Here is a 71,496-nt window from a genome sequence, read left to right as displayed (position 1 = left end):
TGGTTTCATAGATTATACCTAACCCAGGTCAACAAACATATCAAATGGATAGACAAGAGGAAACCACCTCTTGTTAGTAACATGGTGAGGGTGGTGAACAATACACCTTCATGTTACCACAGACCCAAGAAATATTCCATCCTGCAAACAGAAATAACACTATGTTTATACTTTTTTCATAGCTGTGTTTGTGGTTTTATTTTTTATTTTTTTGGATCTGGCTATATTGCAGTTTCGAGTACAAGTTTTGTTGTAGCTTTCCTTGTAAGATATTCACGTTTTGCAGATTTGCCGTGTTGAAGACATAACTGTTGGTGGCATAGTCAGGGGGAGTATAATTCACATTCATCGAGCAAGAACCGTGACTGTTACAAATGATGGTGCAATAAGTGCCTCAGAGTTAGGTGATTCAGTGTTTCGTTTTGTGATCAGTAAAGAACTGGAATATCTTTTATCAATGTTGTAACTCTGTTCACTCAGCGGATCCTCTTATAGGTTGTATGGAAGGAATTGGTAGAGGAACATTCCTTAAGTATGGAGCTGGTGGTGGTGCTGGTCATGGAGGCCAGGGTGGTGTAGGGATTTACAATGGAATGATAAGTGAAGGAGGTCAACAATATGGCAATTCCTATCTTCCATGTGAGCTAGGAAGTGGTAGCGGTTCTGTTGAGTCAGCTGACCACAGTACTGGCGGGGGATTAATAGGTCTGTACTATTTTATGTGGTCTTGACGTTGATCCACTATGAGATTTATACCATGCTGAAGATAGGCCTGTATATGGGTTTCCTTTTGTTTTTCTTGAAGCTCGTTAATAGCATTATACGAGTTAAGTGTCAGCATATTTTTATTCCGTGCTTGACATGCATAGCGCTGCACAATGGAAGCATATTCTACCAACTCTGACTTAGCAAACCTTTCTTTTTCAGTTTTCTTCTGGAAATAAGTATGTTTACTTTGTGAAGCTTTTGATACAACTTTTCTTTTCAATTCTGTCAATTTCCTTATGCAGTCATTGGGTCCACGAAATGGCCACTTGCAAGATTGTCAATATATGGATCTGTGAGCTCTAATGGTGAAAGCAATAGAGGCATAACTGGAGAATCCAATGGGACCTTTAAAGGTGGCATTGGTGGTGGTTCTGGAGGAACAATCCTTTTTTTTCTTCAATGGCTTCTGGTAGAGAAAAATTCAGCATTGTCAGCATCTGGTGGCGAAGGAGGCATACATGGCGGAGGTGGCGGTGGCGGTGGCAGGATACACTTTCACTGGTCAAATATTGCTACTGGAGATGAATTTGTTCAGATTGCTTCTATCAATGGTACAATTGAATCAAGGTATGCAATCATGTACTCCCTCTGTTCACAATATAAGACGTTTTAGACATTTCAAAGTGAGCTAGATACACATCATAATGAGTGATTCTGCACACTAAAAATAGACTAGATACATATGAAAATAGATAAATCTTCTAAACTCATGTTCAAAGAAACTTTCATGATTTCTGCATGGTCCATCTGGAAGGAACGCAATGCCTTCTTTTCCAGGGAATTACGCCGGACACTAGCTCTTGGAAGGCTAGATTTTGCACTGCCTTTGGGCTTCTAGTTCATAGAACCAAAGAGGAACTACATAGTTTCATAAACTCCTTGATCACATCTCTATAGCTCTTCCACACACAATGGAATTATGTACTAAGCTGGTGTTTATATGAAATATAGAAAGCAGTAGGGGCCTTCCCTACTGTCCAAAGGTTAAAAAAAAGATAAATCTACAAAAAACTAAAACATCTTATATTAGTGAACGGAGGGAGTAGTAAAAGCCAATGACAATTACAGACGAGGTTGCGTCTTTGTACATATACTTCTCTCTCTAAAGCATGGTTAAAAAAGCGCGCCTATAGATAGAAGTATATGTACAACCAAGCATGAAATGCAATGACTACTATCTGTGTGACCTACACGGGATAAATCTATAGCATTTATTTTTCATGGAACTTCATTTTTGCACTGCCTTGAGCCTTGATTTGTTTAGTTAAGTGCTAACCTCCAATTGCTGTTCTATTCTGTAGTGGAGGAACTGGTAATGACGATGGGCATTTTGGAGAAAATGGAACAGTAACAGGAAAGGAGTGCCCGGTAGGACTATATGGAACCTTTTGTGATGTAAGAGCACTAAACTCACCATGTTCATCCAGCTTTCATAGATAAAACTTCTGAGCTGTTGGCTGGTATTGGTAACTTGAGCCTTGATTTGTTTAGTTAAGTGCTATCTAGTATTCATCTTGATGCATATATTAGTTTATTTTACCTGTTTTTTTTTCTAGTGCATGTGAAGTCTTTGCATCTATTTCCGTTAAATAGTATGGTGAACTCAAGAATATTTTCATCAAAGGGAAAAGAAAAAGAAGAGGTAGGGCCGTATGGTGTAGGGTGGACACTGGACAGAACATTTCAGCCCCAGGACGCAGCACAAAACTAAGTCTATCTCCCAAAGTCGTTCAATCTTCTTTCTAGAAAGCCGTAAAAGCTTTGTAAATCTTTTCATTAAGAAAAAAGGGTAAGGTTTTTAGTGACAAGAACATCTGAAGGCTAATTTAGCTGTGTTGAGCAACATTACTGCAAAGCAAGCCAAAGGAAGAACTTGCACCCGAGACATGCATTGGCTTCCCATGGGGATTTGTGACACCAAAGGACAGTTCACCCAGTGAAGGGTTTGTAGGTACCAGGTAGATTGTGCCGAGTAGAGGGAGCTGCTATATCCTTATACTAATTGATCAGTGAGACACACAGGTAACTTTTGTGGCCCAGGCATTTATTTCCAGTTCCAGTTCTGGTCTTAATAATCCGTTCAGTTCACCAAATTGGACTGTCCACGAAGATAGGAGGTTAAGATGCTTATACTGCCTCTGTTTTTTACTACCCTGCGTTCTGGGTTTAGTCGAAGTAAAACTTTATAAAGTTTGACCAAAATATCTGAAAAAATATCGACATCTATAATACCAAATGCATATAATATGAAAAATATACCAAATTCATATATATATATTTGATTCAACTTTATAAAGTTCGACTTAACCTAGAACACATGATAATTATAAACGGAGTGAGTATGTTATTGTTCATTATCTTTAGCAGTATTAAATGGCCAACTGTTCATTGATCAAAAGTAAACAATCCATAAGCAATAGTTTACATGGCATGTTAGAAAAAACAGTTGGACATGTGTCTGGTTATTCTCCCTGTTTATCTTAAGTTTATGATATGTGGTACGGAGTAGCTGGACCACCCTCACTTGCACTGTTACACATGCTCTGTACTGGACTTTGAAGGATTGAAGTGTCTTAAGATTTTTGTCTGTACTTATAAACTAATATGAGTACATAGTTTTGACATGGTGAATACTGTGCAACCAAATAATCCTCTGCCCTGCCTCTAGTATAGGTCACTGAGGGACCCACGCGGTTAACATTTTTAAATTTTTGACCATTAATTGCAAAGTACTTCCAAAATAAGAAAAACCTCAAGTCAATTTTTTTTCGAGAAAAAGCGAACAAGTCTCCTAAGAGGTGTTAAAACAAAAGGAGTTTCCTAGTGTACATCCCAGCTTGTCGGCAACACGGCTCTCAGGCCAAGTGCTCCAGCCTGTGCCCACAAGGCGGCTTCCTCCTTCAAATGCATTATGCTGTCTAACACTATCAAATGACATTTCATTAGTTCGTTCGAAACTATTGACTGACTATAACTATTTCCAGGAATGCCCAGTTGGCACATATAAAAATGTTGTTGGGTCCAACTCATCTCTCTGTGCCCCTTGTTCTTTGAATGGTCTTCCAAACCGTGCTGACTTCATATATGTAAGAGGTAGGTCTCTGGACTTGCGTTGTCTTTCTGAAATTATGTTCAATCTTCTCCACTTTGCATGGAAGAAACTAAGCACTAACTTTGACTTGCTAGGTGGTGTTACCCAGCCATCCTGCCCGTATAAGTGCATATCTGCTAAGTACAAGATGCCAAATTGTTACACACCACTTGAGGAACTAGTATATACTTTTGGGGGTCCTTGGTCTTTTGCAATTTTCCTATTCTTTACAATTATTCTTTTGGCAATCATCTTAACTGCTCTAAGAGTTAAGATTTGCGAGAGTGACATCACGTACCGGTCAACAAATGCAATCCACAATGATGCATATGCTTCTTCACCATTTTTGCTTTCACTGGCTGAGGTATATAGTCCATTTCATACATTATAATCTTTTTTTTTGAACAGATACATTATAATCTTATGTAGTCATCTAGGGCAACTGTAAAGAATACTAGATCTAGGACATTGAGCAAATTAGTCACATGCACTTGCACACTTACTAAACATGTCTTTCTAAAAAAAGAAGATTGAAATAATTATATGTGCTTTATGTGACCATCATTGTATCATCCTGGTGTCTTTACAATCGATGAAATCACAGAAACTTGACTTCTAACGCAGAATAACTGTTGAGAAGGAAGGGATAATTTCCTGGTTCCATCGTGAGAATATTATTCACTGTATTACTACTGTCTTCCTCAACATACACAAACATCAGTTTTAATAGATCAAAGGCCAAAGGCTTATTATGTGATTTGACGAACAACTGTAAAAGAGTTGAGGACAATTAACTCTATAAATGATAAATTACTTGGACATTAGTAGTACAATTTGTTGAGGAATCTTGCTTTTTTTGTTTGTTTGTGCTGATAAATAGGTACCTGGGGCCAGCAGGGCAGAAGAAACACAAAGCCATGTACACAGAATATACTTCATGGGGCCTAACACATTCCGAGAACCGTGGCATCTTCCTTACTCACCTCCTGACGCTATAATTGGAATTGTGTAAGGCTTTTCACCTTATGATTCTATGATACTCACTTTGTTCCAATGAATAAGGCATATATATTTAGTCACAAGTTAACATCTCCAAGTTTGACCAATGTTAGGTATAAAAATATGAACATTTACGATAACAAATCAGTATCAATAGATTCACCCAAGATATATTTTCATGATGTATTACTTAATATTGTAGATGTTCACATTTTCTTCTATATATTTGGTTAAATTTAGTAAGCATTGACATTGGAACGGAGGTAGTAGTACATAATCACTGATACGTCTGCTTTCATTCATCACAAAAGCTATTAGATTTTAGAGCGTAAAAATATATCATCAGTTCTAAATTTTTCGACATGTCACTGATGTTCTACCAGAAAAGATTGCACGTGTTGTTTGTTAACCCATTTTGTGTAACCCTTCCTCTAACTTACTGTTAATTCTTTAAATTGGAGCTTGGATGTCCCTGTAGCTTGGGTCCTAGTATCAATAGGTACACAGCTGCTACATTTTTTTAATAAAACCAAAAAAGCGGCTTCAGTGTAAAAATGGTTTATGTTAAAATCAAGACTCAAAGAACACTTTAGGGTCTAGCTTCGAATGATGGAATTTGCTGAAAACATTTGAACTGTTGTGTTCTAAATGGGAGCTTTAATTGAGATCCAAAGAACCCATTAGGGCCTTGCTCAATTGATATTTTCTGGGAATAGTTCAACTATTGTGATCTATTAATGGGAGGTACTACTTACCTGAATTGTGTTACAGTATATGCGGATTTCCCACCTTTTCATCAGTTCAGGCTTTTGGTTCTACTGGTTGGTGCATGAAACTTAACATGGTATCGGAACAGAGGATTGGGTTCAAGTCTCGGCTTTTGAAATTTAATAAGAAATTGCTTTTGCCCTCTTTCCGTCCACGAGGCCTCATAGAGTCACATGTGAGAGGGGGTGTTACATTGTATGTGGATTGCCCACCTTCTTTCCATCAGTTCGGGCTTTTGGTTATACTGGTTGGTGCATGAAACTTAGCAAATTGATCTTGCTGAAATATTGTTACTTATTTAATGGCGCATATGTCGCGAGAGAACAATGGTCAATGTTCCCGTGTATACTTCAATTATACATGTAACTCCTCACTGTAGGTGACAATACTGTCCTTTTACGCAGGTATGAAGATGCTTTTAACCGTTTTATCGATGAAATCAACTTGGTTGCAGCCTTTGAGTGGTGGGAAGGTTCCGTCCATAGTATTCTTTCAGTACTTGCATATCCTTGTGCCTGGTCTTGGAAACAATGGCGCAGAAGAAAGAAAAGTCATCGTCTTCAAGAATATGTTAAATCTGAATACGATCATTCATGTCTCCGCTCTTGCAGATCACGTGCTCTATATAAAGGCTTGAAGGTCAGTAACAGAATTTAGTCATGCCATTCAGTATTAAAACCAGCCATAATGATGTAAATGTTTATAAAATCAGAACTGGCTGGATGAAGCAGCATTGTTCAGTTCAGATAGGAAGTAAGTCGAGCTCAGCTGAGTTTCAGTATAATGGTAATACTAGAAATGTATCTTAATTTGTACCCAAACGTTACGAAATAGACCTGTAATTGGTGTTCAGAGATAGATTATTTCAGTTCATTAAAATACTCTTAGCACCTGATCGGAATGATAATGATCCTTGGTTCTTTAACCTGAAATTTGACTAGCAGCTTGTGAGGAATTGAGGGAAATTGGTTAATTATCGTTTGTTGCAGACCAATAGGTCCATTACACACCTAATTGGTTGAATTTAACAGGTTGGTTCTACACCAGACTTGATGGTTGCTTACATTGATTTCTTTCTGGGAGGTGATGAGAAACGACTTGACGTAACATCCACAATCCAAAAGAGGTTTCCCATGTGTTTAATTTTTGGTGGTGACGGGAGCTATATGTCCCCATACTACCTACACAGCGATGCATTGCTGTCGAATCTTCTTGGCCAGGTAATTTATTTACAACTTAATGGTGATGCCCAGGACATCTCAGTTTTGTCCCTTATGGATATGTTCCAGGTTTTCCGATCATGTTACTACTTACTACTACATCAGGAATAGGTAGTAGTCACATGTTTTCCAATTATGTTACTGCTTCATGAGGATATGCTTCAAGTTTTCCAATTATGTCACACGTTGTCCAAGTGAAAAATGTGCGAGTCGTTGATCAGGATATGGTTTTTGGCTGAAGTAATGCATATTATCGTTTAAATCTTTGTATAATTTGCCCCGAGGTTAGTGTACTTTTGACAATTTGCCGTAGTTGATATGCATCAACTCAGGCAAATTATCACATTAGCTATATGCCCCGAGGTTAGTGTACTTTCTAGATACGGATGTGTCTACACACTAAAAACATGTCTAGATACAATCGTATCTAGACAAACTTGAGCAGCATTTTTTTTTTCAACGGAGGGAGTATTTGGTTTTGGCATTATATTCTAGTGTTTTTGAGCCTCAGGTGCTTATTATCATTTTATTTGTTATATATGATTATGAAATGCATTTCTTGTGTTAAACACTCCTAGTGTCTCTCTTATTTTGCCAGTACATATCTACTGCGATCTGGAACAGATTAGTTGCTGGCTTAAATGCTCAACTGAGGACAGTAAAGAAAGGCAGCATCCGGTCAACTTTGGAACCGGTCATTTCTTGGATTAATAGTCATGGGAATCCCCAACTTGAGCGACATGGTGTTCGAGTTGAGCTAGGGTGGTTTCAGACCACTGCTTCTGGTTATTACCAGCTAGGTATTGTTGTAGCGGTGAATGAACACTTCTATAAGAGCCAACACCATCATGAGCATGCCCCAGACTCTGGTGACCGTTCAAGGTAAACCAACTACAATAGCATGTCTTGGAAAAAATATTCCGATGCTGTGTAAAATAACTTTAATTTTAATTCTGCAGGAAAAAAATTGCAGTTCCAGTACAGAAATCCAAGCAGGCAAATCAGGAGCAGCCTTGCACAAGCTATGCTGTTTCAAGAAAGCGGTTGTCAGGCGGAGTGAATGGTGTGGTCATAAACGAAGAAACACTCAAGTCTCTGGACTGTAAAAGAGATTATCTCTTCCCTTTCTCGCTGCTGTTGCAAAATTGCAGGCCTATTGGCTATGCGGTAAGTAACCACTGGACCGTTTCTATAATAAGCACATAGTTGGTCATGCCGTTACATGCCAATCACCTTAACAGTGGCCTTGCTTTGACATTTCAGGAAGCATTGCAGCTGCTTATCTGTATATTACTTGTTGGTGATTTTTCCATCACATTGCTTATGCTCGTACAATACTACTGGATATCCGTCGGGGCTTTCCTTGCTGTATTGCTTATTCCACCCCTTGCTTTGCTTTCTCCTTTCCTCGCTGGTCTGAATGCGCTTTTCAGTCGAGGACCAAAAAGATCTTCCGTGACCCGTATTTTTACACTTTGGAATATTACTTCTGTCATAAACATTGTAAGTCTTTTTTTTCCTTGAGCTCTTATATATCTTATTTCCTGAACAAAAAATATGTACTCCCTCCAGTTCAAAATAATTGCCCAAAAATGGATGTATATACATCCATTTTTGGGCAATTATTTCGAACCGTAGGGAGTATGTTATTTGTATTGCTATTGTTTTGAACTCCGTTGCAAGAGTTAATATCTATGTATCCATATAGAGATGATGTAACAGGCTCATCAGAGATGTATGTCTTATTTCGTTGCAGATTGTAGCAATCATCTGTGGTGCGTTGTACTCTGGGCTAACTTCTTTGGCGTCATCTTCAGCTCATGCATCAAGCACCAGAAGGTCAGATTCCTTATGTAATTGTGGTGATAGAATTTCAATCGAATTCCAGTACTGATCTGTTTGTTTTTTCGCGCGTCTGCAGCTTCAAAGTTAGGGATGACGATGAATGGTGGATACTACCCATCGTCCTGTTTCTTGTCAAGGCACTCCAGGCGGGACTGGTCAATTGGCATGTAGCAAATCTGGAGATCCAGGATTATTCCTTATTCAGCCCTGACCCGGATAGATTCTGGACAATGTAGTACCCGGTTGTGAGAGTGGCAGGTTCTCAACCACATGATGCTGACAAGCTGTCGTTTTGGGAGCTTTCTGGCATGGTGTAGATATGTCTGAAAAGTGGAATTTTGTTAGTCGGCGGTATCATGTACATTATCAACCGTTAGGATAGGGTTTGTGTTCTTGCGTGAACTAGATTTCTGTAGTTTCTAGGTTTAGTTTCGGCTAGGGATGAGTGGTGTACAGCAAGAAAACAGTGAAGTCAAGTAGCGAGATTGGCGCTGGAATGTTGTACATTTTGTAAGTAATAAGTAGTAATAGTGAACTCATCGGTTCATGTTTAGAATTTGTTTGGTGTGTTAGTTTATTTCTACCAGCGGGCTGTAAATGAGTTGTACAAATACATTACAACCAGCGCTAGGATGTGATAGTAATCCTGCTGAAACATCTTACAAGAACTTGGTGCACCCCTCATGCTTGGATCTGATAGTAATCCTGATGAAACATCTTAGAAGAACTTGGCGCAACAAATTGGCCCGCCCAACTCAGGAGAATTAATCCTATGTACTAATGAAATTTGGTGCAATAATAGCATATTTTAGGCTAGCTCTGCAGCTACCGTCATGGGTTGATGTCCCATTGGGTCACTTGGGCTGGATGTCCCCTTGGGCGTCCATCTTGCTTGGTTTGGATGTCCCTTTGGATGCCTATTTTGCCGCCCTTAAGTGGTTGATGCAGCGTTACCTAGGGATGAGAGGTTATGCCCGGTTGCACCTCGGCGGGCAGGGGCTCCTCCCATGGTGAGTGACTACATTGTTCATCAAGAGTCAAGGTGGAATGTTGAGAGAATTGAAGAATTCTTCTTGCCGATGGATTCTGAGATAATTCTGAATATCCCAAACCTGCTTCATCGCGTACAACAGAGGAAGGGAGGGACTGGTCTAAGATGTGGAAGATAGACGTCTCGTCAAAGGTTAAATTTTTCCTGTGGAGGTTCCCGAAACTGTCCCTATCTACAGGGGATCTACGACACCAAAGGAACATGGAGGTGACACCGGCTTGCTCAATCTGCGGTCTGGCTGATTCCTGGAGGCATTCCATGTTCGAATGCAATTTGGCGCGCTGTGTCTGGGCTCTGTCAGCGGAGGATATTGTCGAGCACATCTCTTTGTCGGCTGAAATTGTTGCGTGACAATGGCTTTTCTTCATGATGGAGTCTATGAAGGGGGCAGACTTTACTCGTATGATTGTCACCATGTGGGCAATATGGCATGCTCGGTGGAAAGCCATTCACGAGGAGGTTTTTCAAAGCCCAATGGCAACAAACTTGTTTGTCAATCACTTTCTATCCGACCTAAAGATTAGTTATGAAGTTGGTCGAGAGGGGCAAGCGAGAGGAGGGAAACCGGTAGCTGCTCCACCGGGGAAGTGGATACCTCCTCCTTCAAACTGCACCAAGATCAACGTGGACACGGCTGTTGCTAAACTGACAATGAAGGGAGCAGTTGGCGTCGTATGCCGATCAGGTGCAGGTGTCTTTCCTGGGCGCATCGGGCAATCGTTTTCGATGGAATTAATCATCCTGGATCCCTAGAAGCGCTAGCTTGCAGAGAGGCGTTGGACATTGCTGATGATCTGCTGCCATATTTGTGTGGCTTCAGACTGTCTAGAAGTGGTCCAGGGGTTATATGGCGATCGAGAACCTGGGCGTCTTCAGGAGCATTCTGACAGAGATAAAGATTAGAGCTCGACAAAGAGAGGGCACCTCTTTCAAGCATGAGAAGAGGGGGTCAAATGTAGAAGCTCACCGCCTGGCAAGATATGCAACGTCTTTGCCAGCCGGAAGACACGTTTGGTTCTTGGAACCACTATCATTTCTACTTGAATAAAGGCATGTGAGCTCTCAAAAAAAAGGTGGTTGATGCAGCACCCTCTCTTTTGCATTCATTATAATATGTTGAATATATTTTGTAATCTGAAATGAACAAATGACTAAAACCACAAAGTACTTTTTAACATTATAATGAAATAAAATGAATTTGTTAAAACATAATTAAAATGGTCCACCATAATGCTAGGTTAAGACAAGTGGATGAAAATGGGGTAGGAAGGATAAACTTGTTGCCGATTCCCATATGTCAAACGGAACTTATAATGACCACCTCTATTTGTATTATCCGTTGGCAAGATATGAGATGCAGTTTGTATAATTTTGCCAATTGGAGTGCATCACGTGATACCCATGACGATGGGTGGTGTCTCGCTAGCAAAACCACCATTGTTTATCACAGCACAGCTTCTCATAAGTATGGCTTATTTAATCTCTATAAGTTGTTCATATCGATAGGCCTAATTTTTACCGTGTCAAGCATAACCAATTAATAAAAAATACTATTCTTGTAGAAATGGTGTTCTGCTTGATGCCGACCAATTAATAAAAAAATACTATAAGTAGAGTGAGCAGCCTGAGTTGAGCTGACCACAGACCACAGCTCAGTGGACACAGACTACACATTCGACGATGCCACGTCTGCTGCCGGCACTGGCCGCCGCCCTCGTGCTGCTCGCCACCGGCGCTAATGGCTTCCGGATCGAGGAGGCGAGCCTGGCAACCATCCAGCAGGGCTTCGGAAACGGCAGCCTCACCTCGGTGCAGCTCGTCCGGTTCTACCTCGATCGCATCCGGGGCCTGAACCCGCTCCTCCACGCCGTCATCGAGGTCAACCCGGACGCGCTCCGCCAAGCCGCGCGGGCCGACGCCGAGCGCCGGCGCTCCTCCGGCCGATACCTGGCCGCCGGCGCCGGCGGGATCCTCCACGGCGTGCCCATCCTGCTCAAGGACAACATCGGCACCCGCGACGCGATCAACACGACGGCTGGCTCGTTCGCACTGCTGGGCTCCGTGCCGCCGCGGGACGCCGGCGTGGTTTCCCGCCTCAGGCGCGCCGGCGCCGTGGTTCTGGGCAAGGCGAACATGGAGGAGTGGGCCAACTTCCGCAGCCTCCCCGGCACCGACGGCTGGAGCGCCCGCGGCGGCCAGGCCAGGGTATGGTGATCTCCCTAGCTTGTTCTAGCTCCAATCAATGGCGATCTGGAGAAACCAGAGAATGAATGAATTGGATTGATCTCGTGGCTTTGGTGCAGAACCCGTACGTGCTGACGGCGAGCCCGTGTGGGTCCAGCACCGGGTCGTCCATCGCGGCGGCGGCAAGCATGGCGGCGGTGACGCTGGGGACGGAGACCGACGGCTCCATAATTTGCCCAGCGTCGCTGAACTCGGTGGTCGGGATCAAGCCGACGGTGGGGTTGACCAGCCGGGCCGGGGTCGTCCCCATCTCACCTAGGCAAGACACTATTGGGTAAGTAAATATAAATAGTCTCTACTAGAAACTAAATTTGGTAGATAGTTGATGACCCCAAGGGCTCAAAAAATATACTCCCTCCGACGTCCACACATATATAGTGGATACCTAAGTTTTAGCCTAAGTTAAACTTTTAAAAATTTGACCAATTTTATACTAGATAAATGTAGCAACATATATGATATCAAATCAAAATATTATAAAACTACATTTCACAACAAATATAGTGTCATGTTTTGGGTGGTGTTTTATATTTTATATGTACTAGTGGTTGGAGTGCCCAGCTGGTTAGTCTTAGGGGGTGCCCCACTCAATTATAAAAATAAAATAGTTCAACATCCCGCACCGTTTCAAAAGTGGAAAAGTCTAGCTTCCCAAATGTCATCACCCCGCACCACTTTTCTTTCACGCAGACAAAGAATGTCTTCATGCTCCATCTCAACTACTACATTGGTAGACTGCAAAATTCAGACCGAACGAAACTGAAAGTAAATGCATCCGCTACCTCCTTTTTCTGTAAAAAAATGGCACCGGTAAATTTTAAAAAATATATAAATTAAATCAAGATGTGAGGGAACCTACTTTTGCTACATCAAGATCTGTGGGAACCTACTATGTTCAAGTTCTTGGATGTAGAAAAAGGGAAAAAAATGCATTCGCCATTGCTGCCATCATCTGGATGTAATAAAGGATTGAAAAGTACATTGGGCTGTAAAAAAGTACAACCAGAACTGGACGACACCTGCCATTGTTAGATGGTTGATATACTGGATGTAGAACTGAAGGAACCATGGAGGCGCGGGAGTTGGGGGCGAGCCTAGGCGAGGAAGGGTGCGGTGGAGGCGAGGCCCTTACCGGCAGTGCACCTTGGACACGGGCCCTATAGCGCCCCTATGGTGGCGAAGCCCCTCCCATCGGCTAGAATTATACTTATTTGTGGATGGATGGACTAATAAAGAATAGAGTTCAAATCGGTCGGGCTTCTTTTTTTTTTGCAGGGAATTTAGAGAGATTTATTCAAACATAGGCATTGTGGAAAGAAACACAATAGACATTATACATGCGTAGTTGTACTTGAAAGACATGAATAATTACTCATTAAGGATGGTCGCAGTGGGTAGTATCATAGTATCATGAAATGATTTTCACTCATTGCCAGGTGTGCATATGTTGCATGGTGCATTCGGACTTTGTTGAATAAAATAATAAAGAATACCATATGCATATATCATTGCAGAGGATGGGACATGTTCTCCATTTCAAAAAAAGAACTAGTAGTATAATGCATATGATACCCATGTATGGTAGTTAATATTAGCTTTAGAATGCATGATATCATAAAGTAGCATCATAGCCATATTATATTTATTGATCTCTAGAACCTGAATGCAAAAATGTGTTCAAGATCTATTCGACATTAACTTCTCCCGTAATATACGTTATGATGCCGTATCCACCTATGGTACTCTAATTCTTTCTCTGCTTCTTAATTAGCTGCAACATCGACAGTTTTGTGGGGCCAGAGTGCTAAGATATAGTATGGCTAGCCTAAATCTTTATTGCACAAAATGAATATTATATATGAGTCCTTGCCAAAAGCCATGCATTACTTAATCAGTTTATCATTGAAGTTGTGATTTTTACTACCTTTCTACTCCGTCCGTTCACAATTATTTTGTGTTCTAAGTTTAGTCAAATTCAAAATTTAAATTTTGACCAAACATTTACGAAAAATATCAACATCTACAATGTAAATCTATTATGTTCTAGTTTTTGTAAAGTATACATCCATATTATATGTAGTTGGTATTAAGGATATTGTTATTTTTTCTTTGCAAAATTTGACTTTGACTAAACCTAAAAGGTGAAGTAAATTAAAATGGATGGAGTATTTCAATTTCACCCTTTATTGAAAATAATAATATTTACATCTATTATGTACTTCCCTTGTTTTAAAACATAAAGCGTCACGCACACGCACACACACATGAAATGAAAGAACATTGCGAGACAAATACAAAAATACATTTAAAACATTCACAACCTGTATAATTTGGTATATACTAGTGTTTCAAATCGTGCATTAGAAGACCATGCAAATTAAATCAAGCCTTCATTTTGGCACGGAGGGAATATATCTCTCTCTCCATATTAGTGGAAATGTCGAGCTAGATGTCGTCCACATTGGTTGACTCAGTCTACATGGACCAAAATTTTATTTTCAAATGAGATCTTGCCACTAATATTGCAATTTTGGTGAGTATGTTCTTTTCCTCTCTTCTAAGGTTTCCAAAAAAAGATGTGGAAAATATATCATGGATCTAGGTTATAATCAATCAATAGATACAATCATTTGTGAACATCGCAAAGAAATTGAACCTCGATAATTATTTTAAAACCGCAGGCCAATTTGTCGTACCGTTACGGATGCGGTCCACGTGTTGGACGCCATTGTGGGCTATGACGCCCTAGATGCGGCAGCCACGGTTGCAGCTTCCAAGTACATCCCTCATGGTGGATATGCACAGTTCTTGAAGAAAGGTGGCCTGCAGGGGAAGAGGATAGGGGTTCCCAACGGCTTCTTCAACTACGCAAACGGGACAGTGCAACACACGGTTTACCAACAACATTTTTATAGAATGTGGTACAGTTGACATTTTCCTCTTCGATAAAATGCTCAATGCTCGCACAATTGCCAATTTTGTTAAAAATTGGAACGGCCAGTAGGTCGTGTGTGATATGATATCACATAACTTGCATTTTGTTTATTTTTTCTTGCAGGTTGCAAGGAGCAACCGTGATAGAGAACCTCGAAATAGAAAATCTTAGTGTCATACTGGATTCTCTTAACAACGGCGAACAGATTGCGTTACCGGCAGAGTTCAAGTTAAGCCTGAACTCCTATCTGTCGGACTTGTCAAATTCTCCGGTCAGATCGCTTGCGGAGGTCATAGACTTCAACAATGCACATCCCGTCGAGGTCAGCTCAAACTTTCAGACTCAGATTCCATATTTTGCATTATAAACAATAGACGATACTTACATGTCTGCCTGCTTAACAGGAGAAGCTGAAGGAGATCGGGCAGCTCATCTTCCTGGCAGCCGAGAACACGACCGGTATCGGTGCCATGGAGAAAGCGGCGATCAGCGGGTTGAACAAGCTCTCTGCCGACGGGCTGGAGAAGCTGATGAAGGAGCACGAGCTGGACGCCGTCGTGACGCCTGACAGCGCATTGGCCCCTGTGCTCGCCATCGGCGGGATGCCAGCGATCACCGTGCCAGCCGGGTACAGCAGCTCGGGGGTGCCGTTCGGTCTCTCCTTCGGTGGGTTGAGAGGGTACGAGCCAAGGTTGATCGAAATGGCGTATGCTTTTGAGCAGATTACAAATGTCAGGAAGGCTCCCACGTTCTTGCCATAGTTCAGCCAAGGTAGAAATGTAGCCTTTTTTTTCATGTATGTGTATGGGAAGTATAGTGCAATCATTTCGCAAATTGCTTGAGAAACATTCAAAAAATTTGGTGGTTCGGCCCTCCTATGTTCCTCAATATCTCTTCTGCTTCGTTTGGATGTTTGCATTGGGGGCTAGGTATTGTATTGGGTTGAATGTCCAATACCCAGGATATTGATATATATTGAGATCAAATGCCAATACTTCTGTTTGGATGTGTTAGATATTGAGAACCTAGACTAGATATTGAAGTTGAATACCAAATGTTGTATGGATGATAAAAATGATAAATTGCATTGTAAAGGACTTAATCGTTGTACCGTGTTATGTATTATAAAAAGGTACACAAGAGATACTATCAGAAATCGTCAACAAGCACTATCACACAAATCAGTCATCAGAGCACGTTAATCTAGCCTACACATTCATAGGCAAAGCATCAACACATTACACATGACATGTAACAGTGCATCACATCGTTGAAGATAGAGTGAGAAATTAGGGACGACAGAGCAGGAAGGCTTCACGTCCTAGCTCAGGGGTAGCGGGGGCAGGTCTTGCAGCAAGAAACCCGTGCCGTACGACGGTCGCCGGAGCTCGGGACGTAGGTTCGCTGGCCGCCGGAGCAAGGTCGATTCATGCACATAACATATATGGGTGAGGGGCGGGAGAGAGAGAGAGAGAGCTGCGGGGATTGGAAGGTCGAGCGGGAGGCTAGGGCCCTTCTCGGACGAAAAAGCCATTTACCTAACAATTCCCTTTACTTGACCTTAAGGTACTAACTTCCATGCCCTCCTCCATTTAACCCCGTTGGTTTTACTTTTTTTCACTATCACCTTGCCAAAAGAATCTCGACCAAAAATATTTTAATATTTGCAAAACACTTTTAGGTAGCTGGAAGAAAAAAAAATCATAAATTGTAGCATATTACATAGTACCGAATTAATGAGAACTAATCTTCCACTGAGGGATAGTTATTTTTCTTTTGAACTACTTAATCTCTTTTTTGTAGTCTTTTCTCGATGTGTTTCTATTCAGCGTTTGAAGTCTCAAATAATGTATCGAGAGATCTAAATAGATGATAGGAAATCGAGCTTGCCCATAGCAAAAAAGTTCGGCATAAAGGGCAGCCTCATCGCTATTATTAAAGCGACAAACAAATAACGAAGAACGATAAAGGTAAACGCAACGGAGACAGAAGATTTAACGTGGAAAACCCCTTCCAACACAGAAGGGGAAAAAACCACGGGCGCCAGCCAGCAAAACTTCACTATATCGGGGAGTGTTTACAAACGCCGTGGGTTATCTTATAATCTGATAAACCCTAGCCGGCGGCTTACAAGATGTATATATAGGCGGTGCCAACGATCCGTACCGTACGGGCCTCGCTCCGCTCGTCAGAAGTTAGCCTCCCTTTAGTATATGAATTTGGATCACAATACAATAAACTCCACCTTGAGACAAATTCCATCTTGTAGCATGAACTTCAATAATCTCCTGAACAACAAAGAAAAACACTTGTTAGCGCCAACAGCCACTTGGGCTAAACAGTTATACCAACCAAGCTCGAGCAAAGCTCAAACTTGGAAACAGGAACTGGCTTTATCATCATATCAACAGGATTATCATGAGTACTTATCTTGCATACCTTCAGTTTACCTTGAGCAACAATGTCGCGAACATAATGGTACTTGATATCAATGTGCTTTGTCCTCTCATGAAACATTTGATCTTTAGTAAGGTATATTGCACTTTGACTGTTAGAAAACAAGTTAATGCAAGAATCATCTCCACAAAGCTCAGCATACAAACCTTTCAACCAAATAGACTCTTTGCAAGCTTCATTAATTGCTATATATTCTGCTTCGGTCGTAGATTGGGCAACAACAGATTGTAACGTTGCCTTCCAACTCACAGCACATCCACCAACAGTGAACACATAACCCGTGAGGGATCTTCTCTTATCCAAATCGGCAGCAAAATCTGAATCCACATAGCCTATGAGTCCCTCACCGGTCTTGCCAAACTTCAAGCAAGCTTTGTATGTGCCACGAAGGTACGTGAAAATCCACTGAACATCTTTCAAATGTTCTTTACCAGGATTAGCCATGTATCGACTGACCAAACTCATAGCATATGACAAATCAGGACGGGAATAAACCATGGCATACATCAAGGAACCAACAACACTAGAATATGGAACTCGTGATATGTACTCAATATCTTCATCAGTACTAGGACATTGCAATGCTGGTAATTTAAAGTGAGAAGCAATTGGTGTACTAACAGACTTTGCATCATGCATATTAAAACGATGAAGAACTTTCTGAATGTAATTTTGCTGACTAAGAAATAACACACTAGATTTTTTGTCTGTTGTAATTTCTATATCTAGTATTTTCTTAGCAGCACCAAGATCCTTCATCTCAAATTCACTACTTAATTGTGCTTTCAAAATAGTGATCTCTTTCTTGCTCTTGGCAGCAATCAACATATCATCAATATATAAGAGCAAGTATATAGGTGATCCATTAACAAATTTGATATAAAAAAAACTATCATACTGATATCTCTTAAACTCATGTGCAATCATAAATGAATCAAACCTTTTATACCATTGTCTCGGAGACTGTTTCAGACCATAAAGGGACCTCTTTAGCTTGCAAACAAGATCCTCCTTACCAGGCACAACAAAACCTTCAGGTTGGTCCATGTATATCTCCTCCTCAAGCTCACCATGCAGAAACGCGGTCTTTACATCTAGCTGCTCAAGCTCAAGATCATGCATAGCCACAATACCAAAGAATGCACGAATGGAACTATGCTTCACAACCGGAGAGAATACATCATTATAATCAATACATGGAATTTGGCTGAAACCTTTTGCTACTAACCTTTCCTTAAACCTCGGAGGCTCATTAGGAGACAAACCTTCCTTTCTTTTAAATATCCACTTACAACGGACAACCTTCTTTTTTTAGGCAAGGGCACAACATCCCATGTGCCATTCTTGTTAAGCGATTGCATCTCCTCTTGCATAGCAGAAGTCCACTTCACGCGATCAACGGATGCAACGGCCTTAGTATATGTAGCAGGTTCAGTATCATGCTCCACCTGTTCAGCACAACTCAAAGCATGTTGAACAAGATTACATTCTTCAATTAAACGAGGACGTGGACCTTTGTTAAGCCTCGGTCTATCAGCAGCAATGGAACTATTTATTTGCTGCAAAACATGTGGTGAGTGTTGAACAACAATATTAACATTTTCAGCAACTTCATTTTCTTTCTCCTCCATGTGCTCCACCTGCACGCTAATCCTCTCTGGCTCATCATCAGAAACATCAGAAAGATCAGTAGCATCAGAAACATCTGTAGATGAACTCTTATGAAACATGACAGCTGTTGGAGATATGCCCAAGAGGCAATAATAAAATGGTTATTATAATATCTTTGAGTTTATGATAATGTTTACATACCATGCTATAATTGTATTAACCGAAACATTGATACATGTGTGTTATGTGAACAACAAGGAGTCCCTAGTAAACCTCTTGTATAACTAGCTTGTTGATTAATAGATGATCATCGTTTCATGATCATGAACATTGGATGTTATTAATAACAAGGTTATGCCATTATGTGAATGATATAATGGACACACCCAATTAAGCGTAGCATAAGATCACGTCATTAAGTTATTTGCTATAAGCTTTCGATACATAGTTACCTAGTCCTTATGACCATGAGATCATATAAATCACTTATACCGGAAAGGTACTTTGATTACATCAAACAACACTGCGTAAATGGGTGGTTATAAAGGTGGGATTAAGTATCCGGAAAGTATGAGTTGAGGCATATGGATCAACAGTGGGATTTGTCCATCCCGATGACTGATAGATATACTCTGGGCCCTCTCGGTGGAATGTCGTCTAATGTCTTGCAAGCATATGAATAAGTTCATAAGAGACCACATACCACGGTACGAGTAAAGAGTACTTGTCAGGAGACGAGGTTGAACAAGGTATAGAGTGATACCGATGATCAAACCTCAGACAAGTAAAATATCGCGTGACAAAGGGAATTGGTATCGTATGTGAATGGTTCATTCGATTACTAAAGTCATCGTTGAATATGTGGGAGCCATTATGGATCTCCAGATCCCGCTATTGGTTATTGGTCGGAGAGAAGTCTCAACCATGTCTACATAGTTCGCGAACCGTAGGGTGACACACTTAAGGTTTGATGTCGTTTAAGTAGATATGGAATATGGAATGGAGTTCGAAGTTTTGTTCGAAATCTCGGATGGGATCCAGGACATCACGAGGAGTTCCGGAATGGTCCGGAGAATAAGATTCATATATAGGAAGTCACTTTCCAAGTTTGGAAATGATCCGGTGAATTTATGGAAGGTGGTTTCTAGAATTATCCGGAAATAAATTACTATGGAAGGAGGAGTCCCGGAGGGACTCCACAAACCCTAAACAGCCAACCAAGTGGGAGGGTGGAGTCCATGGTGGACTCCACCTCCTTGGCCGGCCAAGAAAAGGGGGAAGGGGAGAGTCCCTGTCCCTCTAGGTTTCGTCCATAAGGCAGTTTTTCTGTTGGGGTCTTATTCGAAGACTTTGGGCAAACCCTTGGGGTTCCACCTATATAATGAGGAGGAGAGGGAGGGGGCAGCCCATGGCTTGGCCGCACCACCCCTGCCCCCTTGAGGCCGGCGCCCATGGCACCCCCTCTCCCCAAACCCTAGCACCCCTCCTCCACTACTTCTCCCGCATATGCTTAGCGAAGCTCCGCCGGAGATCTCCATCGACACCGCCACCACGCCGTCGTGCTGCCGGGATTCCGAGGAGGATCTACTACTTCCGCTGCCCGCTGGAACGGGGAGAAGGACGTCGTCATCAACACTGAACGTGTGACCGAGTACGGAGGTGCTGCCCGATCGTGGCACCGTGATCAAGATCTTCTACGCGCTTTTGCAAGCGGCAAGTGATCGTCTACCGCAGCAATAAGAGCCTACTCTTATAGGCTTTGGAAATCTTCAAGGGTTAGTCTCGTTCATCCCCTCGTTGCTCCCATCTTCTAGATTGCATCTTGGCTTGGATTGCGTTCTCGCGGTAGGAATTTTTTTGTTTTCTATGCAACGAATCCCTACAGTGGTATCAGAGCTGTGTCTATGCATAGATGGTTGCACGAGTAGAACACAATGGTTTTGTGGGCGTTGATGCTCTTGTTGTCTTTAGTTTGAGCACTTTGCATCTTTGTGGCATAGTGGGATGAAGCGGCCCGGACTAACTTTACATGACCGCGTTCATGAGACTTTTTCCTCGTTCGACATGCAACTTGTATTGCATAAGAGGCTTTGCGGGTGTCTGTCTCTCCTACTATAGTGAAGATTCAATTTACTCTTCTATTGACAACATTAGTATCACCGTTGTGGTTCATGTTCGTAGGTAGATTAGATCTCTCTCGAAAACCCTAAACCACGTAAAATATGCAAACCAAATTAGAGACGTCTAACTTGTTTTTGCAGGGTTTGGTGATGTGATATGACCATAATGTGATGATGAATATGTATGAGATGATCATTATTGTATTGTGGCAACCGGCAGGAGCCTTATGGTTGTCTTTAATTTTCATGTTGAGTAGTATTTCAAAGTAGTTGTAATAGTTGCTACATGAGGTGAGCAACCATGAAGACGGCGCCATGGACCTTGACGCTACGCCGACAATGATGGAGATCATGCCCGTTGATGATGGAGATCATGTCCGTGCTTTGGAGATGAAGATCAAAGACACAAAGACAAAAGGGCCATATCATATCACATATGAATTGCATGTGATGTTAATCCTTTATGCATCTTATTTTGCTTAGAACGCGACGGTAGCATTATAAGATGATCCCTCACATTAATATAAAGATAATAAAGTGTTCTCCCCTCGTATGCACCGTTGCCAAAGTTCGTCGTTTCAAAGCATCTCGTGATGATCGGATGTGATAGATTCAACGTTCATATACAATGGGTGTAAGTCATGTTGCACACGCGGAATACTTGTGTTTGCTTGACGAGCCTAGCATGTACATACATGGCCTCGGGACAACGGAAACCGAAAGGTTGAACACGAGTCATATGGATGATATGATCAACATGTTGATGTTCACCATTGAAGCTACATCATCTCACGTGATGATCGGTTTTGGTGTAGTGGATTTGGATCGTGTACCACTTAACAACTATGAGGGATGTTGTATTAAGTGGGAGTTCATTAGTAATTAGATTAAAACATGAACTAATTATCATAAACTTAGTCTGAGTAGTATTTTGAATTAATTTTGTAGTATTGGCATCCGTTTACTACTATGCGCTAGTCTTGTAATTGAGATAGAAATACTGTTAAAATCTGACAAGAAACTTTACGGATTGGTACCGTATTGTTAAGAATCAAGAATTGATTAAGTCCTATTGCAAACTTTTAGTAAACCTCACATTGTTGATTCAAAGAGCTATGTTTTCAATTAGTACCTAAAGTTATCTTGTCTCCGTTCAAATCTGTTTGAAAAGTAAAGAGCTGAAAATTTAGTTTTCAAAAATAATCAAGGTATGAGATATGTGTGATATCTAAGACCTTATTGCAAGATGATAGAATACAATTTGGTGAGACTACATAAACTCATAAGTTTTATGGGAATGTATGAAGGTTGAAGACGCCAGGCGTCACAATCCTCCAACTATTGGGGCACTAATAATATTCGCATATCCATGAAGTTATCATCCTTAATATGCACCGTTGCTAAGACTCGTCGTATCAAAGCATCACGTGATGATCGGGTGTTATAGATTATACGTGTGCATACAACGGGTGCAAGCCAGATTTGCACATGCGAATACTGAGATTAAACTTTATGAGCCTAGCATGTACAGACATGGTCTCAGAAAGTCATCATGATACAATGGATAAAATTATGAGTGAAATTGTTCATCATATTACGAGGTTAGTAATAGTGAAATCCGGAACACTTGTCATATGATGATCAACTTCAAAGTAAGAACCTCAAGGTTTTTGGTATTTGACCAACAAACCTAGAAGTTATTGATGTTGAAGTGTTTTTCTGAATAATGAGGAAAGCTAAAAGAGAAAGTACAAAAGATTATTGGTAGAAAGAAAGAAAAGATTAGAAAGTCCAGCTCAGGTGTATATAAATGATATACATGTTATGGATGTATTCCTCGTTTGGTCACACAATGAAATTCTTGGGTATTTGTACCATATTGGTTGGTATGAAGTGTCATACAAAACAACGCGATACAAGAATACAATGGCCTAAGTGACTGACAAGGAATATGATAGGAATACACGTCTGGAACAAAAATAAAGTGTTATTATGTTCATCATTGGCATTCTATCTAGCCCTTAGAATTTATAATAAAGAACTTAATAATTGTTATTTTGCTCTTGTCAAATAAAACAATGAGTTGTTCAAATTATGACATTACTCCATGTACGATGGATAAGTTATTATAAATTTTAATGGTGAAACACACACACATAACACTGACGCTAAAATACCGTAAGGCAAATGATTTGAATTCCACTTATTTGTGGAACCGCCATTTAGGTCATGTTGGAAAGGAACGCATGAAGAAACTCCATGCAAATGGATTATTGGAGTCATTTGATTTATGAATCATTTGGCGCTTGCAAATCTCTTCTAAAAAGTAATGACTGAAATACCGTTCATAGGCCAAGAGTTGAACGGGCAACTAACTTAGTGAAAACATACATAATGATATATGTGGTTCACTGGGAATAGTTGTGTGTGGGAGATTCTTCTACTTCATGAAAACTTCAAACAATGAATTGAGTATATATATGTGGATATATTCGATAAGGAAGAAGTTTGAAACACTTTGAATGGATTCAAATAAATTTTAGCATGAACTGGAAATCATCGTAATAGAAAAGTCAAATATTTATGATTGGATCATGGTGGAAATATTTGAATTACGAGTTTTAGCGAACATCTAAGAGAGTCATGAAATTGTTCTACAACTCACATTTCTTGGAGTATCCGAGAGATGTATCCAAACCTTGTTGGATTAATGATGAAATAAAATATTATGACGCCATTATATTTTGTGGATTATGCTTTAGTGACTATCGCTTTTACACTGAATAGAGCATCATCATGATCCGTAGAAATAACACCATACGAGTTATGGCATGGGTATGAACCCTAATAGTTCTTTCTTAAATTTTGGTATGCATAAGTAAATAAGTTTACAACCAAAATCGGATGAATGTCTTTGTTGGTTATCCCAGAGAATTGATTGGGAATTCTTCCCACTATGGAGACAAAGACAAAAAGTGTTTGTCAATGTTTCTTATTTCCAAGAAATTGTTTCTAGCGAAGTTTTTGAGTGGGAGGACAATAGAACTTGATAAGGTTTATGAACCTGAACATAATAATCAGAGTAGCGCAGCATCGGAATTGGTTCCGGAAGCGGCCACGACGATCATGACTCCCATGACTACAAAGTGTTTTAGCCATGGAGATCGAAGTACATATTGAACCTTGTAGGTATGGTTTACTTTGTGATCAAATAAATGATTTGTGGACAATTTTGAACAATGATAAACCAACTACAAACAAAGAAGTTATGATGGGCCCTGACTCCATTAAAATGGCTATACGCCATGAAATCCAAGATAGATAAATACTTTTTGAAAGTAAATAGATCTATAAAATTGATGGACTTGGATGAAATATCCTTGAAGAAGCTCGACTTGTCGAAAAGTAGTTTACGACAAAGTTCAAAGAGTTGACTACGATAAGATTAGATCTCCCGTAGCAATGCTTATAGTCTATGTGGATTATTCTAGTAATCACTACATATTTCTTTTATGAGATATGCTAGTAGGATGGCAAAATACATTACTTATCAGACGTGTGTATTAAAGGTGTATACAAGATACAACCAATTGTTTTGCTAGTCCATGGAATACTAGATAGGTATACAAACTTCAATTGGATGAAGTGAGTATCACGGAGTTGGAATCTTCACCAGATAAAATAGTCAAAGAGTTTTTGATTTCATCAGAAACGATGAAGAGGCTTGCATTTGCAAGAAATTAAGTGGGAGCGCTGAGACATATTTATAATACTTTATGTAGATGACATATAGTTGGTTATAAATGATGTAATTATATACTTGATTAAAAAAAAAGGCTTCATTGAGAAATTAACTTCAATGAAAGGATATGGACTGAAACAAATTTAGTGTTAAGATCTATGAAGATAGATTGAAACACATAATAAGTTTAAGTCAAAGTACATAGAATGGATATTGAAGTAGTTCAATATAGAAATATTAAGAAAATATTCTTGTCATGTGAAGGTTTAACAAGACTTGAGTGTATCTGACACTCGATGAGTAAAAACACATGAGTGATTTTAGATCATGAATAATATGTACATAATCAGATATCTTGTGCTCTAAAAAGTTAGGAGCATATATCAGAATGATTCATGTGATGATCATTGAAAAACAGTAAGAATATTCTTGAGTACTTAAGAAGAACCAAGAATATATATATATAGTTTTTGTATGAAGAAATGACAAACAAATCGTTGTAAAGTGTTACACCGATATTTGTTTTGTCACATATGAAAATAAAATTTCAATTTCAAATTAGACTAAGTGTTGTTTAAAAGGTAGCACAATGAGCTAGAAGTTGTCTATGCTAGATTTAGAAGAGTTCTAAATATTGTGACGGATTCTACAAAAGAAGGCAGAGTATGTCATTGTTTTGACAATGACAAAGGATGTTAAGTCAAGAGGTTCTTTTAGAACTTGGTGTAGTTCCGACAGAGTCAGAATTTTGAAGCTATATTGTGTGTGACAATATTAGTGACATATTTCAGACCGCGGAATTAAGGTTCCACCAGAAGACCAAACATATTTAATGCCGACTCATTTGGAAATGAGTGATGCGTTGAGACGCAAATGAATTACAAAATACATACGGTTCTGAGCATGTCAGATCCGTTGACTAAAACCTCTCCCGTGAGCAAAACATGATAAAGCACCGGAAGGCCAAGGTGTTATATCTTTAAAAATGTAAACTAGATTATTGACTCTAGTGCAAGTGGGAGACTGTTGGAGATATGCCCAAGAGGCAATAATAAAATGGTTATTATAATATCTTTGAGTTTATGATAATGTTTACATACCATGCTATAATTGTATTAACCGAAACATTGATACATGTGTGTTATGTGAACAACAAGGAGTCCCTAGTAAGCCTCTTGTATAACTAGCTTGTTGATTAATAGATGATCATCGTTTCATGATCATGAACATTGGATGTTATTAATAACAAGGTTATGTCATTATGTGAATGATATAATGGACACACCCAATTAAGCGTAGCATAAGATCACGTCATTAAGTTATTTGCTATAAGCTTTCGATACATAGTTACCTAGTCCTTATGACCATGAGATCATATAAATCACTTATACCGGAAAGGTACTTTGATTACATCAAACACCACTGCGTAAATGGGTGGTTATAAAGGTGGGATTAAGTATCCGGAAAGTATGAGTTGAGGCATATGGATCAACATTGGGATTTGTCCATCCCGATGACGGATAGATATACTCTGGGCCCTCACGGTGGAATATCGTCTAATGTCTTGCAAGCATATGAATAAGTTCATAAGAGACCACATACCACGGTACGAGTAAAGAGTACTTGTCAGGAGACGAGGTTGAACAAGTTATAGAGTGATACCGATGATCAAACCTCGGACAAGTAAAATATCGCGTGACAAAGGAAATTGGTATCGTATGTGAATGGTTCATTCGATCACTAAAGTCATCGTTGAATATGTGGGAGCCATTATGGATCTCCAGATCCCGCTATTGGTTATTGGTCGGAGAGAAGTCTCAACCATGTCTACATAGTTCGCGAACCGTAGGGTGACACACTTAAGGTTTGATGTCGTTTAAGTAGATATGGAATATGGAATGGAGTTCGAAGTTTTGTTCGAAGTCTCGGATGGGATCCAGGACATCACGAGGAGTTCCGGAATGGTCCGGAGAATAAGATTCATATATAGGAAGTCACTTTCCAAGTTTGGAAATGATCCGGTGAATTTATGGAAGGTGGTTTCTAGAATTATCCGGAAATAAATTACTATGGAAGGAGGAGTCCCGGAGGGACTCCACAAACCCTAACCAGCCAACCAAGTGGGAGGGTGGAGTCCATGGTGGACTCCACCTCCTTGGCCGGCCAAGAAAAGGGGGAAGGGGAGAGTCCCTGTCCCTCTAGGTTTCGTCCATAAGGCAGTTTTTCTGTTGGGGTCTTATTCGAAGACTTTGGGCAAACCCTTGGGGTTCCACCTATATAATGAGGAGGAGAGGGAGGGGGCAGCCCATGGCTTAGCCGCACCACCCCTGCCCCCTTGAGGCCGGCGCCCATGGCACTCCCTCTCCCCAAACCCTAGCACCCCTCCTCCACTACTTCTCCCGCATATGCTTAGCGAAGCTCCGCCGGAGATCTCCATCGACACCGCCACCACGCCGTCGTGCTGCCGGGATTCCGAGGAGGATCTACTACTTCCGCTGCCCGCTGGAACGGGGAGAAGGACGTCGTCATCAACACCGAACGTGTGACCGAGTACGGAGGTGCTGCCCGATCGTGGCACCGTGATCAAGATCTTCTACGCGCTTTTGCAAGCGGCAAGTGATTGTCTACCGCAGCAATAAGAGCCTACTCTTATAGGCTTTGGAAATCTTCATGGGTTAGTCTCGTTCATCCCCTCGTTGCTCCCATCTTCTAGATTGCATCTTGGCTTGGATTGCGTTCTCGCGGTAGGAAAATTTTTGTTTTCTATGCAACGAATCTCTACAACAGCCTCATTAAAAACAACATTCCTGCTATGAAAAACTTTCTTAGTTTCAGAATTCCACAACCTGTATGCCTTAACTCCTGAACCATAACCAAGAAACACGCACTTTACAGCTCTAGGTTCTAACTTTCCATTATCAACATGAGCATAAGTAGTGCAACCAAAAATTCTCAACTGTGAATAATCAGCAGGTGAACCAGACCATACCTCAATATGAGTTTTCTTATCAAGCGGAATGCAAGGTGACCTATTTATCAAGTAACAGGCGGTAGAGGCTGCTTCAGCCCAAAAACGTCTATGCATACCAGTATTGGAAAACATGCAGCGAGCCTTGGAGATGATGGTTATGTTCATCCTCTCCGCCACACCATTCTGCTGAGGAGTATATGGGATGGTGTGGTGCCTGACAATGCCTTCGTCGCCGCAATAATCATTGAAAACAGTAGAACAAAACTCCATGCCATTGTCAGTATGAAGCAATTTAAATTTCTTTTCTGTTTGCTTCTCTACCATAACTTTCCACTTTCTAAAAGCATAAAACACATCAGATTTATGTTCCAGAAAGAAAGGCCACACTTTTCTGGAGTAATCATCTATGATAGTAAGCATGTAATTTGCACCACCAAGATAAATTTTGCGGGAAGGTCCCCACACATCAGCATGCACATAATCTAGAATCCCTTTAGTGGTATGAACAGAAGCATTGAATTTAACTCTTTTATGATTACCAAAAATGCAGTGCTCACATAACTCAAACTTACTCAAATTTTGGCCATCTAGCAGGTCTCTCCTATGCAATTCTGCCATGCCATATTCACTCATATGTCTAAGACGCATATGCCACATATTAGTTTTACCAGGTTCATCAGGAATAACAGCAGCAACAATACCAGACAAAGTGCTACCTCTAAGAACATATAATTCTGCAGAATTTATATCACCAATCATGTGAACGAGAGAACCTTTTGATACCTTCAGAACTCCGCGAGAACCGGAGTGTTTGTACCCATCAACATCAAGAGTACTGAGAGAGATTAGATTTCTGGCCATGCCAGATATGTGTCTCACATCTGTCAGAGTGCGTGTCATGCCATCATGCATCTTGATCTGAACGGAGCCAATGCCCATGATCTCACGTGGGTTGTTATCTCCTATACGCACAACATCTCCACTCTGCACAAACTCATAAGAACTGAACAAGTCTTTATTATAGCAAATATGAAACAAACATGCAGAATCAAGGATCCACTCATCATTATCAGAAACACAACCAGCAAACACAACTAGGCAATCTCCATCAGAATTATCACTGGAAACAACAGCAGCCTTATCATCACCCTCAGATTTGTTTTTCGGTTGGTAGATACCGTTTCTTTTCTCTTTGTTCTGCAACTTCCAGCAATCATCAATATTATGGCTAGTTTTCTTACAATACTTGCAGAACTTACCATCTCGTCCCTTGGACTTTGAGCGACCTCTGTCGGTCTTGCTCTTATCTCTGTTGTAGTTGTTGTTCCTGTTCTCGGTCCTGCCTCGGACCTGCAGTGCTTCTGCATTAGATGACGAATCCTCTGCCTGCACCATAGATTTCATCTTTTCCCTATGCTGGAGGGCCTCATAAACTTCGGCAAGGGTTAGTTCATCACGACTGTATAACAAGGTGTCTCGAAAATTCGCAAAAGAATTAGGCAACGAGACTGACAATATAAGAGCGAGATGCTCATCATCATATTTTACCTCCATGGACAGCAAATCAGAAACGATCTCTCTAAAGATCGATAGGTGATTCATCATTGATGAACCTTCTTGCAGCTTGTGCGAGAACAACTTCATCTTCACGTGCATCTTACTGGTTAGATCTTTAGACATGCAGATCGATTCCAGTTTCAACCACAGCGCCGCTGCGGATTTCTCAGACAGCACTTCGTGCAAGATATTGTTGGATATATGAAGCTGAATTAATGAAAAAGCCTTACGTTCTTTCCTCTTTTCTTCGTCGGTCCAGGTCTTGGCATCTTTCTTGCCAAATCCATCAAGAGCTTCATCCAGATCAGAAGATTGGGTAAGGATCGCCCTCATCTTCACTTTCCACAGAGAAAATCTCGTGGTATAATCCAGCTGCGGTAGATCGAATTTCAAGGAAGACATGTCGCAAAACCCTAGATTGAAAGACGGGCTCTGATACCACTTGTTATAAAAGCGACAAGTGATACGTCTCAAACGTATCTATAATTTCTTATGTTCCATGCTACTTTGAGGATGATACTCACATGTTTTATACACACTTTATGTCATTATTATGCATTTTCCGGCACTAACCTATTGACAAGATGCCGAAGAGCCAGTTGCTGTTTTCTGCTGTTTTTGGTTTTAGAAATCCTACAAAGGAAATATTCTCAGAATCGGACGAAATCAACGCCCAGTATCTTATTTTTCCCGGAAGGTTCCAGAGCACCAAAGAGGGGCCAGAGGGGAGCCAAGGGGGCCCCACCCCACAAGGCAGCGCGGCCAAGGGGGGGGGGCGCCCCCCTATGGTGTGGGTCCCCCAGGACTCCTCCGAGGCTGCCCTTCCGCCTACTTAAAGCCTCCGTCGCAAAAACCCTAAAATAATAAGCCACGATACGAGAAACCTTCCAGAGCCGCCGCCATCGCGAAGCCAAGATTCGGGGGACAGAAGTCTCTGTTCCGGCACGCCGCCGAGACGGGGAATTGCCCCCGGAAGGCATCTCCATCGACACCACCGCCATCTTCATCATCGCTGCTGTCTCCTATATGATGAGGAGGGAGTAGTTCTCCCTCGAGGCTGAGGGCTCTACCGGTAGCTATGTGGTTCATCTCTCCCATGTACTTCAATACAATGATCTCATGAGCTGCCTTACATGATTGAGATCCATATGATGAGCTTTGTATCACTATTAATCTATGTGCTACTCTAGTGATGTTATTAAAGTACTCTATTCCTCCTCCATGATGTAATGTTGACAGTGTGTGCATCATGTAGTACTTGGCATAGGTTATGATTGTAATCTCTTGTAGATTATGGAGTTAACTATTACTATGATAGTATTGATGCGATCTATTCCCCCTTTCATAGCTGATGGTGACAGTGTGCATGCTATGTTAGTACTCGGTCTAAATTGCAACGGTCTATTATGCACTCTAGAGGTTACTTAAATATGAACTCCGAATGTTGTGGAGCTTGTTCACTCCGGCTTGAGGGAGCTCTTGTAGCCCTACACAATGAATGGTGTTTGTTATCCAACAAGAGAGTGTAGAGTAGTTTTATTATGTGATCATTGTTGAGAGTGTCCACTAGTGAAAGTATGATCCATAGGCCTTGTTTCCAAACATCGAATCTCCGTTTATTTACTGTTCTGTTACATGTTCGCTTGCTGCCATATTTATTTCAGATTGCAATTACTACTTACAATCATCCATATTACTTGTATTTAACTATCTCTTCGCCGAACTAGTGCACCTATACATCTGACAAGTGTATTAGGTGTGTTGGGGACACAAGAGACTTCTTGTATCGTAATTGCAGGGTTGCTTGAGAGGGATATCTTTGACCTCTACCTCCCTGAGTTCGATAAACCTTGGGTGATTCACTTAAGGGAAACTTGCTGCTGTTCTACAAACCTCTGCTCTTGGAGTCCCAACACTGTCTACAGGAAAAGAAGCGTGAGTAGACATCAAGCTATTTTCTGGCGCCATTGCCGGGGACGTGAAGGAAAATTACGCCACAGAGATTTCTAACTCCCACGTCAACTGCACGCCAGCAACAAGCAAATAACGAAGAACGATAAATGTAAACGCAGCGAAGACACAAGATTTTACGTGGAAAACCCCTTCCAACACAGAAGGGGAAAAAACCACGGGCTCCAGCCAGCAAAAGTTGACTATATCGGGGAGTGTTTACAAACACCGTGGGTTATCTTATAATCTGATAAACCCTAGCCGGCGGCTTACAAGATGTATATATGGACGGTGCCAACGATCCGTACCGTACGGGCCTCGCTCCGCTCGTCAGAAGTTAGCCTCCCTTTAGTATATGAATTTGGATCACAATACAACAATCGCGTGCGTCATCGAAGAAAAAATAGTTCAGTTTTGTTCAAAATTTATTTTGATTCCACAAAGTTGCTCGAAAGCCTATAAATTAATATCATGTTTCGATTTTTTTCAAGATCATGTTCCATAAAGAGAATCGTATTGTTAGCATATTGAAGGATAAGCAGTCTACCATCGATAAGGTGTGGAACTACTCCTTCGATTTGGCATCTTTTCTAGCACCCTCTATTATTATAGATAAAATATCAGCCACTACATGATTATAATGGATCACCTTGGCTGAACCGTTTTTTTACTTTGCAAGCATCTATCAATCGCTATCATTGACTTTGATGACCACACTGGCCTCCGAAAACAAAGTTATGGATTAGAGCACACTCCTCAATAGAAAAAACTTACATTCTTAGAGTCTGTTGGAGGAAAGAGCACTTGACTTTTATCATATGTTTTTTCGAATTCGATCCTTAAAATTACCCCGTTCAACCTTTTTCCGCTGTAAGTCGTGGACTTTTTTAGGTAGTGTTACTGCCCATGTAGTATAGTTATTCCTTGCATAAAAACAATCTAAGTTAGATAAATAACATGGCAAGCCACCGAATTAAGCCTAGTCATTGTAGTTTCCACGAATATTTTGAAGCTAACATTAAGAAGACGGATACACATATATTGTTGAATCTTTTTTTTACAACCAATATCATACGACATATGTGTGGTATTAAATAGTACACAATCCGACTCCAGCGATTACAAAATGAAGTGTAAAAGGGACAAGAAAATTCTTGAGGTCTTCAAATTCTTCCTTCTTCCATGACACAATTTAATTTTGCACTTTTCTGAAGGAAGTCGAAGAATAAGACAAAACTACAAACATGTACATACCAACGTGATTTCACTGTAACCCACTTATACGCGTTAGTACTTTGGATTTTCACATTTGTGGCGTTAGTACTTTGGATTTTCACATTTGTGGGTGTTGTGGCCCTGAAATTAACGATATACGCGTTGCAGTGCAGCTCTGAGTGAGTCTAGTGCTAATACTGGCTTTTGTCGTGGGTATAGCCCTGGAATTTAAGATATACGCTTTGCAATGCAGTTGCTGGACCGGTGCTGCGTCACACTAGTCCCTGCCAGCGCCCTGACCTGTCCAAGGAGGTGGGTGCTGCTGTCAATCGCGCGCGACGAGGAGAAGCGCGCGGTGGTGGAGACTTCCTTGGCGCGCGACAGCAGCTTCCATGGACGTACGGCGCTAGGCTCAGAGCCACGCTTATTTGGTTTCCTCACGTCAGTGCTCAGAATTTCAGATTACTGTTGCCCTGGAATCCATTCCTGTGTACTGTGAGAGGCTGAGAGCCATATTCATAGCAAACCGCTCCGATCGGGATCGACCATTTTGTGCTGTGCATGCGAGCTAGCTTTATACTGCAGCAGGTTTGCCTAGAAAGTCAGCTTGTAGCGTGTGGATCTCGGCGAAGAGTAGACGTACGGCAAGTCAACGGAGCAAACTTTACGCCTGAATCTCGCGTCATTCGTGGCTTTCAGAGACGTACACATGACGATGGATAGTTGACCCATAGGCTTTGGCAAAACTGTCAGCAATCGAGGCATACATTGACCCATATATATATGTGTATAGTACATGAAGCTCCTTTGCGTATCTGCTAGTTATCGATCCACATGCGCTAGTGTAATCGGCACACCACCCACCTCAGTTTCTTCCATGTCACGCGCGTGCGCCCCATGCCCATGCATGTATATACATATATAGAGTCGAGTTTTGTACGTGATACTCCCCTGCGAATTATTGGATCTTCTTCGCCATGTTCACCGTATCAAATTTCTTTCGTTTGCTCATGGCAGCAGCCATGGCCACGGCCTGCAGTGTGGTGTTGCTATCGCCTTCCTCCTACTGCCCGTGCTCTGGGGTTCGGCCGGACATGCTGGAGCTTCCGTCGCGCGATAATGGAACCCAGGCACTGCAAAGCATCAAGGTACCTCCATCCTTTCCATGCTATCCACCTTTTACGATAACCGATCGTCGGGTTCATTCTTATCGAACCAGTATATATATATATTCTAGTTTTATTTTTTTGGAGGGTAGTACTTATGTTGCAAATTATGAGCTACATACATTACTATTCTTGAGTTGTTAATGATACTTTCTTCTTACTAGTTTCCATATGCAACCGGGCATGCAACACTTCCAAAATCTGGATGTAGTTAGTATTGTATTAATTCTACTAGTGTGTAAGTTTTTTTTATTCAAAATACCTTGTATTCTAGCCTCTGCAAAAATAAAAAATGTGCAGATCTGTGGTGGGGTGAGCAGTGCAATTGAAATTTTTTGTGCTCGTCGTGCATAATTGACTACATCTAAAACTAGTTTTTCTGATTTTTTTGAAACATTGAAATCAAGTTTTCAAATTTCCTAGAAAAGATGGGGCTACCTGCAGGTGTGCATTCTCCATCGCGAATTCTGCATCAGCATGCCAATTAAACGGAAAAGGCAAATTCTACTGGGGAAATAATATTTTTTCTTCACAAAATATTTGAGGACATTTAAAGAGCTCAACATGTAGATTCTCAATTTTTTTTGCATTGTTTTAGATACTTTTAATTGCCTATTCGGTAATATTTTCCTCCTGCCTGTTAGAAGGACTTCCTAGCTTATGTTTTTTTAGACTGTTGGCAAGTGTGATGTGTGATCAAATATGTGATATGTGTGATGTGTGATATGTGCGTGCATATATGCGCTGTAGGCTGCTGCTGTGACTGAACCTGAGGATGATCTTGCTGTGTTACTTCGAAGCGCAGTCATGGAAGACAACACAGTGATAATGACCTTCACGAACAAGGCATGGACGGCGACTGGCTCGCTGCTGGATCTCTTCATGGAGAGCTTCCGTGAAGGGGACAAGACGGAACCCCTGCTGAAGCACCTCATCATCGTGGCCGTCGACGACAAGGCCTTCGAGCAGTGCAAGGTGGTGCACCCGTTGTGCTACTTCCTGGAGGTGGGCGGCGTCAACCTGACGAGGGAGCAGGCGTACATGAGCAAGGACTACCTGGAGATGATGTGGGCCAGGAACAAGTTCCAGACCCGTGTCCTGGAGCTCGGCTACGCCTTCCTCTTCACGGTGAACCCCGCGCCACGATACCATTAGTTCGAATCCAATCCAATTAATTCTCTCATTAACATTGCACGATTGACTGGAGTATACTGATCTGAAATTCTTAATCGATTGGTCAGGACATGGACATCCTGTGGTTCCGAAACGCTCTGCTGCATGTCCCGGTGGGCGCCGACATCACCATCTCGAGCGACAAGTACCTCGGCGACGACCCGTACGACCTGGAGAAGCAGGCCAATGGCGGGTTCGTCTACGCGAGGCCGAACCCGAGGACAATTGGCTTCTTCAAGGGTTGGTACCAGGCGAGATCTGGGCGCATGAACGAACAAGCCGTGTTTGACAAGATGAAGCGTGAGCTGTCGCTGCAGCACGGCGTGGAGGTGCACTTCATCGATACGGCCTACTGCGGCGGCTTCTGCCAGCCCAAGAAGGACTTCCGCCGGCTCTGCACGTTCCACGGCAACTGCCTCAGAGGGCTCAGCTTGAAGCTGGAGCGTCTCCGGGGCGTCATGGATGAATGGAAGCAGTTCAAGATTGCGAGGCAGGAGGAGCTTGCCAATAAAAACAACACTTTATCGGGATGACCATAAAAAATTTAACCTACTTTTTTTTTATAGAAGCAACGCTATATTTCTAGTGCAGAGATTTTTTTTCGTGAATAGTGAGATTTGAAACTTGGAATAACAATGTAAGAAAGACTAACAGTGTGCCAAACACTCCATCCTGTTTGAACCTCCGATGATTCATTTCTCGCGACGATCACACTTCCTTCCTACAATACTGAGTGACTTATCACAATTATACTATGGTTTTGGATATCAACCGACAACGTATACCAATTCGTTGGAATTTCAAGCGCAAATTGTTGCACTAAAAATCTTTCCCCGCAAAAGTGATTCGTGGTTGAGTCTAAATCACAAGGATTTTAAGTTAGTAGTTATCTTGTGTTCCCAACTCAGCTGTGGTAGCTAGTTCTCATGTACAACTGTGTTAGAAAGGGATGTTGATGACGGTGATTGGTGGTAAATAGAAGATGTTGGTACAAATAAATGCAATAAATCTATCTATATTTTTGAAATATTTAATAATACAAATGTAAAAGCACATGCAGCAATTTTAAAACGATTTCTTTTAGTAAAAGTGGACCGGCTTCATGGCCTCACTTAACGTATATCTCATAAAAACATAGTGAATCAAAATGGACTCTTCTTGATAAGTTAAATAGAAAAGGAGACCTATTAGGAAGATAATCGAAGATATGAAGGGAACTATCAAACTCAGTTGTTCGGCTCCCAAACTCACTCGTATGCCGACACAAGAACTGTTGGGATCACCCTAATGTCATCCATTATTAATAGTGTTAGCCTACCATCAAAACACGAGGATCATGTTTTTATGGTTGGGCAACACTATTAATAAAGGAAAAGCAATTTAGTACATGAGTTAGTGGTAGTTTTCAATCATGCAGAATGATGTTTTTATTAATTTATAACATGATTGCTTGAAGATCATTATTAATGAAGCATGATGCATTTATTAGCTGGGATCATGTGTACAACTTAGTAGATATGATAATTATCTTCAAAATCCACATTTTTTATCATTTGCATGCTCGAGGACGAGCATAGAATAAGTTTGGAAATTGGTTATATGTAAGGAACATATGCATCAATTTCAAAGTTTATTATGTTAACATCAAACTTATATGCAACACATCATGAGTTACCACCACTCCTTTTAATTATTTTTTGGGTTTCCTAAAAAATCCCATTTTCTTTGCTATCTAACTCTACAAAACAGGAAACCCCTACTTTTCATATCTTTTAATTTCAGGAACCTTTTGCAACTCAGACACCCTGTGAATTTTTGCCACATCATTTTTGTGGAAGGAAGACTTGGAGACCAAGAGGGAGTCCAGAAGAGGCCCGAAGGTCCAAAAGTCGCCAGCCTGACCAGTGGCCCTGTTAAGCCGACAAGAGGATATGGCCACTCCGTTGTCTGATTGCACATTATTCATGTGCCCTCCAAATTACACCTCCGAGATCTCCAACATCTTGGCAATCGCCCTAATGATGGTGGTGATATTTTCATTATCCTTTATGGTGGATATTCTGATTGAGATGGGTTACTATATGCAATTTGAGTATGTGTTTGGTTTATGGATGCATATTATTACCCCAATATTTTCTACATGTTCTGATCAAACTAGATGTTAGGAAGTGAGAGGGGAATTCTCACTATCAGATATATATGGAGTACACTTGTAGTGCGCATGTTGACAGTGACAGAAAATTTGGGGCTGATATAAGGCTCCGAGGAAAAGGTTAGCAATGTTTGGTATGGGGCATCCTGATTTGGCTTTTTGGGAGCTTCCCCTTTCCACTTCTGTTCGGCCAAGGGTCGAGAACACGCGCTTAGGGAGAGTGGAGGTGTCTGGTGGTACTTTATCAATAGCTGATCTGATTACACACTTACAGTGGGTGGTACCAGATAGTGCATATCAGTGGGAAGTTCAACAAGTTGAAGATAATGTGTTTAAGGTGAATTTTCCTAGTAAGGTTGAATTAGTGCGGGTACAACACTTTGGGCGCTTTCATGTACCAGAGTCGACCATTATTTTGTCATTTGATTTCTGGAAGAAGGAGGTTGAGCCAGTTTGGGCGCCCGAGGATGTATGGGTGAGAGTGCATGGTTTACCACCAGTGGCGTTGGATGATTATCTTGCTCTTTGGGCTTTGGGAGATGTGTTTGGAAAGACTAAGGAGGTGGATATACCCTTTACTCGACAATATAATGTTTTGCGCATGCTCATTACTTGTCCTGGACCTTTGCTCTCATACCAGATAGTTGGGATCTTAAAATTAAAAATGAGTTTTTTAGATTAAGGTTTGAGGTGGAAGGGGGGAAGCATGGTGTACCTTCCGATGTTACTATGTCAGAGGCTCTCGGGGATGGGGGGGATGATGATCCTAAGGCTCCTGATAATCAGAAGAGGGAGGATTTGGACAGAAATATTAAGAGAACTAAGAATGGGGGCGAGAAAGATGCAAGCAACAATGGTTCTGGCACATCATCACCTTTGAATGAGAATACAGTGGGGAAGAATGCTATGCTACTGTCACAATACCAGGCAAATAGGTATGATACTACTTGTGCGGTTAAAAAATCTCAGTATGATTTAAATTATTCGACTTTAAGTCCAAAATTTTTGTATAATTCTTTCAGCGAGGTCGCGAACAGGAAAGGCGAGTGTATGCCAAATTCTGTTGTTAATTCCCCCAAAATTCTGAAACCCAACGCTCATTCCCAGATGGGGCAGAAAGAAGTGGAGAAGGGCATCGCCGGGGCTGGTCTCACGTCGATCGGAGGTGTGCATGTAGTCACGCCGAAGCATGCAGATGAAGGCCGGGCCGTCACGGCGTCCGGCGCTCGGGCCGCAAATACCGCTAGCCCACCTGTGGCGCCAGCGGGCCAAGGCTCTGGCCTATTGGGAGTGCGGCCAGGTATGCATGGCGCACGTCCCAAGGCCATGCAGCTGGGGGCGACGTCGATCACGCCGACTACTGTATCCAAGGTGAACTATTCTGTAGATGTTGCTGCTGGTTTAAGTGCCTGTGAGTCGTTTTCCCAATCTAAAACTTATGATGAACAGGGAAGTATGTTACCTGGTTCTACGGCGATTCATAAACAGAATGAAGGGAAGAAGTTAGTGCAACACACTTATGAACAAATTGTTGCATTCGGAGGGATTCAGGAGGAGGCAATGCGCGAGACGCGGTCGAGTGGAAGATTGCGGATGCAGAATGATGCGGATATGACGCAATTGGAGAGGGCGATGATGATCGCAAAGAGGCGTGATGACACGTCAGTGATAGGTATGTCACCAGTTAAACCAAAGTCTATTACAGATTTCTCTGATGATCAAATAATTGATGATGCTAGATTATTGGGGGTTTCCTTAGGCACTTCTTTTTCGGATTGCACTAAATCAGCCAAAATAATAAAAGATTTCGAAAAAAATAGATCAGTATCTTTGTTAAAAAGTAAGAATGCTTTGGCGCAAAAATGTATGATGGTTTCCCGTGCCTCTGATTTGTGTGACGATTTAGAAGCAGAGGAGGATTTCTTGAGTGACGAGAGTTTAGAAATGCCTAAGGCTAATACTAGGGAAAAAAAGACCCGTAAAAAGAAGTCATATGATAAGGAGAATGTGAGGAGGAGTACCCGAGTTAAATTTAAACCATCAAAATTACAATGACAAATCTTAAGGGTATGACATGGAATAGTGAAGGATTTCGAGATCCGGGTAAACATTTATTTGTGAACGAATCGATCAGGGAATATGACCTTGATTTTATTGCTCTACTAGAAACAGGTAGATCGAACTTTGAGGTGCATTTCTTAAGGGAGTTGGCAGCGGGGAAAGACTTTGCGTGGTTTTGTTTACCGCCGCATGGGAGATCAGGAGGAATTTTGGTAGGGATTAATACGACAACTTTGCTGGTTAATAGAGTGGATAGTGGAGATTATTGTGTTAAATTGGCTATTACTTCTAAAATTGATGGTTCTCAATGGCTTCTTGTACCGGTGTATGGGGCGGCTCAAGATAATAATAAATATGAGTTCCTCGCCGAATTAGTTAGAACTTGTGAATCAGAGACAATACCAATGTTATTAGCCGGGGATTTTAACATTTTGAGGAAACCGAAAGATAAAAGTAACAATAACTTTAACCCCCGATGGCCGTTTATTTTTAATGCGATTATTGAAAATCTGAATTTGAGAGAGATTGCTTTATCAGGCCGGCAATTTACCTGGGCGAGTAGGAGACAAACACCTACATATGAAAAGTTGGATAGAGTTCTTGCGAGTGTGGAATGGGAACTGAAATTCCCTTTGGTCACGGTTCGGGCTTTGACACGTTCGGGATCTGATCATACTCCGCTATTGATTGATGCGGGGATTCAGGCGCATATAGGCAAAACGTCACGTTTTTCATTTGAGTTGGCTTGGCTTGAACATGAGGGTTTCGATGAGCTCATAGCTACTGAATGGGCAGCCGGCCCCATTGGGAAAAACCCGATTCAAACTTGGCAAAATAAAATAAGACATTTGCGGCGTTTTTTACGTGGTTGGGCAAAAAATTTGAGTGGAAAATATAAGAAGGAGAAGGAGAGGCTTTTAAACATCATTGATACACTAGATATTAGAGCGGAATCAGTACCTCTATCACAAGGGGAACGTAATGAGTTACGGGTAGCTAATGAAAAGTTAAGCAAACTCCGACGTGATGAAGAGATCAAGTGGGCACAAAGGGCTAAAGTAAAATATATTCAGGATGGGGGGGATAATACCAAATATTTTCACCTTATTGCCAATGGTAAACACAGGAAAAAGAAAATTTATCAATTGGAACAGGATGAAGGAACTATTGTAGGAGATGATAATCTAAGGGTTTATATTTCAGAATATTATAAAAAACTTTTTGGTAGTCCAGACCCTAGTCCGGTGGTGCTTGATGAAAGCATAATTGACGATATCCCGCAATTGTCACCAGAAGAGAATCGTGTGCTGATTGAAAACTTCTCGATGGAGGAGGTTCATGATGCTATTTTTCAAATGGAACATAACAAGTCACCAGGACCAGATGGTTTCCCTGCGGAGTTCTATCAACATTTTTGGGGGGTTATTAAGTTTGATTTGATGGCTTTATTTGAGAGCTTTCAGAAAGGGGAACTACCGCTGTATAAACTGAATTTTGGAGTAATTACTTTATTACCGAAAAAGGAAAATGCAACTCAAATACAACAATATAGACCAATATGCTTACTCAATGTGAGTTTTAAAATCTTTACTAAAGTTGCCACAAATCGTATTTCGGAGGTAGCTCAAAAAGTCATCAAACCGACACAGACGGCGTTTATTCCTGGGAGACATATTTTAGAAGGTGTCGTTGTCCTTCATGAGACGATACATGAAATGCATAGAAGGAAACTAGATGGGGTGATTTTTAAGATTGATTTTGAAAAGGCGTATGATAAGGTTAAATGACCCTTTTTGCAACAAGTTCTACGCATGAAAGGATTTGATCCGATATGGTGTGATAGGATAAAGCAATTTGTGCAAGGGGGGAGCGTTGGTATAAGAGTGAATGATGTGATTGGGCATAACTTCCAAACTAGGGTAGGTCTACGACAGGGAGATCCTTTATCCCCAATTCTTTTTAATATTGTCGCTGATATGTTAGCGATTCTTATTGCTAGAGCAAAGGATGTAGGTAAAGTGGGAAGCTTGTTGCCGCATCTTATTGACGGGGGAATTTCCATTTTACAATATGCGGATGACACAATCTTGTTTTTGGAACATGATATTGCTAAAGCTGTTAATATGAAACTGATTTTATGTATTTTTGAACAACTTTCGGGTTTCAAAATTAATTTCCATAAGAGTGAAATCTTTACCTTCGGAAAAGCAAAGGATATGGAAGATCAATATAGAAACATTTTTGGGTGCGAGTCTGGATCTCTACCTTTAAAATATTTGGGTATACCGGTACATTATAGGACTTTGCGGAATGCGGAATGGAATCCCATTGAAAATTGGTTTGCTTCAAAATTGGGGGGTTGGCGTAGTAAATTGTTATCTTATGGTGATAGGTTGGTTCTAATTAATTCGGTTCTTACAAGTCTGCCAATGTTTATGCTTTCCTTCTTGGAAATCCCAGTTGGGGTGAGGAAGAGGCTTGACTTTTATAGATCAAATTTTTTCTGGCAATCGGATGAGCATAAGAAGAAATATAGGCTATCTAAATGGAGTATTTTGTGTAGACCAAAGGATCAAGGGGGGTTGGGTATTGAGGTGTTGGAATTGAAAAATAAATGCCTTTTGAGTAAATGGTTGTTTAAACTCCTTTCAGAGGAGGGTATGTGGCAACAACTCTTATGTAACAAATATCTTAAGAACAAAACTTTGGCACAAGTAGAGGTTAGACCAACTGATTCACCTTTCTGGAAGGGTCTTATGCATGTGAAAGAAGATTTCTTTAAGCGAGGCAGTTTCAAAGTAGGTGATGGACAATCTGTGAGGTTCTGGGAGGATGTGTGGTTGGGTGACACGCCTTTATCCCACCAATATCCGGCTTTGTATAATATTATTCAGCATAAAAATGTGTTGGTGTCGACTGTGCTTGAAACTCAACCTATTAATCTTACTTTTAGAAGAGGCCTGAATGATAATAAGTGGTTACAGTGGTTACATCTATGCCAAAGATTAATTACAATCAATTTAACTACTGAATCAGATAAGTTTATTTGGAAACTAAATGATTCGGGTATTTTCACAGTTAAATCTATGTATTTAGATATGATGAATGGGCATACTATTTACCTTCGTAAGTATCTATGGAAGTTAAAGATCCCTTTGAAGATAAAAATATTTATGTGGTTCCTTAATAACAAGGTTCTTTTAACTAAGGATAACTTAGCCAAACGGAAGTGGAATGGGTGTCAAAAATGTTGTTTTTGTGATTCCATGGAGACGGTAAACCATTTATTTGTCTTTTGCCCTTTTGCGAAGATAATATGGCGTATGGTGTATCTTACTTATAATATCCCTCCGCCAGCTAATATTACTAATATGTTTGGTAGATGGCTGAACGGAGTGAGGAAAGAGGATAAACGAAAGATACGAATAGGTGTTTCGGTCTTATGTTGGGCTATTTGGAGGACTAGAAATGATATGATCTTTAACAAACACACTGGGACTAATTTTTTGCAGGTTATCCGGCGAGCTGCTCACTCAATTCAACAATGGGTGTTCCTCCTCCCTATGGAGCAGCGGGAGGATATGGTTACTGGATGCAACCGGATGCTACTGGTTGCTCAGGACTTCTTTTTCCAGGCTACTGGGTGGCGACATCTTAATAGAATAGCAAATGCATAGCTCTTCTGTTAGCCTTTTTTTCGTTTGGTTGGTCCTTCTTGCGACTCTAGCTGCTCTGTGATTGTAATAAGTGATGTTATACTAAGACTTGATACTTGGTTTTTAATAAAAGAAGCCGTGTGCATCGATTGATGCAGAGGCTGGGGCTCTGCTCCTTTATCGAAAAAAAAATATTTTTATCTATCCTCTTCTACCTCATTCGGAATAAAAGGGTGGCAGTGTGCTAAACTCCTTAGAAGCAACACAAGCATTCTCCTGTATTTTGAAGCAAGCACATCAAAAATTTCAACATCATGTGACCACTTATGTAAATATTTTATTTTGCTAATTAATGTCAAGCATGTAAATAACCTAGTTGCTTGAGGAGTATTAGTGAGATTTGTTGCATCAGCTCGATATTTAGGTTGTAATTGGTTATATTTTCTGTTGAAAAACCTATCAATGTTTATTGCGCTGTAAGGAGACATTTTTTTTGAAACGGAGGAAAAAGCTTTGCCCCATCTATTAATTAAGAAGAAGTTGCTCAGTTTTTAGGAGAAAACCGAGCGAAAGCCTACAACAACAGGGAGCTTGTGATTTGATAAGGAAATCAGGGGAACCCTTTTTACCTAAAAAAATCTTCCTTTTAATTAGAGGCGTTTCAAATTTCAATCAGTCCAAGGTTGCAAATAGGCTCATTAAATCTGATGATTCCTTGTTTTGGGCATACATTGTTATACATGGTAACATTATTATTCCAAGTTTGAAATCACCTAAAATATTCCATATGCTCTAGCTTGAAATATAGCATAATTTTGCCTATAAAATGTTACATCAGTGTGAAACACTAGTGTTATTCCTGAAATGCTTCCATTCACCCATGATGCCTCGGAGGAGGTTCACCTTGTTACTCATCCCTTTGAGGCAGTTGGCGTGAAACGTGCATAGCCGCTGGAAGTCCTTCTTGGGCTGGCAGTTGCTGCCAAAGTAAGCCGTGTCGATGAAGAGCAACGTTATGCCGTGCCGCACTGACAGCTCTCGCTTCACCCCACCGAACACATACTGCTCGTTCCGGCCCGGGTACACGGCCCTCGCCTCGTACCAGCTCTTGAAGAACCTGATTGTCCTCATGTTTGGCTTGGCGTAGAGGAACCCTCCGTTGGCGTCCTTCCGCAGGTCGTATGGGTCCGCTTGGTCGTTGTACCTCTCGCATGAAAAGGCGATGTCCGCGGCCACTGGAACTTGTAGCAGCGGGTTCCGGAACCACACGATGTCCACGTCCTACACAGGCCATGGAAATCATCACCATATATGTTAACTAGAGCTAGAAAATTGGTTTTCGATATTAATATATTTCCTGTACGAAAAATGCAAATTGAATCCATGGCAATGTGAGTGTTCACCGTGAAGACAAAACCGTAGCCCATCTCCAGGACACGAGACTGGAACCTGTTCCTAGCCCACATCATCTCCAGGTAGTCCCTGCTCATAAACCACTTCTCCGCCGTGAAGTTGATGCCGCCGCCAATGTCTAGCCGGTAGCACAATGGGTGCACGAGCTTGCACTGCTCCAAAGCCTTGTTGTCCGTGTTGATGACGACGAGGTGCTTCAGCAGGGGCTCTGTCTTGTCGCCAACACGGAAGCTCTCCAGGAAGAGGTCCAGGAGTGAGCCGGGCGATGACATGGCCCCGTTCGTGAAGGTCATTATCACGGTGTTGTCTTCCATTGCCGCGCTTCTCAGTAGCACGGCTAGGTCGTCACCAGGTGTAGTACTAGTCACGGCAGCAGCCTGCAGCTCGACCATGCACACACACCACACACAAAACTATTATTTATTTATATGTAAATCTTTACATGCATAAAGGCAAAATAGAAACACAGGAAAAAGAAAATTTATCAATTGGAACAGGATGAAGGAACTATTGTAGGAGATGATAATCTAAGGGTTTATATTTCAGAATATTATAAAAAACTTTTTGGTAGTCCAGACCCTAGTCCGGTGGTGCTTGATGAAAGCATAATTGACGATATCCCGCAATTGTCACCAGAAGAGAATCGTGTGCTGATTGAAAACTTCTCGATGGAGGAGGTTCATGATGCTATTTTTCAAATGGAACATAACAAGTCACCAGGACCAGATGGTTTCCCTGCGGAGTTCTATCAACATTTTTGGGGGGTTATTAAGTTTGATTTGATGGCTTTATTTGAGAGCTTTCAGAAAGGGGAACTACCGCTGTATAAACTGAATTTTGGAGTAATTACTTTATTACCGAAAAAGGAAAATGCAACTCAAATACAACAATATAGACCAATATGCTTACTCAATGTGAGTTTTAAAATCTTTACTAAAGTTGCCACAAATCGTATTTCGGAGGTAGCTCAAAAAGTCATCAAACCGACACAGACGGCGTTTATTCCTGGGAGACATATTTTAGAAGGTGTCGTTGTCCTTCATGAGACGATACATGAAATGCATAGAAGGAAACTAGATGGGGTGATTTTTAAGATTGATTTTGAAAAGGCGTATGATAAGGTTAAATGGCCCTTTTTGCAACAAGTTCTATGCATGAAAGGATTTGATCCGATATGGTGTGATAGGATAAAGCAATTTGTGCAAGGGGGGAGCGTTGGTATAAGAGTGAATGATGTGATTGGGCATAACTTCCAAACTAGGGTAGGTCTACGACAGGGAGATCCTTTATCCCCAATTCTTTTTAATATTGTCGCTGATATGTTAGCGATTCTTATTGCTAGAGCAAAGGATGTAGGTAAAGTGGGAAGCTTGTTGCCGCATCTTATTGACGGGGGAATTTCCATTTTACAATATGCGGATGACACAATCTTGTTTTTGGAACATGATATTGCTAAAGCTGTTAATATGAAACTGATTTTATGTATTTTTGAACAACTTTCGGGTTTCAAAATTAATTTCCATAAGAGTGAAATCTTTACCTTCGGAAAAGCAAAGGATATGGAAGATCAATATAGAAACATTTTTGGGTGCGAGTCTGGATCTCTACCTTTAAAATATTTGGGTATACCGGTACATTATAGGACTTTGCGGAATGCGGAATGGAATCCCATTGAAAATCGGTTTGCTTCAAAATTGGGGGGTTGGCGTAGTAAATTGTTATCTTATGGTGATAGGTTGGTTCTAATTAATTCGGTTCTTACAAGTCTGCCAATGTTTATGCTTTCCTTCTTGGAAATCCCAGTTGGGGTGAGGAAGAGGCTTGACTTTTATAGATCAAATTTTTTCTGACAATCGGATGAGCATAAGAAGAAATATAGGCTATCTAAATGGAGTATTTTGTGTAGACCAAAGGATCAAGGGGGGTTGGGTATTGAGGTGTTGGAATTGAAAAATAAATGCCTTTTGAGTAAATGGTTGTTTAAACTCCTTTCAGAGGAGGGTATGTGGCAACAACTCTTATGTAACAAATATCTTAAGAACAAAACTTTGGCACAAGTAGAGGTTAGACCAACTGATTCACCTTTCTGGAAGGGTCTTATGCATGTGAAAGAAGATTTCTTTAAGCGAGGCAGTTTCAAAGTAGGTGATGGACAATCTGTGAGGTTCTGGGAGGATGTGTGGTTGGGTGACACGCCTTTATCCCACCAATATCTGGCTTTGTATAATATTATTCAGCATAAAAATGTGTTGGTGTCGACTGTGCTTGAAACTCAACCTATTAATCTTACTTTTAGAAGAGGCCTGAATGATAATAAGTGGTTACAGTGGTTACATCTATGCCAAAGATTAATTACAATCAATTTAACTACTGAATCAGATAAGTTTATTTGGAAACTAAATGATTCGGGTATTTTCACAGTTAAATCTATGTATTTAGATATGATGAATGGGCATACTATTTACCTTCGTAAGTATCTATGGAAGTTAAAGATCCCTTTGAAGATAAAAATATTTATGTGGTTCCTTAATAACAAGGTTCTTTTAACTAAGGATAACTTAACCAAACGGAAGTGGAATGGGTGTCAAAAATGTTGTTTTTGTGATTCCATGGAGACGGTAAACCATTTATTTGTCTTTTGCCCTTTTGCGAAGATAATATGGCGTATGGTGTATCTTACTTATAATATCCCTCCGCCAGCTAATATTACTAATATGTTTGGTAGATGGCTGAACGGAGTGAGGAAAGAGGATAAACGAAAGATACGAATAGGTGTTTCGGCCTTATGTTGGGCTATTTGGAGGACTAGAAATGATATGATCTTTAACAAACACACTGGGACTAATTTTTTGCAGGTTATCCGGCGAGCTGCTCACTCAATTCAACAATGGGTGTTCCTCCTCCCTATGGAGCAGCGGGAGGATATGGTTACTGGATGCAACCGGATGCTACTGGTTGCTCAGGACTTCTTTTTCCAGGCTACTGGGTGGCGGCATCTTAATAGAATAGCAAATGCATAGCTCTTCTGTTAGCCTTTTTTTCGTTTGGTTGGTCCTTCTTGCGACTCTAGCTGCTCTGTGATTGTAATAAGTGATGTTATACTAAGACTTGATACTTGGTTTTTAATAAAAGAAGCCGTGTGCATCGATTGATGCAGAGGCTGGGGCTCTGCTCCTTTATCGAATTTTTTTTTTTATCTATCCTCTTCTACCTCATTCGGAATAAAAGGGTGGCAGTGTGCTAAACTCCTTAGAAGCAACACAAGCATTCTCCTGTATTTTGAAGCAAGCACATCAAAAATTTCAACATCATGTGACCACTTATGTAAATATTTTATTTTGCTAATTAATGTCAAGCATGTAAATAACCTAGTTGCTTGAGGAGTATTAGTGAGATTTGTTGCATCAGCTCGATATTTAGGTTGTAATTGGTTATATTTTCTGTTGAAAAACCTATCAATGTTTATTGCGCTGTAAGGAGACATTTTTTTTGAAACGGAGGAAAAAGCTTTGCCCCATCTATTAATTAAGAAGAAGTTGCTCAGTTTTTAGGAGAAAACCGAGCGAAAACCTACAACAACAGGGAGCTTGTGATTTGATAAGGAAATCAGGGGAACCCTTTTTACCTAAAAAAATCTTCCTTTTAATTAGAGGCGTTTCAAATTTCAATCAGTCCAAGGTTGCAAATAGGCTCATTAAATCTGATGATTCCTTGTTTTGGGCATACATTGTTATACATGGTAACATTATTATTCCAAGTTTGAAATCACCTAAAATATTCCATATGCTCTAGCTTGAAATATAGCATAATTTTGCCTATAAAATGTTACATCAGTGTGAAACACTAGTGTTATTCCTGAAATGCTTCCATTCACCCATGATGCCTCGGAGGAGGTTCACCTTGTTACTCATCCCTTTGAGGCAGTTGGCGTGAAACGTGCATAGCCGCTGGAAGTCCTTCTTGGGCTGGCAGTTGCTGCCAAAGTAAGCCGTGTCGATGAAGAGCAACGTTATGCCGTGCCGCACTGACAGCTCTCGCTTCACCCCACCGAACACATACTGCTCGTTCCGGCCCGGGTACACGGCCCTCGCCTCGTACCAGCTCTTGAAGAACCTGATTGTCCTCATGTTTGGCTTGGCGTAGAGGAACCCTCCGTTGGCGTCCTTCCGCAGGTCGTATGGGTCCGCTTGGTCGTTGTACCTCTCGCATGAAAAGGCGATGTCCGCGGCCACTGGAACTTGTAGCAGCGGGTTCCGGAACCACACGATGTCCACGTCCTACACAGGCCATGGAAATCATCACCATATATGTTAACTAGAGCTAGAAAATTGGTTTTCGATATTAATATATTTCCTGTACGAAAAATGCAAATTGAATCCATGGCAATGTGAGTGTTCACCGTGAAGACAAAACCGTAGCCCATCTCCAGGACACGAGACTGGAACCTGTTCCTAGCCCACATCATCTCCAGGTAGTCCCTGCTCATAAACCACTTCTCCGCCGTGAAGTTGATGCCGCCGCCAATGTCTAGCCGGTAGCACAATGGGTGCACGAGCTTGCACTGCTCCAAAGCCTTGTTGTCCGTGTTGATGACGACGAGGTGCTTCAGCAGGGGCTCTGTCTTGTCGCCAACACGGAAGCTCTCCAGGAAGAGGTCCAGGAGTGAGCCGGGCGATGACATGGCCCCGTTCGTGAAGGTCATTATCACGGTGTTGTCTTCCATTGCCGCGCTTCTCAGTAGCACGGCTAGGTCGTCACCAGGTGTAGTACTAGTCACGGCAGCAGCCTGCAGCTCGACCATGCACACACACCACACATAAAACTATTATTTATTTATATGTAAATCTTTACATGCATAAAGGCAAAATAGAAACTAAGAACTCGGGATGGAGCAAGCAATTAGCCAAACAGCCGGTAGATCATAGCTGAGTGTTTCTCCCTAGCTAAGCTGCGTAAAGGCAAAATAGAAACTAAGAACTCGGGATAGAACAAGCAATTAGCCAAACAGCCAGTAGATCATAGCTGAGTGTTTCTCCCTAGCTAAGCTAGTACAAAACTAGTATCGGAGTCAGTCCATGGAGCAGGGACGGATCCATGAATTTTAACTTTGGGTATTCCAATTTCAACTAACACAAAACATAAAGGTCATGAAGGTCAAGTGGCGAGATGGGTAAAATAAGTACATTTCCTTTTGTATTTCTCTCCAATGTGTGGATTGTTTTTCCTTAATGCAACCAGAAGAGGTGCCACCCACCGACGGCTCCCTCTCCAATGTATCCCCTACGGATGGAAATTCAATTGCTTAACAATAAATATTTTGTTTATAATTTATATTTTTGAGGGATGATGGGATTCCAGATCAGAAAAATGGAACACTTGTAACTAAGGAGGGACGAGGCCTAGTTAAGGCCTTTCACAATGGGTGTATTGTATCCTAGGTACTTTGTTGATGTGGCATGTGAAGGAAGAGAGAGATGATTGCTTTATCTTAGCTAAGATGCAACATTTGCACAAAGTCATAAGCAAAAAAGATTGGCTAGTCCAATCACATACATGCATAAGCCCAAAATCACTAAATGAAACCTCCCTAAGAAACAATATATACTTAAGAGACAATGCATTGGAGTATTTGTTTCTTAGATTTTAACTACACCTATAAAAACGTGCTAAGAAATGGAAATACCCCATTGTGAAAGATCTAAAATGTAAGGCATAAATGGAGCAAATTAATTATGGTTTCGTAATTAAATGTAGCAAATAAATTATTATTTTGACATGAAACAAAGATAATAAAATACTATTTTGACATGAAATGAGGGTAAATAATGGAACTGTGGTTAGCCATGTGGAGGCTAGCATTGTGCATCAATCGATAAGAATCTACATGGCTGCTAATTTGAAAGGAACACACTTATTTGATAGGCATGAAATAAACTAGTTTCCTTTCGAAAAGGAGGGAAAACCATTGAAAAGGCTAGACTAACCTGTTTATCGCATAGTACCATCCCTACACTATTGTAATAAAAAATAAAAAAAAATAAACAAGCCAGGCTAGACCAACCTATTCTCTTTAACATAGTGGTGGACGTCTTGGCAATCCTGATAGCTGGGGTTAAATGGATGGCCAAGTAGAAGGACTCATCCCTCATTTGGTAGATGGTGGGAATCTATTCTACAGTACGCCGATGACACTATTATTTTTATATGGAGCATGACATTCAAAAAGCTCTTAATGTGAAATTAATTTTGAGTATCTTGGAGCAGTTGTCCAGACTCAAGATTAACTTTCACAAAAAGCGAGGTTTTCTGTTTTGGTCAAGCAAAAGATAGTACCCAGAAATATTACATTTTTTTGTATGCGAGTTAGCTTCGTTTCCATTCAAATACCTAGGCATTATTCCTATTCTTTTTTCCTAAGATCAAGAATGTAGAATGGAAGCCCGTTGACCATTTCGAAAGCAAACTTGCTAGTTTGTTAGGCAAACTATTTTCATACCGTGATAGGCTTGTCCTCATTAATTTATTACTAACTAGCTTATCTATGTTTACGTTATCCTTTTTGAAATACCCAAAGAGGTAAGAACGAGAATGGATATTTTCCGATCACAATTTTTTGGCAAAGTGATGGACATAAAAAAAGTAAAGGTTCACAAAGTGAAACATTATTTGTAGACTGCAAGACCAAGGAGGTCTTGGTGTTGAAGCTATTGAACTTAAAAATAAATTTTACTGAGTAAATAGGTATTTAAAATTCTTAATGAAGATGGAGTGTGATAGGAGCTTAAAAATAATATGTACCTACATTAAAAAAAAAGTTAGCTCAAGTGAAGCCAAATGATTTTGACTCTTCTTTTTGGAAAGGGATACTAAGAGCTAATGATGATTTCTTCGGTAGAGGTCATTTTAAATTAGTAATGGCTTGGAAACTAGATTTTGGGAAGACACATGGCTTGGAGACGCACCTCTAAATATTTGATATCCACTGTTATATAATATAGTTCAACAGAAAATTGTTTTGGTGGTTGATGTTATGTCACATAATTTGTTAAATGTTGTGTTTAGACGGAATCTTAGAGAGAACAAATGGGAAATTTGGTGCATTTAGTTCAACAGTTGATGGATGTACAATTCAGTGACAATAATAATGTATTTGTGTGGAATCTAACAACATCGGGTATTTTTTATTTTAGATCTGTGTATTTAGATTATATGAATAATGGTAATACATTCTACCTATGCAAATACATATGGAAGATGAAAGTTTCTTGGAAGATTAAGATTTTTATGTGGTTTTTACATCGTAAAGTCACTTTAAAGAAAAGACATTCTTGCAAAAAAGTAATTTACATGGTAATATGAAGTGTTGCTTTTGTGATAAAAAAGAAACAATACATCACTTGTTCATTGACTGTCCTCTTGCCCAATTAGTTTTGCATATTGTTCATATTGCACCTCCAACTAGTAAAACGAATTTGTTTGGTGATTGGTTGCATGGTGTAAGGAAGAAAGATAAAGTTCAGATTCGAGTGGAAGCCTATGCTTTATTATGGGCAATATGGAAAAAGATGAATGACCTTAATTTTAACAAATCAAGTGATTCTTCTTATTTGTAGGTTATCCCTATGGCTACGTACTGAATTTGTAAGTGGTCTTGTCTCCAGACGGAGGAGTAAATAAAGGATATGGCCTAGTATATTGAACTTTTGATTCTCTTGTGTTCCATGGCAGTTTGTTTGGTGTTTAAGTAACTGATCCATGTAGCAACACTGCCATCTATGAGCTGTAACAGATAATATGTTCAGTAAATAAAGTTAATAAAGGCTATATGCATCGGCTGGGGAGTTCCTCCATTTCGAAAAAAAAAGAGGCTAGACCAACCATAAAAGTGGATACCATGGAATAATGTAGATGGACGTACCCTCATGCTGGGATCTGCTTGTGTTTCATTGTTGCGCAAGGCGAGCTTGATGCCGGACGGGCAGGAGGAAGACGACAGCAGCAGCACGACGCAGGCCATGGCGATGGCTGCTGCTAGGACGAAATGCGACACGTTTGTGATGGTAAACATGGCGAGCATGATCGATCGAGTTCGCACGGGAGTACGAGCTATGTACGGTTCAGTCGACTATATATACTGGACTTTCTGAACCCACGCGCGCGCAACTTGACTTATTGTATGCAATGCATGCACGGAGCTAGAGCATAGACGACATGAAATTGATCGAGATGGTAGTGTGCCGATTACACAAGCGCAACGGTACGTAAAGGAGCTTCACCTCAGCTAGGTACGTATATCTATATATCGACCAATGTCTAGGACTACGAGGTCGTCGATCGGGTGCAGTTTGGCGCGTTGCTCACCGGGTCAGCTTTGCATCCTCGATCGCGCGCGTTGGCTAAGTCTATATGTATAGAGCTGGTAAATTTGCAGAAGCCTGGAATGACGCGAGAATGATTCAAGCGTACGTAAAGGTTGTTGGCGCAGGCCCCAACTGGTATATATGTTGCGTCGACTTGCCGTGTACTTTCTCCGGCGAGATCGACGACTGACTTTCTTGCACATCGACTAACTGGACGACTGATCCGCAGGCTAGGATTACTAAGCTGATTTGGCCTCGGCTTACGGGGTAGAATCAATGGACTCAAGAGAAGACCAGGCTGCCTTGCTTGCTGCTGTGGTCCAATCTATCCGCCGCGCCATGGGCCTCTTCCGGCGGCCAAACACCTCCAACTTCATCTTCTGTCTTCACATTCTTGTATTTTCTGAAAAGCTGTCGTGGCAAAATGTTGGGTCCATTTCATGCCTGTAAGGTCTCTAAAACTAAAAAAAATACGCAGTATTTTGTTCTGCAACATTAAAAACCAATAAAAGGGATTTTGTTACAAATTCTCATAAATCAATGTAAAACATGTAGGGAAACTCTCATAAATCAATGTAAAATATGTAGGGAAATCAATACAAATTCTCACAAATCAATGTAAAACATGTAGGGAAACAACTAGGCTAACTTGCATGCATGGTAGATTCTTAGATTATGGCTTTTCCTTGGTTAGGGTTGATACGGAAACGACTTGACTCATTTCCCACCATTCTCCAGTACAACATCAATAAGACTCGGACAAAGATGATAAAATAGGGAGGATTGCTATGTCTTGTTTCAGTAACAAGCTCATTCACTCTAGATAGGCTTATTGGCTCCAGCTTCAAAAAATATAGTTTGAAGAAATTGAAAAAATGTGAAAAAGAGGACGATTCATATGGTTCCAACATAGGATTTTATTTAGTAAAACAAAACATATGTAACAACAACAAAAAAATGTAGATCTTTGTGGCGTACTTCCTCCATTTCTAGATATAAGGTGTATAGTATGTTGAGAAAAAGTCAAGAATATAAGGTGTATAGTATGTTGAGAAATTAATTTTGAGTATCTTGGAGCAGTTGTCCAGACTCAAGATTAACTTTCACAAAAAGCGAGGTTTTCTGTTTTGGTCAAGCAAAAGATAGTACCCAGAAATATTACATTTTTTTGTATGCGAGTTAGCTTCGTTTCCATTCAAATACCTAGGCATTATTCCTATTCTTTTTTCCTAAGATCAAGAATGTAGAATGGAAGCCCGTTGACCATTTCGAAAGCAAACTTGCTAGTTTGTTAGGCAAACTATTTTCATACCGTGATAGGCTTGTCCTCATTAATTTATTACTAACTAGCTTATCTATGTTTACGTTATCCTTTTTGAAATACCCAAAGAGGTAAGAACGAGAATGGATATTTTCCGATCACAATTTTTTGGCAAAGTGATGGACATAAAAAAAGTAAAGGTTCACAAAGTGAAACATTATTTGTAGACTGCAAGACCAAGGAGGTCTTGGTGTTGAAGCTATTGAACTTAAAAATAAATTTTACTGAGTAAATAGGTATTTAAAATTCTTAATGAAGATGGAGTGTGACAGGAGCTTAAAAATAATATGTACCTACATTAAAAAAAAGTTAGCTCAAGTGAAGCCAAATGATTTTGACTCTTCTTTTTGGAAAGGGATACTAAGAGCTAATGATGATTTCTTCGGTAGAGGTCATTTTAAATTAGTAATGGCTTGGAAACTAGATTTTGGGAAGACACATGGCTTGGAGACGCACCTCTAAATATTTGATATCCACTGTTATATAATATAGTTCAACAGAAAATTGTTTTGGTGGTTGATGTTATGTCACATAATTTGTTAAATGTTGTGTTTAGACGGAATCTTAGAGAGAACAAATGGGAAATTTGGTGCATTTAGTTCAACAGTTGATGGATGTACAATTCAGTGACAATAATAATGTATTTGTGTGGAATCTAACAACATCGGGTATTTTTTATTTTAGATCTGTGTATTTAGATTATATGAATAATGGTAATACATTCTACCTATGCAAATACATATGGAAGATGAAAGTTTCTTGGAAGATTAAGATTTTTATGTGGTTTTTACATCGTAAAGTCACTTTAAAGAAAAGACATTCTTGCAAAAAAGTAATTTACATGGTAATATGAAGTGTTGCTTTTGTGATAAAAAAGAAACAATACATCACTTGTTCATTGACTGTCCTCTTGCCCAATTAGTTTTGCATATTGTTCATATTGCACCTCCAACTAGTAAAACGAATTTGTTTGGTGATTGGTTGCATGGTGTAAGGAAGAAAGATAAAGTTCAGATTCGAGTGGAAGCCTATGCTTTATTATGGGCAATATGGAAAAAGATGAATGACCTTAATTTTAACAAATCAAGTGATTCTTCTTATTTGTAGGTTATCCCTATGGCTACGTACTGAATTTGTAAGTGGTCTTGTCTCCAGACGGAGGAGTAAATAAAGGATATGGCCTAGTATATTGAACTTTTGATTCTCTTGTGTTCCATGGCAGTTTGTTTGGTGTTTAAGTAACTGATCCATGTAGCAACACTGCCATCTATGAGCTGTAACAGATAATATGTTCAGTAAATAAAGTTAATAAAGGCTATATGCATCGGCTGGGGAGTTCCTCCATTTCGAAAAAAAAAGAGGCTAGACCAACCATAAAAGTGGATACCATGGAATAATGTAGATGGACGTACCCTCATGCTGGGATCTGCTTGTGTTTCATTGTTGCGCAAGGCGAGCTTGATGCCGGACGGGCAGGAGGAAGACGACAGCAGCAGCACGACGCAGGCCATGGCGATGGCTGCTGCTAGGACGAAATGCGACACGTTTGTGATGGTAAACATGGCGAGCATGATCGATCGAGTTCGCACGGGAGTACGAGCTATGTACGGTTCAGTCGACTATATATACTGGACTTTCTGAACCCACGCGCGCGCAACTTGACTTATTGTATGCAATGCATGCACGGAGCTAGAGCATAGACGACATGAAATTGATCGAGATGGTAGTGTGCCGATTACACAAGCGCAACGGTACGTAAAGGAGCTTCACCTCAGCTAGGTACGTATATCTATATATCGACCAATGTCTAGGACTACGAGGTCGTCGATCGGGTGCAGTTTGGCGCGTTGCTCACCGGGTCAGCTTTGCATCCTCGATCGCGCGCGTTGGCTAAGTCTATATGTATAGAGCTGGTAAATTTGCAGAAGCCTGGAATGACGCGAGAATGATTCAAGCGTACGTAAAGGTTGTTGGCGCAGGCCCCAACTGGTATATATGTTGCGTCGACTTGCCGTGTACTTTCTCCGGCGAGATCGACGACTGACTTTCTTGCACATCGACTAACTGGACGACTGATCCGCAGGCTAGGATTACTAAGCTGATTTGGCCTCGGCTTACGGGGTAGAATCAATGGACTCAAGAGAAGACCAGGCTGCCTTGCTTGCTGCTGTGGTCCAATCTATCCGCCGCGCCATGGGCCTCTTCCGGCGGCCAAACACCTCCAACTTCATCTTCTGTCTTCACATTCTTGTATTTTCTGAAAAGCTGTCGTGGCAAAATGTTGGGTCCATTTCATGCCTGTAAGGTCTCTAAAACTAAAAAAAATACGCAGTATTTTGTTCTGCAACATTAAAAACCAATAAAAGGGATTTTGTTACAAATTCTCATAAATCAATGTAAAACATGTAGGGAAACTCTCATAAATCAATGTAAAATATGTAGGGAAATCAATACAAATTCTCACAAATCAATGTAAAACATGTAGGGAAACAACTAGGCTAACTTGCATGCATGGTAGATTCTTAGATTATGGCTTTTCCTTGGTTAGGGTTGATACGGAAACGACTTGACTCATTTCCCACCATTCTCCAGTACAACATCAATAAGACTCGGACAAAGATGATAAAATAGGGAGGATTGCTATGTCTTGTTTCAGTAACAAGCTCATTCACTCTAGATAGGCTTATTGGCTCCAGCTTCAAAAAATATAGTTTGAAGAAATTGAAAAAATGTGAAAAAGAGGACGATTCATATGGTTCCAACATAGGATTTTATTTAGTAAAACAAAACATATGTAACAACAACAAAAAATGTAGATCTTTGTGGCGTACTTCCTCCATTTCTAGATATAAGGTGTATAGTATGTTGAGAAAAAGTCAAGAATATAAGGTCTATTGCATTGCACAACTAGTATGGACTTTAGGGATTTGATTGTGTTTACTTATATTTTTTAAGCGTGTTTAGAAAGAGAGAACTCGTCAGAGACAATGGTTTTTGTACTAGTGATTGTGAACTTTTGAACCATTGGTTTGGTTAACTATTCTGGTTCTAACTTTGAATCCTATTAGGTTTTAATCAGAAGATACAAAATCTTAGACGTGGAACTCTAATGTTTGGTTTCTTCCCACCTCTCCCCAAGTTGATTTTATGACATTGTTGCAGGGAAATAAGCCTCTCTAGGGAGGTTCTGTATCGCCCCAATTACTAATAGTTCCTCAAATGTAGATGATGCAGTCAACTAAGTTTTCAGTTTAAAAAAATGAAAGCATTGGATAGTAATTTATATTACTGGGAATTATCTAAAAACTAATTTACAATGACATCACAATGATCAATGAATTACAATGACATCAATTAAATATGAAGTATCTATATCTTTCGTAACTCTGCGAACAATTAATGAATCAGCCGATTTGATCTTTGTAACCAAAGCCAAGGACAAATGCTCCAACCACAGATGACACCAACACTCCAAGAAAAAATATGGAAGTAACAGAAGTGGTGAAGCCAAGACCTATGGCATCAAGAGAAGCACACCATTGGAAAAATTAATTGTATAGGTAGTAAGCATCCTTGTTATCAATGGTTAAGTTAAAAATATTATTTGTTTCAACTATACCTGATCATTTCTAGGGCCGGGCCGGGCCTCGGGATAGGCCGACCAAAGCCCGACGTGGAAAATCTTGACCCATGCTCGGCCCGGCCTGACCGTCGGGCTGAAAAATAGGCCCATGCCCAGCCTATCACATAGAAAGCCCGTCGGGCCTCTGGCCGGGCCGCTTCACTAAATCGCACAAAATCAAGGCCCAGACTCGGCCTGGAGGCATGGTCGGGTCAGGCTTGGCCCAGGAATTTCGGGCCGGACCGGGCTGCCCATGGTCAGGTATAGTTTCAATTAGCCAAACTACTTGTTAAGCTTCATGCACTAGCCACTTGAACCGAAAGTCCGAACTGATGGAAAGGGCTAGGCAATCTACTTGTACACTTCACAACACCCCCACTCGCGTGTGACGGGAGAAGAGAGTCAACACGTGAAAGAAGAAGAGCACACCGAAACATGACATCAGCGGTGGCTAAAGAGGGAGGCAACAACAATTTTTAGGCTTAATTGCGAAAACCAAGAGGGGGCAACATCAATTTTTAGGCTTAATTGCGAAAACCATGTGAAAGACAGGATTTGAACTCGAGACCTGGGGCTCTGATACCATGTTAAGCTTCATGCACTAGCCACTTGAACCAAAAGTCCGGATGGAAAGAGCTAGGCAATCTACTTGTACACTTCACAACACTACTCACCACTTGACATAATTTTTTGTTGTTGGGGAACTAGACTAGATAACAGTGGGGACATGATTGTCCGAATGCTGAAGTTAATTAATATGATTAGGATTACAAAGATATGTACTATCTTCTTACTAACAATGCTACAATTAGTATTGTCAGCTTATACGAAGCAAACTAAACCTAAAAAAGAGAGCTCATCGGGGCCATTATCATGCGCCTGTGTAGTTAAAGCCAGTCCTTACATGTCTATCAGAATTTCTGTCTTCACTACAAAAAAAATAATAGTATCGTAAATTAGCAAAGCAAAAGAAACTTCCTACCAAATTCATGATTATCCATAACAGCCCCATTGATTTTGTTTGGGTTTGGAATGGACGACATTAGTAAAATGGAACGATCAGTATGGTATTTTAAATATGAAAGAAAATGCAGATCTGTATATGAAAAAGAATACACTCCTTCTAGTGCCTAGCGAGTCTAAATATAAGTGTCTACTACTTTGCAGCACTGAGTGTAGTGATAACTCACCTTGCATGATTCGCACTGGCTGCCTCTAGCTTAACATTTTTTTATATACTCTTCATTTCTAAAAAAAAAGTAGGTTGAATCCCGACTTCCCGAGCCTTTGCATCGAAAATATGCATATGTTGGAGCTTCTTCTTGATGCAGTTGTATTCTTTAGGGCATAAACATGTTTATATAGGGTGGAATGTGTAGCTAGTCTTTGGAATACAAAGATACCTCCAGATGTATTTAACTAATGGGTAGTTTTCGAGGCCCACAATTTACTAATACTAATATTACTAAAGAACAAGTGTGTATATGTTTCCATTTGATGACTGAAACTAATTACCAAAATTTGCCAGCTATGCAAGATGAAAATTAATGCATCATAGGAAAACCTGGAAGAGCTTAAGCGTAGTAGGGACGCGGCTCCCATATATAAGGACAATTGCACATGCAAACCACAAGCACAAACTGCAAGGAGAAAGAGACTTACATCTGTTTCTATTACGCAAGAATGTCATTACATGGTTGATATACATACCTACAATTTAATTAAAGAAAACATACTTATTAATTAGCTTATGATACTACAAGTGGAACAATCTTATTCTCTATATAGGCAGCCCAACAAGCATGGTCTAAACAATTAGTCAAATATTGATGAAACAACACAAAAGCAAGTATAGTTCCCGGCCAGCACCCTACCCTTAACACTAGTTATTCCCAGATCAACACGAGGTAGAAACTCATCCAAGAGAACTTAGAGCACCCACAATGTGTAGCCAAAAGTGGTTCCAAATTTGCTTTTTACCTTTTGGAACTAGTTCCCTACATTGTGGAGGTAGTTCCAAATCAGAGAAAAGAGGGAACCGGAGCAACTAGCTGCTCCGATGCCAAATCTGTTGATGGAATAAAGAATAGAGTTTCACCACGGTGGGGAAGAAAGAGATGGGTGAGGAGAGAGAGTTGCTGAGAGGAAAAAAGCTATTTTATACTAGTTATGTCAGTATCAGGACCTACGGTACAAACAATTTGGAACCAGCCACACTGTGAAGGTATTGCCATATTGCACTCCGTAGCCATATTCTAGTTTGTGTCAGATTTGGCTATCTATACATTGTGGATGCCCTTAGTACAACCATAGTTTACAACACCAACCTGCAAGTTTTTTTGTTTACACATAAAAATATTTAAGCCAAATACAACAACAGCAAGATGAGGATTACCCCGAAAGCACAAGCATATTATAACCTATATAAAAGCTGACCCCATTTGCGTTAAGGAGATTGATTTGGCTACTGTTCATGGCCCCTTTTGCTCCAATCAGCCATGGGCACGTCATTGTTCTGCACTGTACATGGCTCACGGTACTTGTGAATTCGATTTTGCCTTCCTTTTTTCTTTCCATGTGAATCCCACCTAAAGGGGTTTGCTTTCACCACATTGCTCCATGTGCATGCACTGTTCATGTCCATTTTCTTCCAACCAAAATCTGCCACGTAGACTATACTATAATTTGTTTTTTTTCTTTTTTTTTCTTCCTTCTTTGACACACTACGATTCTAATTTTAGACGCAAAAACTTTTTATCAATAATCTTCCCGTTTGTACCTAACTACATCTACCTCTCAAACAAAAAGGTTACATATGTCTAAAACGGTGTATTTTATATCTCTTCTTTTAACATGGGCATAATTTCCAGACCTTATATTCTTTTAGCTCCTATAAAAAAAATTACTGGACGGTAATCTTCTGGCGCAACTTTCCAACCTTAATCTTTGATGCAACTCGATTCGGTATATATTTCCGGTCGTAAATTTTCAATGGTAGCTAGCCTACGTCTACAATTCTATTTTCTCAACTCCTTTTAATTACTCGATGGTTATTTTTTGGCACAACTTTCCGTTCCAATCAGCCCTATGACATGTAGCCTATGCTACAATGTGTTTATTTTTCATTTTTCTTAGCTTGCACCATAGTGCTCCACGTTGATGCATTGTAGACATCTATTTTAATCCAATCAATCTCCGCCACATAGACTACTACAATGTGCTTTTGTTTCCTTTTTTTTCTTTTTAAAGACTTTTGGATTATATAATTTTACATGCAACAACTTTTTATCTTTAATTTTTTGGATGTATGTCTACCTCTCAAACAAAAAATTTATCTACATCTACAACAATATTTTTATGTCTCTTCTTTTAATACTACTTATTGGTATTTTTGTTGACATGCCTTTATAGCCATATTTCGTAGACCGTATATTTTTTAACTCCTTGGCACAACTTTCCGGCCTTAATATTTGATGCAACTCGATTTGATACATATTTTAGGCCGCAACATTTTGACGTTAGTTAGCCTACTTCTTCGGTTGTATTTTCCCAACTCCTTTTATTTACTCGATGGTCATTTTCCGGCACAACTTTCCGTTTCAATCAGCCTGCGCCATGTGGCATATGCTACAATATGTTTTTTTTATTTAGTTTTTCTCTTTTGGGATTTTTGGTATTTTATTATTTCAGGGTGCATATTCCAACGACGATAATTTCTCAACGGTTCAACGACATAGTAATTTCAACCCCAAGTTTAGTTTCAGCAATATTTTTTTGTGAGGCGGCAATTCCCTATATTATTTTTGTAGAAAGCAATTTCTCAGTAGATATCTTGAACATTGCCCATGTCAACTATGAAACACGTCGTTAACTACCTACTATTAATTATTTAATATTGCATATTTCTCCGTAGCTCATTTTGCAACGACGCTCAAGGGTAGCAATTTTTACACGAACCTTCAACCTCAACCGTGGTTCTGGATAATAATTACCCACCAATATTTTTTAGTAGTGAATAATTCTTCAATGGTGAGTAAAAAAGAAAAATCCAACATCCGCCCCCTCTTTTACTCGGGGAAAATAATATTGTGTTCTTCTGTGATAACATCGAAAAAATATACTTACTCCACCATCCGTCACATTTTCACCTAGGATAACCTTCTTTTATAATAACTTTAGAAGATAGATTTACTCCATCACCCGTTGCCTCTTTCCACCATCTGCCGCTTATTACATCGACACTTCCGCGGTATTTCAGCAACCTAGATATTGTTTTATTTCTACAATATTTTAATCAGCGATCTAGAAACAAAAGCATTCCACCATCCGTCGTCTATTTCATAGGCACTTCCGCGGTACTTTAATAACCCAGATATTTATTATTTCTACAAAATTGTAACCAACGAGGATCTTCATACCAAGGGCACAATCGAGTTTTATATGTTTCTTCAGCTATTTTTGAAAAGTAATCCCGCATTTTCAAACCTAAAAATATTGTTTTTAAAAAAGAACGCCGTACTGTAAACAACGCGTGCGCGGCGTGCGCCGCGCCGCAAACTTCCTAGTTACTACAAATTGCGTGAGCAGTGAAAAATATATAGTGGATACAAACTCAATACTTTGGGATATCTATTTTTCGTTCACCGCACAAAACTATTTCAAAATGTGTAAAAACTCCAAAAAATTATATCCATGTGTAACTCTAGACATTTGTTTTGCTCACTAAGTTTCATGAAAAAAATATGTTTTTTACTGTGGAAAAAACAAAAATTTGGTGCCCAAAATAGCTATTCACGAGAGATTATTTTTAAATTTTGAACATGAAACCCAAAATGTTTTTTCTGTAAAACTTTGTGTGCAACCATAGAATGTTCAGAAGTATACACCGGATTTTTTCAATTTTTTTGACATTTCAGGATGCATTTAAAATTTGATTTTTCATAATAGATGCATATAAACCTATGACCCAAAACTCGGTGTCCAATACTTCACAGTAGTCACGAAGTTGAAGCTTAGGGGACACGTCTACTTAGTAGTAGCATATAACAATATAACACATAAGGTATCCATAAACATTAGGTGCAAATAGCCGCCTCTCTCAATTTTCTTGTACAATGCACACAAGACAATAATTCTCATATTTGAGCTTTGCATAACTTTAGGGGTTTGTAGGGTTTCAGTTTTTTTTTTTGAAACGGGAAAATATCACTCCAGCTTCTGCATCCAAGGGATACACACGGTTTTTTTTATTAGATTATTCACAACACCTTACAAAAGCAATACAAAAGATCAATCTCGAAGCCACCTCGCTAAATCTTGAGTGGGATGAAGGGGGTGACAATACACCAACTCACATCATCCAAAAAATCAAATGCCTTCCTAAGCCGCCCAATAGCAGGTGAGAAGCACATCCAGTCAAGCAGACTCTCAGCGCACGCACACGCCACAGAAGTTGCTACCGCTGTCTTCCTCGACCCCATATTCAAGAGAGATCATCACATTAACCTTGAAAGACCTACCATCGATGCCACTGCTTGTGACGGTAACGCACACATCCATTGGGAACCCCAAGAGGAAGGTATGATGAGTACAACAGCGAGTTTTCCCTCAGTAAGAAACCAAGGTTATCGAACCAGTAGGAGATGAAGATCACGTGAAGGTTATTGGTGAAGGAGTGTAGTGCGGCGCAACACCAGGGATTCCGGTGCCAACGTGGAACCTGCACAACACAATCAAACTACTTTGCCCCAACTTAACAGTGAGGTTGTCAATCTCACCGGCTTGCTGAAAACAAAGGATTAAACGTATGGTGTGGAAAATGATGTTTGCTTGCAGAAAATAAAAGAGAACAATGATTGTAGTAGGTTGTATTTCAGATGTAAAAGAATGGACCGGGGTCCACAGTTCACTAGTGGTGTCTCTCCAATAAGATAAATAACATGTTGGGTAAACAAATTACAGTTGGGAAATTGGCAAATAGAGAGGGCATAACAATGCACATACATATCATGATGACTACTATGAGATTTACTTAGGGCATTACGACAAAGAACATAGACCGCCATCCAGCATGCATCTATGCCTAAAAAGTCCACCTTCGGGTTAGCATCTGCACCCCTTCCAGTATTAAGTTGCAAGAAACATACAATTGCATTAAGTACTGTGCGTAATGTAAACAATACAAATATCCTTAGACAAAGCATTGATGTTTTATCCCTAGTGGCAACAACACATCCACAACCTTAGAACTTTCTGTCACTGTCCCAGATTCAATGGAGGCATGAACCCACTATCGAGCAAAATACTCCCTCTTGGAGTTACAAGTATCAACTTGGCCAGAGCCTCTACTAGCAACGGAGAGCATGCAAGATCATAAACAACACATATATGATAGATTGATAATCAACTTGACATAGTATTCCATATTCATCGGATCCTAACAAACACAACATGTAGCATTACAAATAGATGATCTTGATCATGATAGGCAGCTCACAAGATCTAACATGATAGCACAATGAGGAGAAGACAACCATCTAGCTACTGCTATGGACCCATAGTCTAGGGGTGAACTACTCACACATCAATCCGGAGGCGATCATGGTGATGAAGAGTCCTCCGGGAGATGATTCCCATATCCGGCAGGGTGCCGGAGGCGATCTCCTGAATCCCCCGAGATGGGATTGGCGGCGGCGGCGTCTCTGGAACTGTTCTGGTATTTTGGCTCTCGGTACTGGGGTTTTCGGAGACGAAGGAATAAATAGGCGAAGGGACAGCGTCGGGGGAGCCAGGGGGCTCCCTCCCCACACCTTGGCGCGGCAGTGGGCCCCCTGCTGGCCTTCCTCGACTCTTCTTCGGTCTTCTGGATCACTCCGTGGAAAATAGGGCCGTGGGCTTTTGTTTCGTCCAATTCCGAGAATATTTGTAAACCAACTTTTCTGAAATCAAAAACAGCAGAAAACAGGAACTGACACTGTGGCATCTTGTTAATAGATTAGTCCCAGAAAATGCATAAAAACATTATAAAGTGTGAATAAAACATGTAGGTATTGTCATAAAAGTAGCATGGAACATAAGAAATTATAGATACGTTGGAGACGTATCAGCCACCATGACGCCAGACGGCTCCACCATTCTGCACGCATACATCATCCCGCATCCGACGTCGATACCATGCAGCACAATGCCACCGAGACTCAGCGCCATCAATGTGGTAGACGAATACCACTCCACCAACATCCGCCAACATCCAGCAGCTGCTCCAAAAACGATGCCCCAAGAGGTAGAACGACGCAGGTAGAGCCGCCATCGTCCGATTCGGGAGACCCAGATCTAGGGTTTCCCCCGGAGCTGCACGAGTGGGTAGATGCAGGTTGCGACGGCGATGCCTTCAAGAAGGTAACGACGCGTAACGTCGCCATCGCCCGCCATGACCAGGGTCGGAGCACGATTTTCACCGGCAACCGCACATCTCCAACTCGTCGAGTGTAGTGACGAGACAAGCAAAGACGATGTCTTCGACAAGGTAATGATGCCAAGCGACGCCGCCATCGTCCGCCAAGATGGAGAGCGAAGCGCGGTTTTCACCGGCTGCTCCGTCACCCTAAGCTCGTCGTCGACTGGATCTTCACCACCGGAGATCTGTGTGGGATCCCAAGATCCCCCACCCGAGATCCCACCGAGGCCATCCACCTCCGGAGAGGAGGTCACCGCCTCCATGCCCGGGGCCGCCGCCCCGGCTCCCATGTGATGCGGGCGGAGCAGCCCGTCGCGCGGAGGAGAAGGCGCAGCAGACACGGCCGCCTCCAGGCCCCAAGGGCCAAGATCCGGCCACGCCACCACCACCGCCTCCAGGCCCCAAGGGCCAAGATCTGGCCACGCCACCACCGCCGCTGCCTCACCTTTCGGCCACCGACGCCGCGCACCACCACCACCACAAAAGAGATCAGGAGCGCCGCCCCCACCCCCAGGGTCGCGACCAACTGAACCCCCCCCCCCCCCCCCCCCGCCGCCATGCTGCGCGCACTTTGCCCGGCGACACCTCCGTTGGCGGTGAGGGGAGACGTCCGCTAATCGATCTCTAATCAAACATTCGAGATGGACGCGGGACTCGGTCTCTAATCGAACGGCTTGGTATGCTTATGCCAACACCCAACAACTACTCGTAGATAGCCCAAGTGATCGGCTGGGGAATACTCTTAATTAACCTTTCTAAATATGTGCTGCTCTATCTATCCGGGTTTATAGGTCGTTCATGTATATCTAGGTGGTCAACTTGATCTAAATAATATGAATTTTACAACATAAATGTTGTACCATTAAAAAATATGACATCTGAAGTTTCTAATAATATTTATTTTTGTAATATGTAGCTTATATTAAAAGGTCAAATTGATGATCTAGAGATACTTGACCTATGAGATCGGAAGGAGGAAGTAATAGTGATTTTCGACTGGTTCATTAAATTTCTGTTTCAGCTGCCCCCCCCCCCCCTTTTTTTTTTGACGTGTAGTGCTGATGTGTTAACTTCTCACTCGGAAAATGGTTTTGCCTCCTGAGCTCTGGTGCTCTCGCCATTTTAATAAAATGAAAATGAAAATTTTGAATTTATTAAAAATCTGAAAAATAATTTTAGAGATTTTCAATTATACATCTCACATCCATGCAAAATCTTAAATTGAAATTCTTTTTATTTTGTGCTAGACAAGAATGACAAAATGTGATATGTGTTGGTGATTTGAAAATGACTACTCAGATATAAACTTTTGCCATTTTCGTGTAGCTCAAAATATAAAGAATTTGAAATCTGATCTTCGAGATTTTTGTTCCATTTAGCGCATTTTTTTTGCTTCCCTTTACTAGATGTGACTTGTTTCTCTTTTTCTCCGCGTCATATAATTGCCTCTTTAGTTTCCATTTCCCGTTTCCACCGACATATTGACAAAAAAAAAAAAAATACATAGAGCTTCCCTTCGGTTTCTATTTCCACTTGAGTTTCTCTTTTTCCAAGTGAGTGTATGCATCGATGGTGGACTAGCTAGGGGACACATAATCTACCCGCACGTGAGCTGATAATCAAAAGAAACGAAGAACCATGCAAATGGCACACGAAGAACAACGCAATTGCCTCACTAAACTGCCCAACTTCGCGCGCCAACCAACGTGTTCGTACCATCGAGCTCAACTCCGATCTCGTCCGTCATCGAGGTCACTACTACTTGTAGCAACCAGCTGATTTGCCGGCCGGCCATGTCCACCGCCGCTCTCTGCCTTGCCAGTGCCACCCATGTCTCCCCCTCCGCCGCTGCTCCACCACTTATTCTTCTTGCTCGTCATCGTCTCCGGTGCCGAGCCAAGCAGCAGCTGTGGCGGCGGGACCGAACGCTGCGGCGACCTTGTCCTCCCATTCCCGTTCCACCTCAACTCCTCCGCATCCTCCTGCTCAGCCGCCGCAGATGCTAACTCGTCGTCTCTCTTCCGCCTCTCCTGCGTTAACGCCACCCTCACCTTCCCGCTCGGCGCCACCTTCCGTGTCCTCGACTTCCTCCGGGGGGGCACGTCGCTCCTGCTCGACTACGCCGCCCCCACCGCCGCGCCCTGTGATCCGGCCTACGCTGCGTTCTCCCGCGCGTCATCCCCGGCGGCCGCTCTTGATGCAGCCGCGCCCTTCCTCGCCGTCTCGCCAAGCAACGTCCTCCGTCTCTACGCCTGCGAGGACTCCTCGCTCTGCCGCGCCGGCTGCGACGACGTGGCAGCGGCATGCGCTGCCGGAAAGAATTCGACGCCCGCGGCCGCCGGGTGTTGCTACCCGCTCTCTGACGGAAGTGTGTGGAAGCCCGGGGACGGGCTCGCCGTGTTCGCCGGCTTCGGCTGCCGAGGATTCTCCAGCTGGGTCAAGAATCCCTCGTCCTCGTCCTCGTCGTCGGCGGGAGGCGTGACCAGAGGTATCGAGGTGGAGTGGGCCGTGCCGCGGGGCAGCGCCCTCGCGGCGTGCGCCGACGGCGCCGTGCTTGTCAACGCCACGGCGGTACGTGGGGGCGTGCGGTGCGCGTGCCCCGCCGGGCTCGTCGGCGACGGCTTTGCGGGTGGCACCGGCTGCTCCAAGCGGCTCCCCTGCAGCAATGGAGACGGCACGGGCGCGGAGTGTTGCCAGGGGAGGTTCTGCTCAAAGAAGGCCGTGGCGCTCGCCGGGTTCTTCGCGTCGGTGTTCTTCCTCGCCGCAGCGGCCTCGTTCTGGCTGTTTCTTAGACAGCCGTCGTCTTCCTCCGGCGACGGGACGAGACGGTGGGACCTGGACCCGGCGTGCATCCCCAAGATCCTCGGCAGCGTGTGCAACGCGAAGCAGTTCACTTGCGAAGAGCTGGACGCGGCGAAGAGACGGTTCGACGATGGCCGCGACAAGGCCGTCGACGTGGCTGGAGCTCAGGCACTTTGCAGCACGGTGCACGCCGGAGTGCTTGACGACGGCACCGTGGTGGCGGTGCAGAGGATCGGGTACGAGACGCAGGACAAGCTGAGGTTGGCTCTCGACGCGGTCTCGATCCTGCCGGAGGTCTCCCACCGGAACATCGCCCGCGTCGTCGGCTTTTGCCTACTAGACCCCGCCACCCGCGCGCTGCTGCTGGTGCACGAGCACTCCGCGGGCGGCACGCTGGAGGACCACCTTCGCCGGACGGTCGCCGGCGGCCGCGCCGCCCTCGGCTGGCACCATCGCGTCAACATCGCGATCGAGCTCGCCAGCGCGCTGGCCTACCTGCAGGCGCTGGACGGGGCGCCGACGTTCCTCCACGACCTGCGACCCAGCGACGTGTTCCTCGACGCCGACCTCGCCGCCAAGATCGCGGGCCACAAGATCGTCTCCTCCACGGCGGCCACGACCAACTACTATTACTACTACGGCACCGACGCGGCAGCGCGGGAGCAGGACGTGGTGCGCAGCTTCGGGCTGCTGCTGATCGAGCTGCTGACCGGGCTGCGGCACCATGACCCGTTCGACTCGGTGGCGCCCAAGGTCCGGGAAGGCAGGCTCCACGAGGTGATCGACCCCACGCTCCTTCTCGCCTCGTCCTCGTCGTCGGGGAGGAACCAGCTGCCGGCGACGGCCGAGGAGGTTCGGAAGGTGCTGGAGCTGGCGGTGCGGTGCCTGCTCAGCGCGGAGAACGGGACGGGGATGGTGGCGGCGGCGCGGGAGCTGGTGCAGGTCGTCAGGGGCGACGACATGGGGAGCAGTAGCAAGATCGAGATCTCCCTGGAGGAGACCTTCTCCAGCTCCAGCCTGCTGCAGATGATCTCCATGTCGCCGGACACACTACACCGCCACCTCCCATGAATGGTAGGCGACGATCGATGATCGACGTGCTTGCAAATGTTCCTTGTCAGAGCAGAGCATGGCTGGGAAACTCTGTTTTCACAAGAATTTCCCCAGGAATACTTCACCGAAAATAATTTGGGCTCTTCGACTAATTTTCAGAAAAACTGAAATCGTAGGAACAGAAAAAAGGAACACATGGAAACTCACTCGACAATCTTTTTTTTTAGTCAAAAATCAAGGCTCTCTAAGTTTGATCAATGTTATATACTCCCTCAATTCTTATATACAACACCACTTTGTTTTCGGAGACAAACTTTGACTGATAATTGGATCAAACAAATATGTGTTACTCCATAAAATATTTCGATAAACATTCCAGTGGTAGTACATGTCATTCTAAACTATATCATTCGGATGCATATTTCGATGAACTTTCCAGTGGTATATTTTTTTATGATAGATAACTTATATTCAGTTGACTAAATCATTAGTCAAAGTTTGACACGACAAACGATGTGGCATTGTATTCATGGACAGAGGGAGTATATAAATACGAAAATTTTACGATACCAAATTAATATTAGTAGATTCACCATGAAATATATTCATAATATACTCCTCCTTGTCATAATATAGTATACATTGTGAAAGTCAAATTGCACTAACTTTGACCAAGTTTATTGAGAAAATATGTATATCTATAACACCGAATTTATACCATGTTAAAATATACTTTATGATAGATCTACTGGTGTTGATTAGATATATTCTAGATGTTGATATTTTATTATGTAAAATTGATCAAAGTTCACATAGTTTGACTTTGAAAAAACATATATGAACCATATTTCGGCATAGAGAGAGTACATGTTTTTATGTTGTAGATATTTATATTTTCTTCTTTATATTTAGACACACTTAGTAAGCTTTGACTATTCACTAAATTTATAAGCCTTATCCATGGGAACCAAGGTAAAATGTCATAAAGTTAATTTTCCCATTTGTAATACTCCCTCCGTCCCACGAAGGTTATCTGAGATTTATCAAAATTTAGATGTATCTAGATACTAAATAGCATCTAGATACATCCAAATTTTGACAATTCTCATACAACCTTCGGGGGACGGAGGGAGTATATCCTTTCATTTCAAGAACAAAAGCTTACCCTCCTATTTGGTGCAGACTGCAGAGCCTGGGACCGGGGTTACCCTCCTTTTCGAACAGAAAACAAACACTCGCCGCATTTGTATTTTCCTATGTTCAACATAGTGTGTTCAAATTTTTTTCTATCCGGATGCTTAGAATAAAAAGGGCAAACTGTGTTGGCAAAAAGATAAATAGTTATGATTCCTCATTTTTCCTGAACCATACGTATATGTATAAGAGCCCATTTGATGTGGTGACGCCAATGCTTGCGTGGTTAATAGAACCAGCAATGCCTTGATGCAACTATAGAACTGCACTATGAATCCGGGATGACTTCTTGAGATGCAATTTTAACATGATTGAAATATGTGATTCCCAATAACGTCCATAGGAATCCTCAAGTGACTCTGTACTGATATACGTGCAGAGCGATAAATTTCTTGGAGATGGCAGTTTGTTGCAACATCTCCAAATAACAAGTACATGCACTTGGAATGCTTATCAGGGCAAAGACAATCATGCACAAGTTGACACCTTCCGGAATTACTCAATGTACATATTCACAAGACTTGTTTCAAAAGTAGTAAGTACTTTTTTTTTCCTTATAGGTTATCAAACTTAGCCTGCTGTTGAATGAATTTGGACTTTTCTCTTTTGCTTTGCAGGTTATTTGTCGAGCTACGCACTGGATCCAGCAATGGGCCTACCTACTATCGGAGGACCAGCGGGAGATTATGGCTACTGGGTGCAACAGTCTGCTAACAGTTACACAGGACTTCTATTTCCAGGCTAGTGGGTGGCAGCATATTAATAGGCTTCAGATGAAGGAGATATGCCCTAGAGGCAATAATAAAATGGTTATTATCTATATCTTTATGTTTATGATAAATGTTTATATATCATGCTATAATTGTATTAACCGAAACATTAGTACATGTGTGATATGTAGACAACAAGAAGTCTCTAGTATGCCTCTTAAACTAGCTTGTTGATTAATGGATGATTAGTTTCATAATCATGAACATTGGATGTTATTAATAACAAGGTTATATCATTATATGAATGATGTAATGGACACACCCAATTAAGCGTAGCATAAGATCTCGTCATTAAGTTATTTGCTATAAGCTTTCGATACATAGTTACCTAGTCCTTATGACCATGAGATCATGTAAATCACTTATACCGGAAAGGTACTTTGATTACATCAAACTCCACTGCGTAAATGGGTGGTTATAAAGGTGGGATTAAGTATCCGGAAAGTATGAGTTGAGGCATATGGATCAACAGTGGGATTTGTCCATCCCGATGACGGATAGATATACTCTGGGCCCTCTCGGTGGAATGTCGTCTAATGTCTTGCAAGCATATGAATGAGTTCATAAGAGACCACATACCACGGTACGAGTAAAGAGTACTTGTCAGGAGACGAGGTTGAACAAGGTATAGAGTGATACCGAAGATCAAACCTCGGACAAGTAAAATATCGCGTGACAAAGGGAATTGGTATCGTATGTGAATGGTTCATTCGATCACTAAAGTCATCGTTGAATATGTGGGAGCCATTATGG

At 41.4% G+C, this 71,496-nt stretch overlaps 6 protein-coding genes across 8 annotated transcripts in view; 4 read left to right on the top strand and 2 right to left on the bottom strand.

The window, feature by feature from the left end:
• Positions 1 to 9,247, top strand: part of LOC127330927 (uncharacterized) — an 18,660-nt gene extending 9,413 nt beyond the window's left edge. Inside the window, exons 9-22 of one of the 3 annotated variants that reach the window (XM_051356999.2) lie at positions 287 to 404; positions 496 to 705; positions 1,011 to 1,335; positions 2,070 to 2,163; positions 3,753 to 3,861; positions 3,955 to 4,223; positions 4,740 to 4,867; positions 6,031 to 6,265; positions 6,658 to 6,846; positions 7,445 to 7,728; positions 7,806 to 8,013; positions 8,110 to 8,349; positions 8,603 to 8,685; positions 8,768 to 9,247. In XM_051356999.2, the coding sequence (XP_051212959.1) occupies positions 287 to 404; positions 496 to 705; positions 1,011 to 1,335; positions 2,070 to 2,163; positions 3,753 to 3,861; positions 3,955 to 4,223; positions 4,740 to 4,867; positions 6,031 to 6,265; positions 6,658 to 6,846; positions 7,445 to 7,728; positions 7,806 to 8,013; positions 8,110 to 8,349; positions 8,603 to 8,685; positions 8,768 to 8,927 (2,652 nt within the window). In that variant the 3' untranslated portion in view covers positions 8,928 to 9,247. Of the gene's footprint in view, positions 1 to 286; positions 405 to 495; positions 706 to 1,010; positions 1,336 to 2,069; positions 2,164 to 3,752; positions 3,862 to 3,954; positions 4,224 to 4,739; positions 4,868 to 6,030; positions 6,266 to 6,657; positions 6,847 to 7,444; positions 7,729 to 7,805; positions 8,018 to 8,109; positions 8,350 to 8,602; positions 8,686 to 8,767 lie in introns of all 3 variants that reach the window. The other 2 variants (XM_051357000.2, XM_051357002.2) reach the window with 2 other exon arrangements.
• A 2,127-nt stretch (positions 9,248 to 11,374) lies between these two features.
• Positions 11,375 to 15,824, top strand: LOC127330926 (probable amidase At4g34880). The gene is made up of 5 exons (XM_051356998.2): positions 11,375 to 11,947; positions 12,046 to 12,260; positions 14,668 to 14,907; positions 15,045 to 15,243; positions 15,326 to 15,824. The coding sequence occupies exons 1-5, from the start codon at positions 11,423 to 11,425 to the stop codon at positions 15,680 to 15,682; spliced, it is 1,536 nt and encodes a 511-aa protein (XP_051212958.1). The 5' UTR covers positions 11,375 to 11,422; the 3' UTR covers positions 15,683 to 15,824.
• Positions 15,825 to 34,464: 18,640 nt separating this feature from the next.
• Positions 34,465 to 35,532, top strand: LOC127337262 (uncharacterized protein At4g15970-like). Its single transcript, XM_051364228.2, has 2 exons — positions 34,465 to 34,838; positions 34,952 to 35,532. Exons 1-2 carry the CDS (start codon positions 34,518 to 34,520, stop codon positions 35,414 to 35,416), a joined length of 786 nt encoding a protein of 261 aa, XP_051220188.2. The 5' UTR covers positions 34,465 to 34,517; the 3' UTR covers positions 35,417 to 35,532.
• A 7,949-nt stretch (positions 35,533 to 43,481) lies between these two features.
• Positions 43,482 to 44,557, bottom strand: LOC127330924 (uncharacterized protein At4g15970-like). Its single transcript, XM_051356995.2, has 2 exons — positions 44,156 to 44,557; positions 43,482 to 44,033 (listed from the first exon to the last, which is right to left on the bottom strand). The coding sequence occupies exons 1-2, from the start codon at positions 44,555 to 44,557 to the stop codon at positions 43,587 to 43,589; spliced, it is 849 nt and encodes a 282-aa protein (XP_051212955.2). The 3' UTR covers positions 43,482 to 43,586.
• A 3,333-nt stretch (positions 44,558 to 47,890) lies between these two features.
• On the bottom strand, positions 47,891 to 48,966 carry LOC139829911 (uncharacterized protein At4g15970-like). The gene is made up of 2 exons (XM_051356997.2): positions 48,565 to 48,966; positions 47,891 to 48,442 (listed from the first exon to the last, which is right to left on the bottom strand). Exons 1-2 carry the CDS (start codon positions 48,964 to 48,966, stop codon positions 47,996 to 47,998), a joined length of 849 nt encoding a protein of 282 aa, XP_051212957.2. The 3' UTR covers positions 47,891 to 47,995.
• A 17,602-nt stretch (positions 48,967 to 66,568) lies between these two features.
• LOC127330917 (probably inactive receptor-like protein kinase At2g46850) lies at positions 66,569 to 68,924 on the top strand. The gene has a single exon (XM_051356986.2). The coding sequence runs from the start codon at positions 66,755 to 66,757 to the stop codon at positions 68,795 to 68,797; it is 2,043 nt and encodes a 680-aa protein (XP_051212946.1). The 5' UTR covers positions 66,569 to 66,754; the 3' UTR covers positions 68,798 to 68,924.
• The last annotated feature ends 2,572 nt before the right edge of the window (positions 68,925 to 71,496 follow it).

The sequence above is a fragment of the Lolium perenne genome, chromosome 2 (assembly GCF_019359855.2).
Source record: "Lolium perenne isolate Kyuss_39 chromosome 2, Kyuss_2.0, whole genome shotgun sequence".
NCBI lineage: Eukaryota > Viridiplantae > Streptophyta > Magnoliopsida > Poales > Poaceae > Lolium > Lolium perenne.
The sequence above is the reverse complement of the archived record's forward strand: the minus strand, read 5'-3'. Positions and strand labels throughout refer to the sequence as shown.

Excerpts from the sequence above, each read along its gene's own strand:
- LOC127330926 (XM_051356998.2), top strand. The coding sequence starts at position 11,423 with ATGCCACGTCTGCTGCCGGCACTGGCCGCCGCCCTCGTGCTGCTCGCC. Across the intron at positions 11,948-12,045 it reads CCCGCGGCGGCCAGGCCAGG|AACCCGTACGTGCTGACGGC; the intron begins GTATGGTGATCT and ends GCTTTGGTGCAG. Across the intron at positions 14,908-15,044 it reads CAACATTTTTATAGAATGTG|GTTGCAAGGAGCAACCGTGA; the intron begins GTACAGTTGACA and ends TTTTTCTTGCAG.
- LOC139829911 (XM_051356997.2), bottom strand. The coding sequence starts at position 48,966 with ATGGTCGAGCTGCAGGCTGCTGCCGTGACTAGTACTACACCTGGTGAC. Across the intron at positions 48,443-48,564 it reads GCTACGGTTTTGTCTTCACG|GACGTGGACATCGTGTGGTT; the intron begins GTGAACACTCAC and ends TGGCCTGTGTAG.
- LOC127337262 (XM_051364228.2), top strand. The coding sequence starts at position 34,518 with ATGGAAGACAACACAGTGATAATGACCTTCACGAACAAGGCATGGACG. Across the intron at positions 34,839-34,951 it reads GCTACGCCTTCCTCTTCACG|GACATGGACATCCTGTGGTT; the intron begins GTGAACCCCGCG and ends TCGATTGGTCAG.
- LOC127330924 (XM_051356995.2), bottom strand. The coding sequence starts at position 44,557 with ATGGTCGAGCTGCAGGCTGCTGCCGTGACTAGTACTACACCTGGTGAC. Across the intron at positions 44,034-44,155 it reads GCTACGGTTTTGTCTTCACG|GACGTGGACATCGTGTGGTT; the intron begins GTGAACACTCAC and ends TGGCCTGTGTAG.
- LOC127330917 (XM_051356986.2), top strand. The coding sequence starts at position 66,755 with ATGTCTCCCCCTCCGCCGCTGCTCCACCACTTATTCTTCTTGCTCGTC.